Below are 72089 nucleotides of genomic sequence, written 5' to 3'. Positions count from 1 at the left end.
ATGATTTAAAATATAATTAAGGTGAAATCTACTTAATAAATGTATATACTATTCAATTTCTTAAGTGTTATACGTACAAAATAAATAAATAAATATATATATATACACACACATCATTCAACGATCCAACCATAAGACTTGTTTGTATATACTTCAAGATCGTATACCCCAAAAATCGCAAAAAAAAAACATCCAAAAATCTAGTAACGGGACAAAACTTTTCGATAGTTATAAATGAAAAATCACGATTTAACGGTTATTTTAACTCCGATTTTGATGATTTTTTTTACAGCTACACTCCTTGACCCTATATGAATACAATGACTGAATTTGATCTTCAATTTAAAACATTTGCACTAGTGGATGCCACAAAATCTTATGTTATATTTAACAAAAGTATAAATAAACTCTTAATTGTTAGTGAATATATTGTTTTGATGGCATATGCATTCTACGAAACTAGTTTCAACGATCCAACCATCAAACTTGTTTTTTTATACTTCGAGATCATATACGCCAAAAATCGGAAAAAATAAACATTCATAGATCAAGTAACGGGACAAAACTTTTCGACGGTTATAAATGAAAAATCATGATTTAACGGTTATTTTAACTCCGATTTTCATGATTTTTTACAGCTACACTCCTTGACCCTATATGAATACAATGACTGAATTTGATCTTCAATTTAAAATATTTACACTAGTGGATACCACAAAATCTTATGTTATATTTAATGAAAGTATAAATAAACTCTTAATTGTTAGTGAATATATTGTTTTGATGGCATACGCATTCTACGAAACTAGTTTCAACGATCCAACCATCAAACTTATTTTTTTATACTTCGAGATCATATACGCCAAAAATCGGAAAAAATTAACATTCAGAGCTCAAGTAACGGGACAAAACTTTTCGACGGTTATAAATGAAAAATCATGATTTAACGGTTATTTTAACTCCGATTTTGATGATTTTTTACAGCTACACTCCTTGACCTTATATGAATACAATGACTGAATTTGATCTTCAATTTAAAATATTTACACTAGTGGATACCACAAAATCTTATGTTATATTTAACAAAAGTATAAATAAACTCTTAATTGTTAGTGAATATATTGTTTTGATGGCATATGCATTCAAAAAAACTAGTTTCAACGATCCAACCATCAAACTTGTTTGTTTATACTTCGAGATCATATATGCCAAAAATCGGAAAAAATAAACATTCAGAGATCAAGTAAGGGGACAAAACTTTTCGACGGTTATAAAGAAAAATCACGATTTAACGGTTATTTTAACTCCGATTTTGATGATTTTTTACTGCTACACTCCTTGACCCGATATGAATACAATAAAATAATTTGATCATCAATTTAAAATATATTTTTTGCTAACAAAAACCCAATCCAAACAACAAGAATATATTTTTCTAATAAAAATCCGATCCGATCTAAAATAATAAATTTAAAGCTACTTAATAAATATATATACCATTTAATTTCTTAAGTGTTATGCATACAAAATAAAAAACAAAAATAAATTGGTTTAGGTGACAAAATGTTTGGATTACATCATGCAAAGATTTTAAAAAATAAATTTTTTTATTTTATTTATTTTTATAAAGATTTTGCGCGACGAATTATTTTTCGTCGCGCAAAATTGGTCGCGCAAGACTTTGAGCGACAATGTATTGTCGTCGCGCGAAGTGACTTTGAGCGACGAATTATTTGTCGTCGCGCAAGACTTTGAGCGACGATATATTGTCGTCGCGCAAAAGTTTGTCGCGCAAAGTGACTTTGCGCGACGAATTATTTTTCGTCACGCAAAATTTGGTCGCGCAAGACTTTGAGCGACGAAGTTTCAAGTTTCGTCGCGCAAAGTGACTTTGAGCGACGAATACTTTTTCGTCGCGCAAAATTTGGTCGCGCAAAGGGTTTTTTTTACTAGTGCTATTTGGCTTGGGCTGTTTTGGTTGTTTAATGGAATTCGTTTTGGATAAAAAAGAAAAAGAAAAAAAAGCTCCTATGTTTTTCAGCATCCTCTTTGTTTCTGTCTTCATCCTCTTTTCTTCCTACAATTTGTGATTATTTTTTGGGGTTTATGTATCAGTTAGGGATTTGCATATTATATTTATAATTTTTTTTACATATTCTGTTTATAATAGAAAAGTTGATATAGATCCAAAAGAAGTTGAATTTAATCCTCGAATTTGATGACTTCGATACAAGTCCTTTTACTTTTGTGCCACATAGGATTTCATTCTCTTTTAATTATTTTCTGATGTATTATAAATATTTTTTTGTTCCAATATTGTCCTTATTCCTTGAATTGGGTAATAATAATTTACGCAATAATCTTAAGCCATTTAACACGTCTGATCCTTTATATAATAACATGTTGCAGGTGATGGCATGGGATGGGATGCATATTTAGGTTTGTTGGATCCTTTACTTGTTCTTTTCATCATAAATTGTAAAGGGATGAAGAACCCTCTGCTGTTTGTGCTTGGGATTATAGAAAATATTGCTCAATTTTGGAGGTTTCTTCCAATATTTTAATTTCCTCTATTTTGTTGTTGTTTGGACTGCAACATTAACAAGAGGTGCAAATACAGCAACATGAACATGAATTTTTTGTTTTTGTTTTTTTATAAATCTGAATAAGTACTTCATTAAGAAACGCCAAAGTAGCGCCAGCAAAACATAGCAAATATGACAGGCTAAATTAAGCTCCAAACAGAGAGTCGAGACAAACAGCCCAAGTCATAAAACAACAAAACTAAGAGCATCGATGGTGGGGAGGTGTAAAGCCACAGTTATATCTCCTTTACACCTCTCGAAGATGCAAATGTCATTTTTGCTCCAATGGGTTGGATGCAAATTCAGGTATGTAAATCAGATTTTATTTATTTAAATTTTTTTTTTGTGGTTGTTATTAATTCGTTTTTTGTGTTAATTTTTTCTTATGTTTAGTTTTGTGGATTAGGTTTAATTATTTTTTTCTAAACAAATCGACATAAATTTTTTAAAATTCCGATAAGATATAATTTAATTCAATATGATGTAAATAAAATTAATCTAAACTGTCGGCCTTGACATGAATTTATTCTTTACATGTAGTTGTTAGTTTCATATTTCAATTTGAATGAAATTTGGCCATCTGTTAGAGAGTTGTTAGAGAAGAACTTAGTACATTTGCATCATTTTTAATAACTTCCTCATATTAATAAATCTCAACCACGTCTTGGGCCCACCATTTTAATAACTTCCTTATCTTTTTGGCAGATTTCCTCCCTCATCTCTATTGGCTTTTCTGCTATGGGACCCACTTTGCTGGGTGTACAATTAAATGTACATTTGCATCTTTTTTCCCATCTTACGGCTGTTATGTACATTTACAGCCGTACAAACCTCCCCATTGCAGGACATTTCGGCAACCAAATGTGTATATTTGACGTACAACTCAATATACACCTTAATTACCACTGTGTATGTTCTAAAACAACAATAAATTATGAAAACCTCCCTGGAGGATAAGGGAGGCTATCTGACAGTAAACTCCCACAAGAGATGGAGGTAGTTTGACAGTTCAACTTTCCAGTTGCTCGGCTTTGATTCTAATCGTTGCGGTCTTGTGCGCTGCACGGTTCAAATTCCTTAGCAACTAACTCCAAATGACCTATAACATCCCACATCGACCAATGGAGAGGGGGTGATGTGCCTTATATGTACATGCCCGCCTCCATCTAGCACGAGGCCTTTTGGGAGCTCACTGGCTTCGGAGTCATGTGAACTCCGAAGTTAAGAGAGTTGGGGCTAGAGCAATCGTAGGATGGGTGACCCACTGGGAAGTTGCTCGTGAGTTCCCAAAAACAAAATCGTGAGGACAGAGAGTGGGACCCAAAGCGGACAATATCGTCCTATGGCGGAGCCTATCCCGGGATGTGACATGACCGATTTGAAACAAACAGGGATCTTCTTAAACTCATTGAGAAGAGGTTGGATGGCCCAAACACCATTTTTTACTCATCCTCTAACTCCATCCATTAGAATCTTCAAATCTGTCTCGAGGATTATGTCGATGAAATTACGATTTAGAGCAAATTTGATTGCCAAAGACCAGCAGCCACCTCTGCAACCAGAGCCGAGTTTCAATGGAACGAAGTTGCTAAACCACCACAAAAATATAAGATAGTATCTCTAGCAACTACACCCGCCCTGCAAAATGAGAGTCCTTTTTCCACACTCCATCGAAATTTATTTTCACATAGTTTGACATTGGAGGCCTCCAACTTTGAGCAATCATGTTTTGATCATCTTAGGCATCCCCAAAAGGCACATGTGATTTGGCCTTAGCATCTAAAAAATCCCCACGGTTTTGCATTACTAATCAATAGTGAGCCGAGGATGAATATGGCTGCCCTTAAAGATAAAATTACATCTAGTCTTCCATATCTCCCAGCATATGAAGTTAATGCTAGTAAGCAAAAGCTGAGCTTCCCGCTTGCTTAACCCCTGAAAATTAATAATTCCTTTCGGGCAACTGTCTTAGGGGTGGGTGTGATCCGGTTCAGTCTGGTTTCCACCTCAAATCGAAACTGGAATCGTACTATTTAATCGGTTCGGTTTTAATCAGTTTTAGTGAAGAAAAAAAATTATGAAACCGGATAGTCCAGTTTCCGGTTTTGGACCGGATTATTATTAATTTTTTTAAATACAAATTCCAACTTAAATTTTATTTTTTGGGCTTGAAAATTAACAAATGATCCAATTTCATGCAAAGAGAGATATTGGCCTAGAAAAGAGAGATGTTTTGAAGTTGGGCTTAGAGAAATATTAGTTATGAGATTAAAAATGTAGCACTGGATTTAAATAATTTTGTAAAAAAATAATAATAATATACAACTGGGCCGGTCCGGTTTGGTAAGGTGTGAAACCTAAACCAGAACTGGTTGGAACCAATATGCTCCAGTTCAATGTCATTTTGTTGACTTTTTAGTCAATCGGTATTTTTTCCTCTTTTTTCCATCCGTTCCGGCTCGTTGTTCCTGTTTTTCAGTCTCGATGCCAACTCCTAATCTGTCTACAAAAGAGAAACCTCTCATATCGACTTTGTAGTTCAATGGGGCACCAAACAACACAACATTAGTCCACGAATATAAGAATAAAAGGTGCTCAATTGTTTCTTCCTCCACACCACATATAAGACACACTGAGGAGTCAAGAATTTTCCTTATATAGAGATTCCAACAAGTAAAGATGACATTAGATAATACCCTCCAAGGGAACATTCTAATTTTTGGCATAGTTTCAATCTTCCATATACACACCCAGACCTCTTTTGGTATTGAGTAGGAGGCCGAAACTGTCGCATGGATTCCATATGAACACAGGGTATGTATTCTTCTGTATCTTGATTTGACTGAGTAAGCTCCATTCGTAGTCCAAGGCCACACCACTCAGTCTTGTCTCATAGTATTTGCAATTGGACAACACCGAATAATCTCTAAAGTGCGAGGTTGTACAAACGGCTCAATCAAATCAAGTTTCTATCCTTTTCCATAATCTCACAAACTAACTGAGGGGCTGGGGTGGGGTGGGGGAACAATATGCCTTATTTTGATAATCCCATCATGGGGAGGAGGAAGCCAAATGTCCTTCCAAATGTTCGTATTTTTCCTAAAAAATCTGGCAACGGGAGTCTTTGATCAAAGCATCCATTCCTTCGAGTAGGCTAGACCATGCCCAGGAGGCATGCGAACCTTTTTCGGCCATAAGGAAATCACAATCCGGATAATATCGAGCTTTAAAATTCTCACCCAGCTTGCATTTGGATTTTGAGGACTTTCCAGCTTTGTTTAGCCAGTAAGGTAGTATTGAAAGAAGAAAAATGTCTGAAACCCAAGCCTCCCTCGTCTTTTGATTTACATATATAAGCTCTCCCAAGCCTTCTAATGAATCTTTGATCCCTCTTCATTTTTCCACCAGAATCTCGCCAAATCTCCGTTAATATCACTACACACCAAAATTGGGAATTTGAAGCAAGGCGTAGGGTATGCCGGTACAACTGTCGCAACTGCTTTGAGGAGAATTTCCTTCTTAGCCAAGGAAAGAGAAATTTGTTTCCAACCCTCAATTTTTATTCTTACTCTATCTCTAATATAGGCCATGGCTGCCCTTTTAGACCTACCCCAGACTGTAGGTAGACCCAGGTAAGTGCCTGCATTATCCACTCCACTGAAACTAAACATTTCGCATAATTGATCCCTTAAAGGACTGGGGGTATACCATATTCGATTTTTCAAAATTGACACATTGGCCGGAAGCCAAACAATACATATCAAGAACCTAAATAAATCTTTGACAATTCAAAACATTCGCCATTAAGAAGAAAAGTGAATCATCAGCGAAAAAAAGGTGAGAGAGTAAGACTTTGCCTAGCAAGTTTAGGCCCCGTTTGGGATTGCTTTTTTTTTTTCGTCAAAAACCTATTTCACTTTAAAGTTAAGCAGTTTAAGTTGTTTGGTAAAAATAAAATATTCTGATTATTTTAAAAGCAGTGGTCCTTTGACAGCAACTTTTAAAAGCATGCTTAGATTTGCTTTTCAAAGCTGCTTTCAAAAGAAGCAGAGATGAGCCTTCAATAAATTTTTTAAATTCTCAAAATACAATCATTAACTTTTAAATATGACACCACCCCCACCTCTACATCCAAAGCCATCACCTGTAACACCTCCATCAGCACCACCATCTCCTCCTCAACCTCCACCACCTCCACCTCTACCACCACCATCTCCACCCCAACAATCATCATCCCCACCACCACAATTACCACAGCCACCACGTCCACCTCCACCACCATCACCATGACCACCACATCACCTATTTCGCCACCACCTTCACCTCCATCTCTTTCACCACCACAACTACCACCACGTGATTAACACATAACACTTTCAACATCATGTCTATTTTAATCATTATTCACAATTGCAACAATTTTATATTAAAATTTAGGGTTCTTTAGTTTTGACTAATTATATACTTTACTAATTTGGAAAATAGAAATCCAATTTCACCTAATTAGCAAAATGCCAATGACTAAAAAATAGGATGTAATTTTACAATCATGCATTGAAAAAAACTCAAAATTACAAAAAGATGCCATTATGCCAAATTTAACTATAAAGCAAAAGTACTACTTCATTTTACAATAATATGATTTTTTTAAAAATCAAAAACATTACACACAATGCCACTCCTTCTAAGGCAAGCACACTATGCCACATGTCCACTTCCGGCAATCCCCCTCCCGGCCAGCTGACATAGCCACATGCTAGTCCTCGATGCCCCTGCCGTAGGCCAGTCGTCACCGCCCCTACTGCCACCGCCTATTAACAATCAACCATCACCAACCAGCCGGGGACCAACTCCGTTACCCTTTATTCACCCTAAAAAAAATAGATGATTTTGTGACATTGAAGGAACTTGAACACCTCAAAGGTGGAAGCCTCACTCATAAACCACTACACCAAACTTGTTTTTGTGATATTTATTCAGTTACACAACATTTATATAAACAATCAACGGTTTTTAAAAATAAAAATAAATAAAAATTCATTTCATCACCGATTCGCGCAACATTTGTACCAAACCCCTCATGCTATAGAGTTATACATAACAAATCAATTTGTATATCAAGAAGAGGTATGCAGTTTTTGTTTTTATGCATTACAGTTTTTCTTTCATCTATTGCAGTTTCTTTTTCATAATGCAGGTGATTAAAGCATTATATTCAACTAATGTACACAAAACTTGCACACATAACTTGAACTACAAGAAACATAAGGTAGAAATTTCATAGCAGACTCAGCACAAGAAAGAAGAAATAGAGATATCTGGACGACACTAAAAATGATTGCGTTGCTTTCAGTGCGACGTCGTAGGAGAGAGAAAGAGGGGTGAGATCTTATTTTGGCGATTTAAAAAATGGTAAAATTGTATTTTACCTTTATAATTTACACAGGCCCAATGAATCTGGGCCACTTTTTGGCCAAATCCAAAACAAAATTTGATTCTACTCTAGGTATTGAATCCTTATTAGTAAAGTATCTTATGATTAAAACCTATTTTTTCTTAAAATTTACCAAATAATTTTGACACTGCTTTTTTTATTAACAATACTTTAACAAACATGGAGTTACTTCACTTTACAGCTTATTATCTTCAAAGCACAGCAGAAAGCAAATTTTTTGAAAAGTCACATCAATCCCAAACTGTCCCTTAATCCTCTGAATCTGAACATCCCTAATCAATTTTGATAAATTGAGAGAAAGAGCTTCACTGACTAACAAGAAAAGGTACTGAGAAAGTGGGTCTCCCTGTCTGAGCCCCGATAGGCAAAAAAATCCACCGACTTACCATTTAAAATGATGGAGAATGACACAGATCAAACACATCCCAAAACCAAAATAATTTACTTTGGCTAAAATCTTGTAAGAGCTATTACATAAACTTATAGGATGAAACTGACCCGTGTTTTCAGGGGTTTGGACCTTTGGAATCAAGGCAATAAAGGTTTTATTTATCTCTTCCAAGTTGCACACCATTATGGAAATCAATAGCAGTACTTGAAACAATATTGCTCATGATCTTCCAATATTTTTGATATAGATAGATTTGGAACCCGTATGGGCCAGGAACCTTCCAAACACCCAACTGCACAGCCGCTGCTTTAACTTCTTCTTCTGTAATTGGGGCAAGAAGGTCACTATTCATCTCTTCCGTCACAATTGACGGGATATTACCAATGATTTCATCCCAGTTTCTAGGGCCAGCGGTTCGAAGCAAGTTGCTAAAGAAATTATGAAATTCCTTTCTAATATTCTTTTCTCCAGCAATCCAGTTCCCCCTTTCATTCTTCCATTTAAAAACTCTATTTTCTTGTCTTCTTTGGATTGTGGTCAAATGAAAGAAGCGAGTATTTGCATCTCCTTCTTTCAACCAACTAATTCTTGACCTTTGTTTCCAATATAATTATTCTTCTTTCCACATCTGTTCCACCACACTTTTTAGTTCAAATTATCTAGCCAAGTTCACATCGCCAAAGCTGTAGTTTTGAATATTCTCCAACTCCTGTAAACTAGAGTTAATCTTTCCCTTGCTGTTTACAAACATCTTCTTGCTCCCTAAACCCTAAGCATGAATTTGTTGGTTTGTGTTTACTCTCTCACTTTTGTGTTTCTTTTGAGATCTTTCGATTTGACTCTGTAACCAATCAAATGTGAGGGTTCGAAACTTATCTTGGGCCTCGAATTTTTATATCGATGTTGTTGGCGAGTCCTTACTTAGTTAGGATTTTAGTTCCTTATTTTATTAGAATTTTGGTTACTTACCAATTATTATTTAGTCATATTGTAACAGAGATTTTGCTTCCTATTGTAATTTAGATATATTTCCTATTTTATTTAGGGTTAACACATCTTTGTACTTGTATAAATACCTCCATATTGAAGAATAATAATAAGATGAGCGTATCCGAGTAAAATAAATAAATAAATAAAAATAATTTTGGAACAATAGCAAAGAAGCATGTGAAGACTAAGTGCGGTTAAAACACATATGAGAGGATGAACAAAAGATGTTTTGCGCTGAGGAATTTTGACTTATTGCTGGGCTGATAAGATGCCCTCTGCAAGGTGTGACGATGCAAATGGTTTCCTGATGTGCAATTAGAAAATTACGAAATGAAAGAGGAAGCAAAATGTGTTGTGTTTCTTGTTATGGTATCCACTTGTTCCATTCCATGTTATTGTTCACTCCTTATGTTGACCTAAATACATAATAAATAATTGACAAATTGACAAATTCAAAAAAAAAAAATGCAATGTTAAATTAATTGGACCACATAATGTAGCAATTGCATGTCAATATGCAATTGATTCTAGTGGCCAATTTAATTTGTAAATTTAATTAACTAAGAAGAGGAAGGGAAAAAATGTTTCAACAATAACAATCAATTATTTGCAAATTACCCAGGTACATAAAAAAGTGACGACATGAAACATGAGGCAATGCCAATTGGATTACATAATCTATGAATCGCACACTGAACATGCAATTGACTCCAGTCACCAATGTAATTTAATTCACTATGAATGGAAAGGAAAATCAATGTAGGCTAGAGAAATCCCTCTCCAAATTGACTTTCAGAAATTATTTGAATTTTTTTGTATGTCAAATTTATATTTTAAAGTGTCAAAGATGGCGAAAATATCACAAGGAGTTCGTCTGATTTTTGGTTTTTTTTATTTTATTTTTAACAATGATGTTTTATGAATTTTTTTTATGAATTTTGGAAGTTCAAACATTTAAGATAAAAATAAATTCAAGACAATAACACATGGCATCTTGCAAGTGGTGCGCCGCCAGTTTCTTCTGAAATGTATCACTCTCCAGTGGTGCCACGTGTTATTTAGATTTCCTTTTTCTATTTTGTTCTTTTTTCTTAAACAATTCACAAAAAATAAGAATAATACATTGAAAATTGCTAAAAACTCCTTACGACATCATCTTACGACATCATCTTCAACTACAAAGTGCCAAAATGAAATTGTGAAAATGCAGAAAACGAAATTCCGAAAACATATTCAATATAACGCTTTAAGTTCGAAAACATCCCAGAGACGTTTTTCACGTTTTCATAAACGCTGGATTTGCAATAGGAAACAAAGAATAGAAAACTCCATTTCTTTTTTGGGAGAATTTCACTCACCCCTTGAGGTTAGGCATAATTACAATCAAACCCCACAGGTTTCGTTTATTGCAGTCACACCTCCTAAATCTAACGGAAGTTATCTCAACTTAACACTTCCGGGATAGAACCTTCTTTTCGCTTTGTGAAGCTCTCATCTGCCAAGGCGCCCCCTTGGGGTTATGCTTTATGCTTGCAGTTGTTCTTGCTACTAAACTTATCATTTCTCTGACCTGCCTACTTGGAGGATTGATCGACTTGCTTGGCAACCTTTTTCACGGTTGGGAGCGATAGTCAGCTCGCAAGCACTTCTTGAAAGCTTAAGAGGTGATTCGATCATCGCACCCCACGATGTTAGCTTTCCCCGCCTTGAACATTTTGATGCAGTCTCACATGGACTTGTCAGGCTTCTTGTACATATTGAATAGGTGGTCAGCTTGCTTTTTGATCGTCTGATAGGAAGTGTACTTTGTGGTAAAAACAAGCGCTAGCTCCTTAAAGTTGTTGATCTACCCAAATGGTAAGGTATGAAACCATTCTTGAGCTGCTCCTCGCAAGGTCATTACAAATCCCTTGCACATCAGCGCATCCTCAGACGTGTAGAGAATCATGACACTTTTGAAATGCTTCATATGACTCTCATGATTGAAATCCCTTTCGAATGAAGTGGAAGCTGGAGTTGTGAATCGCCATGGTGGGTCCGCCTGCTTGTTCTCGCTGGTGAAAGGAGAGGAGTTTACTTGGTCCACTTCTTTGCGCAGGACATCCTCCAAGTCTCCTCAAATCTTCAAGTCTCAAAGTCGGTCATTCACAAGCCTCTCGACGTTCTCTACAGTCAAGGCTTGCGGTTAACTTCGGTGTCTCCCATGATGCGGGCGTCGCTGATCGACCTCCTCATTAACTCTTAATGGTTGATATCTTTGGTTGTCCTGCTTGCGCGGCGTATTGGAGGACTGAGCTTGCGAATGATTCCTTGTGGCTTGTCGCCGGGTACTAGCTATGGCGGAAAGAGGCCAACGAGCGCTTTTCTTCACGTACTTATAGAGGATGAACGTGAGACTGATCCCCTTAGGGGCCTAGCCTTGCATGAATGCTTTCTTTAGGGCCTAGGCGATCATGGACATCGGATCACAAGCCCAACCTTTCGTGGACATTGGTCCATAGACCTAGTCTCGAATGTAGGGTTGATCTACTTTGAGTAGAGCTCACTGATGCTTGTGACATGCCATCGTGCTAGGCAACATGCTGTTGTTCTCCTCTTCGCTTGCCTATGACCTCTCGAACTGCCTGCCGGTGCGCTTCTTCTCTCTTCACCATGGGATCCAAGGCAAAGGTTATGGCCACGTCAACCTGCTTGAGGAGCTGTTCAACCAAGTTGTTTTAGTCATCTACTCTTTGAGCCAGCTGGTCAACTCTAAGGTTGTGGTCCTCATGACTGCTTGGATATGGAGGAGAGAATCGTGTGGAGTCCAATTGTACACAGGCTAGGGTTTCATTTGAGGCGTACGTGGAAGCATACGTTAAGTGTGGTAGCAAATGAGGAAATAGATGAAGGTGTTCCACAACGGGGCCAAGGTCAGCTGTGGCACCAAGATGGCCATGTCCTATGGCGGCAAAGGGATTATCATGAGTAGTGGTGCTGTCATAGGTCGCAGCAGTGTCGTGTGTCACGACATCGTCATGGAAGGTAGCGCCATTGTCACATCCCGGGATCGGCTTCGCTGTAGCACGATATTGTCTGCTTTGGGCCCCCATCTTTGCCCTCACGATTTTGTTTATGGGAACTCACCAGCAACTTTCCAGTGGGTCACCCATCCTAGGATTGCTCTAGTCCCAACTCGCTTAACTTCAGAGTTCCCATTACTCTGAAGTCGGTGAGCTCCCAAAAGGCCTCATACTAGATAGAGGTGGGCATGTACATATAAGGCACATCAACCCCTCTCCGTTGGTCTGTAACACCCCGACTCCAAATTTAATCCCTTATTTAAATTATTTAAGTGAAATTACAAATTTACCCTTGGGGTAGGGGAATTTTGGTCATTTTCTTACCCGAAAAGAGTTTGGGGTCGTGATTGGCATTTTTGGGTAGATTGTACTGAGATGAGTCCGTAGACACGTAGTGAGCTCGATTCGGAGTTGAAACGAAGAAGTTACGAGCAAAACAAGCTCAGTGGCAAAACTACAAATATTTCGAAATGGGTTTTTTTTAATATAAAAATCAGATTAACTTCTCTCTCTCTCTCTCTCCCATCGCCAACAGCCCCCCTCCTCTTCGTTTTCACGGCAGCCACCTTCCAAGGCTATCGTCGTCGTCGTCGCCACAGTCAACAACTGGCCTCGAGACCGGTCCAGTTCGAACAGCCACCTCTCCCTCGTCCTTTCCCGACTAGTCTCAGCCATCACTGTCCACTGTGCTCGCCGAAATCCGTCGAAAAAGAGCCAGTTTTGACAGAACTTCTCACCACTCGATCTCTCTCCTTCGGCCACCAATTTCGCTGCGTGAGGTATGGTTTCTCATTTATTTTCCGAGCTCTAGCTGTCTATGGAATAAGATTGGATCGATTTGCTGTCTAGAAAACCGATTTCAAAACCTAGGTTTCGGCCGGATTTCAAAGTGAAATTCCAGCCAGTTGCCGTCCGAATTGGACCTCCCTGTAGTTGAATGAAGTGATCCTTGCCTCGAGTAGTATCTAGGATAAGAAGGGTGAGCGGTGGTGTGGAGTGTTTCCGTCATCGAAATTTACTCTACACACCCACGCGCTGCCGGCGCGTGGGCAAGGGTGGTGAAGCTACATTTGGTCCTGATGAGGTCCTCAGGTTGTCACAAGCGCGTAGGATTTTGCGGATCTCAATTCGAGCGTCGTTTGACTATAGAACGGATTTCGCATATTGTGCGTTATCCAGGTTCAATAGGTTTGAGCAGTTGGATAGTCTTAGATTTATTATATGTTAGTCTGGACATCCTTAGGATCGTATAGGATTCAACGGATCGTAAAATGGAGTCCCGGATACTTCGAAAATGCCAACCCTAGGGCTAGGTTTATAGTAATCGTCCGATCAGGCGATCGTGAGTGGTCCGACCGTCTGATCTGGACCAAACTTGCAGGACAAGTGTCCTAAACCTAGTAGAACCCATAGGAACTTTCGGTAGGCTTGAATTGGAATTTGAAGGTCGTGAGGCCCGTGGGCCCGTTTGACCAAGTTTGGGTAGTTTGACCCTTGGTTGACCGTGAGTCTTCTGAAGTAGTTTTACCTTCCTAGGAGGATTACAATGACACTAGTGACAGGTCTTGAGTGTTGTTGAGCTATGTTGACTAGGTTGAGATTTTTTAGAATGTTTATTATTGTCGTAAGAAACTCTTGTATATTATTTTAATAATTGAAATTATGGAATGACTGGAGTATGGGTTAACTGAGTTGGGTGAGTTATGACAGTGAGCTTAGGGTTCGGCTATGACTTTAGTGAATGGACTTTATTTTTAAATAAATAGCATGGCTTTGTGATAGAATTTTATGCATATGAATTAAATAGGTTATTGAAATTCATTTTATATTTTAATAGTTAAGTTTAGCATTTTTTGTAAAATATTAGTGCTGTGCGGGGTACTTGGGATGTTATTGTGAGGTTGTGGAAAGAAAAGAGTTTAGTATGTCAGTCTGAAGTGCTATACGCACTACCCTAAGTACCACCCTATGATTGTTAGGTCACCCGTGGCGTCGAAATTTCCGGCGTATGGGAAGATGCTATGATTGTTAGGTCACACGTGGCGTAGGTTATCCTGCGTGCTGACAAACCCTATACGTGGTGTTGAAATTTTCGGCGTATGGGGAGATTATATGATTATTAGGTCACCCGTGGCGTAGGATTTTCATGCAGGATGACAGACCCCATACGTGGCGTTGGAATTTCCGGTGTATGGGGAGATTATGTAATTAACAAAGAGATGAATAAAGATATTGTATGTGTTTGGAATCGGGATTTAGTAGGAAGAACTACGTGTGGCTTGATCCCTTAGTAAGGGTACGTAGGCAGCCTAGAGTAATGCCTAGGTGCAGCCGCGGATTAAACTTTACTTGTGTATTGTTGAGTTTGATGCGGACCTTGTCGTCGGTCTTGCTATTTGAGTGCAGACATAGATGTGATTATGTTAGGAGGTTAAAACCTCGTATGTTGGGTGTTGAGAAAAAAAATTAAATGACAGGACCCGACCCAATTTCCACTTTGGAATTCGAGCCAAGTCCTGTGCGTGTCTGACACCTGGCGAATGTCGGGCACCAATGACCTTTTTACCCTTCTTAATTTAAATTCTTTTTAACTTCCCTTAGACTTCTACCGAAATTTCGGCAGAGTCTCCCCTGTATTTTGACCACTCCCAAAATTTTCCACCTGTTAAACAATCAATAATTTCACACCAACTGCCAGAATATCTCAAATAACCAATCTTAACTCTAGTTTCTCAGTTTCAACTAGATATCAGAGCATTTTTTTCTAAATTTTTCAAGGTTTCAAGGGTTTTCTACGAAACTCTACCTTACGTGGAGAAGCGGAAATTTTGCATGGCCCGGTGGTGGATCCCATGCACTTCTATGGCCTGGAGGCGAAAAACAGGTTGAAAAATGTGAGTGGACAAAAATATGGTTCTTAGAAACAACTTTATAACCATAATAACCCCCATTGTAAAAGTAGTTAAATAAAGCTGAATACGTACTCTTCATTGAAAGCATACTAAACTCAAGGCATTCTATATAAATCATATTCAAGCTCGAAAAGTTTCGCACAAAAGCACTGAAATCAAAGCTTGCATAAAACACTGAAATCAAACTTGTATCAAAGCTCTGTACTCAAACCTTGCATAACTGAACAAATATATAAAGATATAGAATGCGCAAATATCAAAGAAACTGGTTTGAAATAGCTGAAAATCATAACTGAATAAAAGAGCTGAAAATCCTTTGAAAATACCACCTATTTCTACCCCTGTCATATCCGTCAATTCCCCTGGCAGGTCTCGGGCGCCACGCAGTCCACCCGAGCCGCAAACTGGAGAAATCAGGGGACTATGATCAGCCTGATCTGCCGGCAGATTCCTCGAGGACACCAAGTCAGCTCGAGTCGCTCTGGCAGGATGCAGGGGACCGTAGTCAGCCTGATCCGCAATCCTGGCAGGTCTCGGGGACACAGAGTCAGCCGAGCCGCAATCCTGGCAGGTCTCGGGACACCAAGTCTGCCGAGCCGCAAATCCTGGCACTCACGGTCCGAGCGTCCCCGTAACTCGTGAGGCAAAGTAAAGTGCACTGACATAAGCTGAAATCGGACTGGATGTCCGTAGACATCGGTCCAACTCTGGGTAATCACCAAAGAAAATGGGTACGAGGTGGTTTTAAAATAAATTCCTTTAAAAAAAATATCTGAGTAATAACTGTAAAGCTCAAATTGTGCTGCGGTCTCAACTGATTCCAACCTCAAACTCTGTTTCTATAACTGGTAAATAAACAGCACAGACTTATAGAACTATTTCTGTACTAATCATGTTCGGAACCACAATAAAGCTTACTCAAGATCAAATAAAGAAATTTATTCAAATAAACTCATTTATAAAACTCATTAATATAAAATCAATAGAAAATCACTTATGAAATCTTTTTTTATAGAAATCCTTTATATAACTCATTTATATAAAATAATTCGTGAAAGAAAGTCCACTCACAGATGGTCCGAGCTCAATGGACCCTTCGAAGGTCCCTCCTGCAGGTCGACTGGACCTCTGGTGCCTTACTCGATCGATTTGGTGAAGAATTGAAGGAGAAAATCGAGCTGGAAGTTTGAACTGGAATCGGTGAACATCCGTCGGAAATTGTGATTTTCCGACCAGCTCAGGGTGGCCCCGGGGTGGAGGTCGGTCAGGTCTTGACGGCGAGAGGGAGGTGGAGCCGATGGTACCCTCGCCGGAGATCGGCTCGGCCTGTGGTGGCCGGGCCGTCGCCTAGAAGTCGAACGGTCGTACTGCTGAGTGCGACGGGAGAGGAAGAGAGGAGAGAGAGAAGAACTGACGGGGGAGAGGAGAGAGAGGGAAATAAAAATCTGACCTTTTGACCAAATTACCATTTTGCCCTTCGCGGTATTTAGACCATATCTTCTTCATTACAACTCCGATTCGGGTCTACTCCATGTCTACGAACTCGTTTCACCGCGCTCTACGCCATGGCGTAAGCGAAATTTCCAAATTCTTTTTCGATTAAAAAGTCAAATTTTCCCCCATTAAAATATGCGATGGCAAACTTGTCTTTTTGCTAAAAGATATTTTCCTTACTTCTTAGATATTTTATTTCTTTTTAGATATTTTGGTTTGGGTTATTACATTAAATGTAGTGGATTGCTTTGACATTCTTAAGTGTGATTGAATTTATTGTTTGCCTTGTTTAAGGTATGAATTGATTTGATAGCGTGCTTTGTGGTTTGTTGATAATTATCAGAAGGTCGAAGGCCGTTTATGTGAATTGCATGTTATTACATTGTGCATGCTGCCTGTTGGGATATAAATTGTGAATTTTGTGCATGTTGAAATTTGGGGAATGTTCAATTTACAGGGGAGACTTTGCCGAAATTTCGGTAGAAAGTCTCGTGCCCTTATTCCTTTTTGGGAAAAATGATATAGTTTTATAAGTGGGCCCGACACCAGGGTGATGTCGGGAATTTCCACAAGATTCGTCTCGGGTTTCGAGAATTTCAAGACGGGTCCTGTCATGGTCGATGTGGGATGTCACAGCCGGATCCAACCATGCGGGATTGCCGCAACAGGGTTGTCCAGGCCACGAGGCCGTGAGGCTGGGAGGTGGACCCAACCACGAGGCCACGCAGAGGCATGCTGGTTCCAGCGCGCAAAGCCTTGCGGCTACGGTGCGGTTCGACCATGGAGCTGTGAGGTGAAAGGTTTGGGCCCGTCGCAGATTGCGTTTTAAGTGACCCTAGTTTTTGTGCGCATGCTTCCAACCATGGTTGTTTGGAAGGCTTCGATTGAGTGATGAATAGGAGGAAACATATTCCTTCGATTATGACCACACATTGAGTATAACTCATGCTCTCAATGAAAGCACCAAAATATTTGAGCAAAACTCCACACGGGAAATATTCGACTCTTGATTCTTCAAACCCTACAATCTCTTTCTCTTTCCTCCTCCTCGAACCTTGCAAAAAAGATCGGGATTCATGGACCACACACGCGGGGTGTTGACCAAAGACCCTCCGATCCCTAAGTTAGTTATATTGGATCTTGAAAAAGACACGAAAATAGCTTAAGTGGATGGAGTTTTCTCACATGAGAAGAGCTGGGTGGTCGAAGTCTTGTGGGAAAGAGGGGAGAGAGAGAGAGAGAGAGAGAGAGAGAGAGAGAGAGAGAGATATATATATATATATATATATATATAATTTTGACAGAGTTTTACTAAGGTTTTTCGAGTTACCTTATGTGTTGAATGTAGCCATGTATTTATAGGGCTCTAGCCATCTTAGGATTTTTCAAAGAATAATTCCTATTCAGAAGGAATATTTTTTTTTCCCTTAAATGGAGAGATTGAGTCAATTAGGGATATGATAATATCCCCAATTTAAGATAATATCCCAAATTGATGACAATATCCCCAATTACAGATAATATCCTTATTTTTTGTCTTAATTAATTGGCCAAATAAATGGGCTCAATTACTGACCTAGGTGATATTCTTCTTATCCATATGGCGCCTCATGATTGGAAGCCGGAATATTTGTTCCCACGGATACTACACTATAATTACTCTATATTACACACAACTAGCCCTGATAGAGTGCATGCAGTGCACATGCTCCATTTTTAGCCCAGGTGCTGTGCAAGATGTGCAACCATACAAGGGCTAGAACATCGCAGGTCGTTCCCCAGCCCATCCCCACTTTTGGCTTGCTAGAAGAAGCTATTGGCCCAACAGGCACTTGGGTTCGATGGACCCTGCTAGAAGTAGCGGGGGTTTGGCCCCAAAGAAATAAAAGGAGATCATTAAAATGGAAAATGACACTTGATCTCTGTATCTCTTGCAAGAATTCTATAGTGAAGGCCTTATATATGACCTTTATGTGAGGCTATATCTCTTAACCGTTTGATTAAATTGATTAATCGTTGGACTAAATTAGTTAACCTGATCCAACAATTAAGAAATATAACCTCACGTAAGGACCACATATAAGACCCTTGCTATAAAATAACTCGTATTTTTTGATGATAAATAATAGTTAAGGATCCTCTACCGAAGGACCTTTGTTTGACACAAATTATAATATTGGTAAATTATGAATCATATATATACCTTTTCTTGGCACTTGGACTTCCATACAGAACAATTTAGAAATATTCGATGCAACTTGGTTTAAAGTATGAGGAAATCTAAACAGTGTGAAGCAAAGCAATAATAAACGCCCTAAGCTAAGACTTGCCACCCCCACAAAGGCAAAGTTTGCTGCGTTGTACAAAACTAGGCCTTTGAATTGAAAGCTGAAACCGACGTCTAATGGCATTTTCCATTTCTTCGGCTTCTGAAAGGAGACAGACAGATGTGCTTGTTTTTTAATCAACACAGCTTTAGCTTTCGGTTTGGAAATGTAACGTAAAGAAGGGTCGAGCTTCACGTAACCAGGAAAAAAAAAAAAAAATTTAATAGAAAACCTATTTCAAATAGCTTGGTCATTTGATTATTTATCATCGTTGTTTTTATTTGATCACATTCAAGGATTTTCAATTAAATTTTTTTTTTAGTTGAGCTAAATAAAGAATTCAAAATTTGGGAAAGACTTATATCAATTACTCTCTGTTTAACATTTTCGGATCATTGGGGAGTGAGAAGATTGTAATTTAAAATTTCTTTTATCATCAAACAGAGAAGTGTCAATAGGTATAAATGAAGACTTAAAAAATAGATAATTTATAATGTTGAAATAAAATTTATATGAGTCTCAAAAGATGTTTCCCAAATAAAATTATTTACCTCAACTATTGCTGCTCCGAAAGGATTGACGCCTACTTTGCCATCAACTTGCATGGGCCTTGGTTTGTCATCCATTTCTCCATGGTTGGCTTCAATCTTCACGTGGGTTTCAGTCTACACGTTAAGCACAGAAAGCAAAACAAAACACCTTGGCTCATAGAAACTCCACATGGAAAGATGTGCTACCATGGGACATGAAAAACCATATGGGCCGCCTAGCCTAATGTGGGAATAAATATTTCGGCTTTCAATTATAAGACGTTATGTGGACGAAAAATTATAGAATGGTATTGTATCAATACGTCAGCTAGTGATATTCCCACTAAAAGTTTGCCATGTGTCTTATTTAAAATTTAAATTTAAAAAAAAAAAAAAACTGGAAGGAAAAAGAAAAAAAAAAAAAAAGCAGCCCCAACCCTTCCTTGCCGACAAGTCCCCCCACCCCCACAGCCTGTCATGGTTGTCGCTCATCTTCCTTTTTTTCCCATCTTTCATATCTCTTTACCTTACAATTTCTCAACACAACCTTAAACATTAAAAGGAGGCTAGAGAATCATCATTAGTAGACCTAATAAATTGCCATGGTTGATATTCTCTCTCTCTCTCTCTCTCTCTCTCTCTCTCTATTCTTCTTGTCCACATGGAGAAATTATAGAATGGTACCGTATCACCACGTCAGCTAGTGATACTCTCACTTAAAATTTGCCATGTGTATATTTTGTTTACAACTGGATTTACCACTTTTTTCTATCTTTAAAAATAAAAATTTAAAAATTTAAAAAAAAAACATAAAAAGGAAAAAAGAAAATTCTGCAGCAACCAGTAGGCTGAACGACGAAGGCCTTTCCCCCAACTTATTGCCATGGAAATCTATCACTGCCAAATTCCTCAAACACTTATTGGCTTATTGGCTTCCGTCTGAAGCCTATATATTCTTCAATACCATAAACCCACCTCCTTTTAGATCTTTAGGGCACGTTTACGTATCAGTAATAGGTATGAGAGGAAATGGAATGATTTCCATTCCTGACTTCCCCTGTATTTACTTGCAATCAAGAATGAAAAAAATAAACGGGCCCCATCTCAAAATTCGTAATCACATCCTCTCAGAACTAGGTATCAGATCAACTAGGGGGGAGTAGTCGATATGATTCCCATTCTTGTTTTCTTTTAGTAACTTCCAAAAATACCATTACCACTTTACCATAATTCCAAAACGCCCCAAACCAAAAAAAAAAAAAAAAAAAAAAAAAAAAAAACCTCACGCAAAGAAGTTCCAAGATGCTCCAACCTTATAAATAAAAAATAAAAAATAAAAACTCATTTCAAAGAAGTTCAATGTATTTAATGTATGAAGATTATGCAGGTTATTATTATTTGATTATTTATTAGTTACGTAGGTGAAAGATATATATATATTTATTTATTTATTTATTTATTTATTTACTTATTAGAGTTTATTTTTTCGTTTGAAATTGGCTCTGGGCAAAGGTGTTATTAACATTATCATTGAACTGGGCTCTTGCTGTTCATTTTGTTCAGCATATTGATTCCTCATGTTTGCACCGCCTTACTAGTTTGCTGCATGATTAGTTTGGTCTCCTTAGCTAATTTGAGAATTATATACGTGCTGTGGTGAAAATGTGCAGGGCATTTTAGTAATCAAATAAATTTGGATTCTAATTCATGAAAATTAGTAAACAATAACAATAGAAATCAACCCCATTCCTTTGCTAATTCCATATGTTTAGTAAACAACTTAATGAGAATGATTCTTCCCATACCAATTCAGTAGTTCTCCGATTCCTAAATTTTTTGATTCCTTACTTTCTCTATTACTGATACGTAAACATGCCCTTAATCTATTTCATTAAACCCTAGATCTTTAATTATTTGGCCAATTAATTAAGACAAAAAATAGGAATATTTTCTTAAATATGAGATATTATCTTCATTTGGGGATATTATCATTAATTAGGGATTTAATTCTAATTGAAATCCCTAATTAACTCAATCTCTGGGAAAAAATATCTTCCTTCCAAATAGAAATTAATCTTTGAAAAACCCTAGATGGCTAGAGCCCTATAAAAACATGGTACATTCAACACACAAGGTAATTGATTTTCCTTCCAAAACTCTGTCAAAATTATATATATCTGTCTCTTGCCGCTACTGACAGGACCCGCCTCGAATTTCCTGAAACCCGAGACGAATCCTGTGGAATTCCCAACATCACCCCGATGCCGGGCCCACTTACTAAAGACCGAGACTTTCTGCTGAAATTTCGGCTAAGTCTCCCCTGTAAATTGAATATTGCCCAAATTTTCAACCTGCATAAAACACATTTTATATCCACAACTGGCAGCACGCACAATATAATTTCATGCAATTCACATAAACGGCCTTCGGCCTTCCAATAATTCTCAATATTTACCAACAAACTATAAACAATGCAAATATAAACTCAAAAACATTTATGAACATCAAATGCGATTTCCATCCTCTAAATTCCCAAATATTAAACGTACAAAATTTAAACCTCCTAACAAGACGGCATCTCGTTTTCACCTAAATTTCAGGACCAACGACAAGGTCCGAACCAACCTCAATAGAACAACAGGACTAACATTTAGTCTGCGGCTGCACCTAGTAACCTTAGGCTGCCTACGTACCCTCACTGAGGGATCAAACCACACGTAATTCTTTCCTAAAACCCAATTCCACACATAGGTAATACCTTTATTCATTTCTCTGTATTTCACATTATCTCCCCATACGTCGGTACTACCAACGCCACGTATGGGATCTGTCAACACCCCGGATAACCTACGCTACGTGCGACCTCGCTATATTATCACATAATCTCCCCATACGCCGGTACAACCAACGCCACATATGGGGTCTGTCTCAACGACGGATAACCTACGCCACGCGAGACCTGAACATCATATCACAATATCTCCCTATACGCCAGTACAACCAACGCCACGTATGGGGTATGTCGACACGCCAGATAACCTACGCCATGTGCGACCTGAACATACTATCACAAGATCTCCCCATACGCCGATACAACCAACGCCACGTATAGGGCCTGTCTAAACGACGGATAACCAACGCCACGCGAGACCTGAACATTATATCACAAGATCTCCCCATACGCCGGTACAACCAACGCCACGTATGGGGTCTGTCGACATACCAGATAACCTACGCCACGTGCGACCTGATCATACTATCACAAGATCTCCCCATACGCCGGTATAACTAACTCCACGTATGGGGCCTGTCTCAACGCCGGACAACCTACGCTACGCGAGACCTGAACATCATATCACAAGATCTCCCCATACGCCGGTACAACCAACACCACGTATGGGGTCTATCGACACGCCAGATAATCTATGCCACGTGCGACCTGAACATACTATCACAAGATCTCCCTATACGCCGGTACAACCAACGCCACGTATGGGACCGATCGACACGCTGGATAACCTACGCCACGTGCGACCTAACTTTCACAGGGTGATACTTGTAGTGTAACCAAAATCCGAGGAGGTACCTAGAGTAGTGCGTATAGCACTTCATACTGACATTCTCTCACTTATCTAAACTAATACTAGAGGTATTCCCATTTTAATGATACCATTCTATAGTAGACTGCAACGTAATTTAATCATAAAAATAATATTATTTCTAGACCAACGATCATTCACATAAACATGAATTTCATAATTTTCATTATATAAAATAATATCTAAAAGTTTCCTATAATACAAATAAACACTCCAAAAATCCCAACTTAGTCAACATAGCTCAACAACGCTCAAGACCAGTCATTAGGGTCATTATGATCCTTCTAAGAAGGTAAAACTACCTCGAAAGACTCAAGGTCAACCAATGATCAAACTACCCACACTTGGTCAAACGGGCCAACGAGCCCACGACCTCCAAATTCCTATCCGAAGGTTCCTATGAGTTCTACAAGGTATAGGACACTCGTCTTGCAAGTTTAGTCCAGATCGAACGGTCAGATCGCTCACGATCGCACGATCTGACGGTTAATATAAAATATAAACTTTAAATTATTAATCGGAACATCCGGGGCTTTGATTCATGATCCGTGAATTCCTACACAATCCTAGAAATACCTAGATTAACATATATTAAATTTGAGACCATCCAACGGTCCCAACTTATCGAACCTGGATAACGCGCAATAGGCGATATCCGTTCAATAGTCAAACGACGTCCGAATTGAGATCCGCGAAATCCTACGCACTCGTGACAACCTAAGGATCCCATCGAGATACAGTGCAACTTCACTACCTTCGCCCACGCGCCGCCACAAGTGTCGGCAGCGTTGGGTGCCCAAAGCTATTACGCATTGCAGGAAAATCTCAAAACCGCGGCTCCAAACTCCTACCCTAGGTATAACACCCTATTTGGAGTCACTTTTGTTCTTGGACCTACCCCAAAAACTAACCAGAAGTGGCCGAAATTGCGATCCCAAAATCGGCCAAAATCCAATTCGAAAATCAAGTTACCTGCGTTCAAAATCGATGCAATCCTACCCAACCATCAGTTAGAGCATGAAAAATAGGTAGAAATCCATACCTTACTCGTCTGAATTGGTGGCCAGAGGAGAGAGATCGAGCTCCTTGAATTTTGGGTTAAAACCGGTCGAATTTTTGCATTTTCCGGCGATCACAGGTGGTTCCAGTGGGTGAGATTGGTCGGGATGGGAAGAGGGAGGTTGCCCGATTCTTTTGGGACTGGTGCTACCCCAAGCGGTGGCCGGATGCGACGGTGGTGGCCCAAAAACCACCGCGGTAAACAGTAACAAGGGGGCTGTTTCCGCGCGCAGGAGAGAGAGAGAGAGAGAGAATCTGATTTTTATAAAAAAAACCCCATTTCAAAATATTTACGGTTTTGCCACTAAACTTGTTTTGCTCGTAACTTCTTTGTTTCAACTCCGAATCGAGCCCACTACGTGTCTACGGACTCATCTCAGTACGACCTTCCCCAAAAATACTATTCACTACCCCAAACTCATTTCGGGTAAGAAAATGATCAAAATACCCCTACCCCAAGGGTAAATTTGTAATTTCCCTTAAATAATTTTAATAAGGGATTAAATTTGGAGTCGGGGTGTTACAGCTACTCTTTATCTCCTCTCTCCTACACGGCTCCAACCACCACACATGGCTCCGGCCACCCGATTCTTCCTGTGAGAGAAAACTCCGTTCACTTTAGCTATTGTCGTATCTTTTTCAAGATCCAATCAAACTAACTTAGGCATCAGAGGGCCTTTGGCCAACACCCATCGGGTGTGGTCTATTAACTCCGACCTTTTTCACAGGGTTCTATGAGGAGAAAAGAGAATGAGATTCTAGGGTTTGAAGAATCAAGAGGCGAATATTTCCCGTGCAGAATTTTGCTCAAATACCTATCGTAACAAATTGCAAAACATGGGCACCTTCGAAGAATCATTTTTATTTTTTTTAGACAAACCCCAACCATGAACACAGTTTCCCATTGCAAGTCCATGTCAAAATACGTGGTCGATGATGTAGCTCTTTGTGGTAACACCAATCTGATTTGATTATGCTAAAGTATTTAGTCATCTTTTCTAACATTTTGAAAGTATTGTTTCATAGGAAACAAGGGTTTGAATATATACATAAATGCAAAATGATTTTAGGAAAATTTTGAATGTGTATGTGGGACCTACCTGATACTATAGAATTATCAATGAATTTTTAAAGACATGTCAATCTAAGGATTGGCAATGACACATGAATATTTCGCATATTGCCCTATGTGTCACTTTTAGACAACTGGCACATTTGGAATCCAAATTTTGGATTGAGACTAACACGTAAAATTACTAATTTCCATCGACAAATGTCATTATTAGATTGAATTTACCAATACAATTTATAACACTTATAGGTCCAAATATTTTGGTTTTGTTTTTTTCACCCAAACAAAAATTATTAATGTTTTTTTTATAGGATTGATATGATATTTACAAAATACTACACCCACAATAAAACTACACCACCACCACCACAATAATATTACACACAATTAGGTATTGAACTCATCCTAAATACATATCATCCTCGTCATAAGTCGAACTTAGGATCTCTACTAACTAAGTAGAGACAAATACCACTAAACCAAAACACATGTTGATTTTTTGAATTGATTACTTTTTTCATAAAAATACAAAACCAAAGTGCTAAAAAAAAATAAATCAAAGTATGTATCGATCGGGATTTGTTCTGTTTTTGTTCCCCTCCCCCCTCTCTCCCATTAGAGGCATCAAACGAGTCTGGCCGACCCATTTAATAAATAAATAGAAAAGTTGATATAGATCCAAATTCTCATCTAGGAGTTGGGTTTAATCCTCGAATTTGGTGACTTTGATACAAGTCCTTTGATTTTTGTGCCACATAGGATTACATTCCTTTTTAAATATTGTATGATGTAATCTTTTGATTTTTATATTTTTAAAATTATTTTTTGTTCTAATATTGCCCATTATCTTTGATTACTTACCTTAATGAGATAACTATCCAATATTATATTTCTTTCCTTATCCAATTTACTCTTGAGCACATAAAACGTAAGAAATAATGAAGTTATTAACTGCAGCAAATTTTTATGGTGGTTTTATAATAAATTACTAAATTTATGGTAAGTAAAGCACCTAATTAGGAAGACTCTTTTTTTTCTTTTTTAAATGTTGTACACTGACATAAGAAAGAAATAATGGAGTGAGTTTAGTACTCAAAGGAAGCCAAACACTCGTTAAAATATATAAGAAAATAATGGAGATTCAGAGTTGGGATTCATCCCAATGCACAAATGACCGCTGAAGCATGGTCTAATATCCATTTGCTATGCAGTCATAGTATCAACTTTTTCTTCTTTTTCTTTTATTATTATTATTATTTTGTGTTGAATATATGCTCAACTTTGAATCAGGTTCAGTCATTTTGTTCTTTATAGTTGTTCTTTTAAGTATAGTATACCTGAGATATAGGTAATACATTTTTTTGATATGTTTTTCTTCATATTATATTTATATCTAAATTATTGGTAACATATTCCTTTAACCAAACAATAAGTTTTTAATTGACTTGTGTTCTTACATACATGAGATATAGGTACCATGACAGGACCCGACCCAATTTCCACTTTGGAATTCGAGCCAAGTCCTGTGCATGTCTGACACCTGGCGAATGTCGGGCATAAGGGACCTTTTTACCCTTCTTACGTCAACTTCCCTTAAAATTCCTTTAGACTTCTGCCGAAAATTCGGCAGAGTCTCCCCTGTATTTTGACCAATCCCAAAACTTTTCACCTGTTAAACATTCAACAAATCCACACCAACTGCCAGAATAGGATAAACCAATATTTGCCAGTTTCAGTTTTTCCACTAAAACTCGATATCAGAGCAATTTTCTAAAGTTCACGGGGTTTTCAGGGATTTTTTTACAAACTCTACCTGACTTTGAAGCGTGGAGGCTATGAGTGGCCCGGTGGTGGATCCTGTGCACTTCTACGACCTAGGGGCGAAAAACAAGTTTTAAACTGTGAGTGGACAAAATAAAATTCTTAAAAACAAGCCAGAATATAATACCCCCGTTTTGAAATAACTAAGGATATATATATATATATATATATCGATAATTTAACTATATTTCAATATAAGAAATTCTATAAGCATGAATCAGTATGCTGATGAATAAACTTACATAATCGATCAAATATATAAAGACATCACTGCTTGGAGAAATCAAAGAACTAGTATAACCGAATAAAGATATAAAGATATAAATGTGCAAATACTAAGAAACCGATATAAAATAACTGAAAGTCATCCTTGAATAAAAGAAAACTCAAAATCCTTTGAAAATACCACCTATTTGTACCCCTGTCATATCCGTCAATTCCCTGGCAGGTCTCGGGCGCCACGCAGTCTACCCGAGCCGCAAACTGGCGAAATCAGGGGACTATGATCAGCCTGTCCCGCCGGCAGATTCCTCGATGACACCAAGTCAGCTCGAGTCGCTCTGGCAGGATGCAGGGGACCGTAGTCAGCCTGATCCGCAATCCTGGCAGGTCTCGGGGACACAGAGTCAGCCGAGCCGCAATCCTGGCAGGTCTCGGGACACCAAGTCTGCCGAGCCGCAAATTCTGGCACTCACGGTCCGAGCGTCCCCGAAACTCGTGAGGCAAAGTCGAGTGCACTGACATAAACTGAAATCGGACTGGATGTCCGTAGACATCGGTCCAACTGTGGGTAATCACCAAAGAAAATGGGTACGAGGTGGGTTTAAAATAAATTCCTTTAGAAAAAGAAAATCTTATTAATAACTGAAATCTCAAATTGTGCTGCTATTTCACTGATTCCAATCTCAAACTCTGTTTCTATAACTGGTAAATAAGCAGCACAGATTTATAAAACTATTACTATACTAATCATGTTTGAAACCACAATAAGGTTTACTCTAGATCAAATAAAGAAATTTATTCAAATAAACTCATTTATAAAACTCATTTAGATAAAATCTATATAAAATCACTTATGAAATCTTACTTATAGAAATTCTCTATATAATATATTTATATAAAATAATTTATGAAAGGAAGTCCACTCACTGATGGTCCGAGCTAGTTGGACCTCTTGAAGTTCTCCTCTGTGTCCTGTCGGGCTCCTGGTGCCTGATTACCCATAAAGATTAAATTAATAAACGGTTGAATAAAAAGAATTTCAACTAAACACCATGCCCCCGGCTCCTAGAAATACGTGCATATCATTCCCAGTTACTCTTATGCCCACGTTAGCCCTCTCAGACACTTGGACCAGTTTTGGAAGGTCCGACGCTTAACTAAGCGATAAACTGCCAGATCAGCCGACCCGGGACCCCGTGGATCCCCGACCTCCAATGGCCAATCTGGGCTTCCCTGAAGGTTCCTTACAGAGAGGGAACCATGTTCTGCGAGTTTGGTCCAAAACGGACGGTCGGATTGGCCAAAATCGCGTTATCGCTTAAAATCCAAACCCTAGCCCCAGGGTTCGCGATTTAGGAGTATCCGGGACTCCGATTCGTAATCCGTCGAATCCTACACGATCCTGACATCGTGTAGACCGACATATCCAAAATTCAGCTCGATCCGACGATTTAACGACACTGCACCCACGGATCGCACAATATGGAAAATCCGTTCGGGGCTCAAACGGACTCCGAATCGAGATCCGCGAAATCCCACATGCTCGTGACGACACGAGGGTCACAAAACTGCACAGAATTACCTCACTACCCTCGCCCACGCGCTCCAGCACGCGAGGGCAGCTTTGGGTGTCCAAAGCGATTTCGGGTGGCCGAAAAATCTCGGAACCAAGACTCCAAACTCCTACCCTAGGTAAAACACCCCATTTGGAGTCACTTTTGTTCTTAGGCATACCCCAAAAAGTGACCAGAAACAGTAGTTTCGAGCGGCCGAAGTTCCGGCCAGATTTCAAGTCGAAAATCGAACCCCTTAGAGCTAAAATCGATCGAAACCCATATATCCATCAGCTAGAACACGAAAAATAGCTGAGAAAACATACCTTACTCGATCGATTTGGTGGAGAAACGAAGGAGAATTTTGAGCTGGAAGTTCGGGTGGCTTCGAAGGAACCTCCGTCGGAAAACATGGTTTTCCGGCCAACTCAGGGCGGCCCCGGGGTGGAGGTCGGTCAGGTCTTGACGGCGAGACGGAGGCGGACCCGATGGTACCCACGGCGGAGATCGGCTCGGCCTGTGGTGGCCGGGCCGTCGCCTGGAAGTCGAACGGGCGCACGGCTGGGTGCGACGCGAGGGAGAGAGAAGGAAGAGAGAGAAAGTGACGGGGGAGAAGAGAGAGAGAGATAAAAAGTCTGACTTTTTGGCCAAATTACCATTTTGCCCTTCGCGATTTTTAGACCATGTCTTCTTCGTTACGGCTCCGATTCGGGTCTACTCCGTGTCTACGAACTCATTTCGCCGCGCTCTACGCAATGGCGTAAGCAGAATTCCCAAATTCTTTCTCGATTAAAAAGTCAAATTTTCCCCCATTAAAATATGCGAGGGCAAATTGGTCTTTTTTGCTAAAAGATATTTTCCTTACTTTTTAGATATTTTCTTTCTTTTTAGATATTTTGTTTTGGGTTCTTACATACCACACTTTTTTGCCTTTTTGTTTATGAATCTAAGTTATAGGTAACATACGCTTTACCACTCATCTTTTTTATGTACCAGAGATATAGGTAGCATATACTGTCTGACTTATGTTTTTATGTTCCTAAGTTATAGGTAATTTAATATTCTGCTTGTTTATTTTTCCACCTTATTTATATGTAAGATGTTTTGTGGTTTGTTGAGCCTATGATGTAGATATATTATCCCATGGTATAGATATATTATCCTATTGTCCATCGCATAGGTGTAATATGTGGGTCTTACTTTTATTGATTAAATGGTATATATTAGGTAAATATTATCAAGGAAAGAATTCAAAATTTAATTACAAGGAAATTATGCATTAATTTTAGATTTTCAATATGTTTTTCTTATTTACCTCAAATGGTAAAATCGACACAACAAAAAAAGTAAATAAAGTCAAAGGACCTACATCTAAAACTAAAAATGCATGGACTAAATCCAATACCAGATAATCGTTTTGGACCTAGATCTAAGAACCCCTATAGGACCAGGGCGGGCTCATGCCAGGCCACTAAACGGGCCGATATGGGTCCCCTCTAAGCTTGACTTATGGATTGCTTTTTTTGAATATTTTTTTATTTTTAACAATTTTATTTCACTCCTTTAACAATTATGTAAATACTAATAAGATTTATTATTTGTTGGAAAAAGAAGCCAATGTACATTTAAATAGAAAAAGGCTAGACTATTGTTCGGGTTTAAAAAATTGAAACTTGAATAACAAAATTATTATTTTATTTTTAAAGAAAGCAATGATTTTTAAAATTTATTATTAGAGAAAAGAAATAGACTTAATTTAATATGTAAACATTATAAATTATGAATTATTTTTCTCTAAAAAAATATAATTCACTTATTGGGCCACCCAGTTGGACCAAATTTTCTCATCCTGGCCCGCCAAAAAATATGGGCTGAACTATGCCGGACCTTACATAACGGGCTATATTCTGGTCGTGCTCAGTCCAGCCCGGTCAAACGTAACAAAAATGAAAAGAGAACATGTCCAGGAGGAAAGAGGGGATGTCCAATACCATGTCCAACACAAGAATGCAAGCCCAATCTAAGTAGAGCCCAAAAGAGTACGTATGTCCAAACAGTTGCCGTCATGAAGGCTTCATGACTTTCCTAAGAAAGTCCCTTCAATACTCTCCAATCCTTCTTTCTATAAATACCCACACATCCCCTTCCTCTCCTATTAAGATCTTTCAGCTCACCCAAACGAGGGGAGAAAGAAACAACAAAGGAAAACTCTCATCTTCCACACTTTCCCATCTCCCAAAGACCATTTCCCCGAGAAAATACTGTAATCTTATAGAGAAATGTCCGATGCGTATTGCTCAGACTGCAAGCGCCAGACGGAGGTGGTTTTCGACCACTCGGCGGGAGACACGGTGTGCTCCGAGTGTGGATTAGTGTTGGAATCTCATTCCATCGACGAGACCTCAGAGTGGCGTACCTTCGCGAACGAGTCCGGCGATAACGACCCGGTCCGTGTTGGTGGACCCACCAACCCACTATTGGCCGATGGCGGGTTGTCCACCGTCATAGCCAAGCCTAATGGGGCATCTGGTGAATTCTTATCTTCGTCGTTGGGGCGGTGGCAGAACCGTGGGTCGAATCCGGATCGGGGCTTGATTCTGGCCTTCAAAACCATTGCCACCATGTCTGATAGGTATGTGCTTGTTGCTGCGATATTGGGGGAAGGTATTTTGGTTCGTAGAAAAATCCGAGGTTTCTGGTATTTTTAGGTTTTGTAACTGGATTTTGGGTTTCCTTTTGAGGGTTGAAGTTGGATGAGAAGGATGTTGATTGGTAATGGGAAAGTAGAAATGGCAGAGGTCTGTAGTAGTTTAAGGTTTTTTTAAACTGGATTCCGGTTTCGTTTGAGGGTTGAATTTGGATGAGGAGGATGCTGAATGGTAATGGGAAAGTAGAAATGAAAATTGAAAATCCAAAGCTGAACATCTAATTAGCTTGGGTTGGGAAATTTTTATTACAATTTGAAACCATAACTGTTAATCAACTTTTCAAGATTAAATTTGGAATTTGGTTTTAAATCAAATGAGAGTTTTGCCCTTTATGATCATCATGTAGTTTCATGAATCTAAGTTGATAGATATATGAGGAGATTGAAATATTAATCTCAGGTATACTGTAATCAATTGCATTGGACAAATTGAAATTATTAAGCTTTTTAGTTTTTTTAAAACAACTAAACTATTAAGTTCAATCCTACATATATTAGAGTAGAGTGGATATTCAAATATCAGTATTTTTAAAACTCATAGGTGATTGGTTTTTTTTATACACTTTTTCATCTCTCAAAATCTTGCTTCTTCCCTATTGTAATGTGTGATGATATTTATATAGTATTAGTATCAAAATTTATTCACATGATGTGTTAAATTTCTCTTACAATGAGATTATTTGTAAACTACTATAAAGAAAAATAGCTGATATTGTAACATTGTATTTCAGGTTGGGCCTTGTTGCAACCATCAAGGTATGCTATTTGCGTACTATAAACATTTATTCATGGGGACCGTTAATAGTTCTAGTACGCTCATATGCTTACCAAATTCATGCATAAAATTTTAGCGACCCATTATTGTGGATACATTTAAGGTCAAAGAAAAGCTTTGTCCATTATTTTATTTTGTGATTGTGTGATACAAATGAAATATGGAATGAAATATGGCTGTTATATTATAAGAGAATAAAAGTTACTACAAATTCAGTTCTGAATATTTGTTGAAGTATATGCTAAAACTTTGTCCATGGCCTTGCACTACATAATCATACTTGTAGGGGATGATAAGCATTATTTCTGAGAAAATTCTGAGTAGCACCAGACCACTACTGCACATTTTCATTTTACAGTATTTTGCTTCTACAAGTATCCTTGATAAATTAATTATATAATTGAAAAACAGTAGTGGCTACAAGTGAAAACCCTGTGTCTATTTATTGATTACTTTTTCAACATAATACTTTTCCGGGGAAAACATTTCAGACGAACTTTTCTACTATGCCTGTCTTGTTTGATTCAACTGTTTCGTTCACTGATATCTGAGTTGAAGATAAATTTTCCTTTTTTAATTGAGCTAGCGGTATATGGATAAAAGGGTGGACAATCAGTAGATCATTTTACTTCTGGATACTGGTCTTTTTTCCATTTGGTGCTGATTGGGTGAATACTGATTTGGTGATCTTGTTGGATTATAAAATTTGATAGAGAATAGGCTTTAGTTGCTTCTGTAGCTGTTCCATCTTGCTTTGATGTGGCACGTTTGGCTTGAGAGGAACATTATAAAAGTCGAGTGGGATGGGTTATCCTTGAGACTTGATTCAGGGTTTTTATTTATTTTCTAATTTTGAGAGAGACAGAGAGAGTGCATTATCTTCACATCACAGCGAAACTTGTATTAACATATCTGCTGCAATTAGGAGTGTGATAACAAGTTGTGAATTCACATTATTTGTGCTGATTTTTATGTTTTTGCATCATGTAGTTGATAATTATTTTAGCAAAAAACTTCTGGTAAAATCTTGAAAAGTATATATTCTTTTTTATGTACAGGAATCTTAAGCACTTCTTGTAGTCTGTGTTGTTACATTTAGTTGGTTGTAGAAGGTTATGATTGTACCTTCGGTGGACTGTTTGTTCATTACTGTTGCATTGTTGTTTTTTTTAGATTAATAAAATCTTCTGTTTCCTTCTTAAAAACTAATAAAAGGGATCTTAAGAACTTATATTCATACCCTGCTATTTCATGGGATTTGAGTATTAGATGATGAGGCTTTTATGTTTTGATTTGAAGGATCGGGCTAATGAGATATATAAGAGGGTGGAAGATCAGAAATCTAGTAGAGGAAGAAATCAGGATGCATTATTGGCTGCTTGCCTATATATTGCTTGTCGACAAGAAGACAAGCCACGCACTGTAAAGGGTACAGTTTATGACTTTTTTAACATGTGGATGCTTCCTGAATTACTTTGTGTATGAGCTTCCCTGAACCTGTGGATTTCAAATAGAAATTTGCTCCGTCGCCAATGGAGCTTCAAAGAAGGAAATTGGCCGAGCAAAAGAATATATAGTGAAACAACTGGGACTAGAGAAGGGTCAGTCAGTGGAGATGGGAACAATACATGCTGGGGACTTTATGGTGAGCTACATATATAGGCATAAAATCTTAGTTACTTTTTTCCTAGTTTGTAGTTTCTACTGACTTAATAGCAACTTAACTGTAGAGGCGCTTCTGTTCCAATCTTGGAATGAATAATCAAGCAGTCAAAGCTGCCCAAGAAGCTGTGCAAAAATCGGAAGAATTTGATATCAGGTAGTTCCTTTTGTTATGCATTATGCTGAAAATAATGTATATTTTCATGATTGCATATTTGCATGACTGATTTTACCTTTCTTATTGTGTATACTGTCATCATGGTCCCATAGATTCATTTGCACCATTTATCAATTTCCACTGATTTCTTTTCTTTTTTTTTCCTCATCATCACGGAAAAGATAAGGATGGACCCAGAAATATTGAAAAACATAACATGATCAAAATAGTTGATTTGAATTGTTTATGTTTAAAACATTCATTGTGGAGACCAATGGCAAGGCATCATAAAGGATTGGATGATATAAGGTGAAGTGCTATGTAGAGGGGCAAATTGGACTAATAAACAAAATGATCTTGTGCAATCCTGTGTTCAACTATTCAAACAGCCCTAAATGACTTAAGGAATGCCCAATCTCTCTTCAAATATTAGGCCATCTTTGGGTGAGCTTGGCAGTCTTTTTTTTTTGGGTCAATCTCTTGGCAAGCTGTTTAAACGAGACTTCTTTTCTTTTTCTTTTTCTTTTTCTTTTTTTTCCCCCTTTTTCTACTTCACCTTATCAATTTTGACATGAGCCCTAAGAATTGATCAGAACCACTTTTTGTTTTGTTCATTTTCCTGCACTTCCTGTTTTGGACAGTGATGAGGAATTACGGGACATAATGAAAAGTTTATCATAATGGTTTTGATTCCTTAACATTAGACATAATGGTCACAAATGGCATTCCCTGGGTCCGTTTGAAGAAGTTAATATCTGATTCATACATTTGTTGTCTTGATAGATTCTTTATCTTGAGATCGGTCCTTGATTTATGATGAACTTTATAGTACTTGCTTTTGATGATGGCCTGTTTCTTTTTCATCTCTCAATTCCAGGAGGAGCCCTATATCGATAGCAGCAGCAGTTATTTATATTATCACTCAGCTTTCAGACGATAAGAAGCCTCTCAAAGGTTCAGTATCGTCCTCCCTCTTAGAAACTAATTGAAAAATGTAGTTGAAAGCTTGTGAACTGAACATATGGCCTGCATCACCTGTAATTAATGGGTTTATTGGTAGATCCAAGACTTGATCGGTTTCACATCACCCGTAATTTTTATGGTTTTCTAACAAGTGCTGATTTAAGTAATGGCCACTGTGAGTGCAGATATCTCAGTTGCTACAGGAGTAGCAGAAGGAACAATCAGAAACTCATACAAAGACCTTTATCCCCATGTATCAAAGATAATACCCAACTGGTATGCAAAGGAGGAGGATCTCAAGAATCTTTGCAGCCCTTGAAATGTAGGCCAAGCGAATTCATCAAGAACGAGGAGGAATATGAATTCTACTGGGGCGCTTCTTCTTGGGTTGTATTTAACTGTCCAATGTATGAACAATGCAGAAGGCTTAAATTGTTTTGAGAATTCTTTTTCATAGTAAATCACTAAATTATATCTTTCAATTGACGCAATTGAGATATATGCTTGAAATAGCATGTTTTCTGACTTTTTTTGAAATTCAAAATAAACTCGCCTATTATCTGCCTGAAATTGTGATCATTTTAGATTCTATTTAAATTTTGGTAAAATTCCAAAACCGTTCAATGAAACTGTGGCTATTGCAAATGAATTGGATATTCCAAGTGGAGGAATATTTTGGGCTAAAAGATCTATTTTCAAATCCGCTGAAATTCGTGCAAGGTTAATGAGAGCCCAATGTCTTGTGTTGGAGCACATTCTTAAGCTTGATTAGTAAAAGAATAAAGGAAGCATATGAGTAGCGTGACGTGGAGGTTTGTGACTCTACTCTTCTGTGCAGGATTAACCAATACTCTACATATGTTTATATCCCGATTTGCATGGCATATCGTCTTCAAATTAAGTCTCACGTTCTACCAGTGTTCCTTTCCGTTAACTCTGCCTATTTTTCCGTCAAAATTCATCTCCTCTTACATCGAGTTGAACCATTTTTCCATGAACTGAAAGTAGACATTGGATGCTCGTGGTCCTTCGGTCTTGATTCACGAATTTGGTTGTCACTGACGTCAATTTGGTAACTGAACCATATCCATCCTAAGAGCACTTCCACTGCTGCGGTTTGGCCTGGGCAGGAGGGGCCCAAGCCCTATGTTGCGCCTGCAACGAGCTTCAGCAGCCTGAGCAGGAGGTGGGTCTTAAATTTTTTTTTTACTGTCGTTCTAGGTTGTCTGATCATTATTTGTCATCCAATACAACGGCTGCCTTTTTTCTTTTTTCTTTTTTTGTTAAAAAAAATTGTAAAAAAATTCAAACATTTTTTAAAAAAAAAAACCAAAATTTTTGAAACTTTTTTCTATAAATACCTACCAATATTCTTCACTTTCCACACTAAATCTTCCAATATTTTCTTCCTCTTCCAATATTTTTCACTTTCCACACCAAATTTTCTTCACTTTCCAAATTTCATTTGTGTTGAAATACAAATGGCATCTTCCATAAAAGTCGGAAGGGTGTGGACAACCATGGAAGATGTTTTGTTGTATGAGTGTTGAGTTCATGTTGGTCATTGCCCGATCACGGGCAAGGAGATGAAGTTCTCTCATATGTGGAGAAAAATTCATGCCAAATTTTGTGAAATATCGGGTTCTGCTCATATGGAAATGGCTTTGGCTAGTAGGTGGAAATTTTTAAATAAAGAGTTGGAGAAATGGAGAGATGTGTTGACAAAAGTGAGGGACAATGTTCGAAGCGGCAAAAATCTTGGCAACAAGGTAAATTATTTGTAATTGCTATTTTATTAAATTTAATGTCCTTTTTTTTTTTTTTCAAATTTTCTTGAATTTTCAATATATTTTTTAAAATAAATTATGCAAGCACAAATATTGCTCGGTGCTATTGGCCAAGGTAAAAATCTTCAACAATCACCGATGTTGGGAGGTTGTAAAAAATTGTTCGAGATTCAAAATTATTCCCATGAGTCCGACCGTTATGTTGAATGAGACGTCGCTCCACGATTCAATGGCATCGGATTCGCCTTTGGATTAAATCAAGACTCACCAATCTAAAAGGAGCCGAGGCCTATTGGGAGAAAGGTGGTGAAGGCCAAGTAAGGAAGTGATTCCACCAATGATACTACAAAATTTTTGGAGCAAATTGCTCTAAACGGCACAATGAGAATTGAGAGAGACATGAAAAGAGATGCGGATGAGAAGGCAATGTACGAAGAATTTGCAAGTGAAAGGGAATATGCATGCAAACAAGACATGGAAAAGAAGGATCGGGAAGCCATGGCCATGGATACGAGCCATATGTCCCCTGAAACAAAGTCATTTTAGAAGCTAGAATGAATGGATGTTATGAGAAGAATGCTTTTCAGTAATGATACCTAGCAACACTGATTGGTAAAATGATGAAAACCATTAGGTTGTATTGCTTGTCTTTTATTTAATTAGTTGTATTGCTTGTCTTTTATTTAATTAGTTCTATTGCTTGTCTTTTATTTAATGAGTGGTATTTCTTGTCTTTTATTTAATTAGTTGTAGTTCTTAATTAGTTCTATTGCTTTTTCTTTTATTGAATAAAGAAAGCATTCAATAATATAGCTATTTATTTAACACATTGCATACATCAAATCAAAGCATAATTTGATTCAAAACACAAAGAAAGCATAATTCATCATAAAACACAACCAAAGCATAATTCAAAACAAAACACAAACAAAGCATAATTCAAACAACGCATACATCAACAAAAACCACTCTCTCTCCATCATACAGACCTCGTTGCCACCGTCAGTCAATGCTTTCTGGTGAGATCTGCTAGTCTTCATCTCTCTCTCTGCAAATTCAAAAACCAACAAATTGGAAAAGACAAAAACAAAAAATAAAAATCGAACATTGTTTGCATATGTGGGTGGGTTTTAGGGTTTCTGGGTGAAAACATAATGAGGGAGGAGGGGGGAGGGCTATGTGGAGTGGTCTTTCAGGGGGTTAGGGTTATGGGTTCGTTGGGGGTTGGAGGGCGGTGGTCATAGGGGAAGGAGCGCTGGGTGGTTGCACTGCAATGAAGGGTGGATGTGATATGGGTTTGAGGGTTGGGTGTTGGAGCTTGATCGGGGGAATGCAGAGAGAGAGAGAGAGAATAAATTTTTGTTTTGTTTTTGTTTTTAATATTTTATTAATATTTTAATTAATTAAAAATTAAAAAATTTGAAAAATGTGGGACCCACAATGCACGTAGGCGAGATTTGACAGAAACCCTAACGGCAGAACCACATTGTAATGAATTTAAAAGACAAAGGTATGTGATTCTTAAAATTGAGAAGATAAGGACTTATCTTAAGGGTGTAACTACAGGGTGCTAAACTGTAATTAACCCTAAAATTAAAAATAAAATTCTTAGATTTGTGTATAAGCAATAATCCTTCTAATTATAATGTTTTTTTAAGGGTTAATTTCAATTTAGTACCCTGAACTCTTACCCATAAGGTATGTTTGCTCATGCACTCTCAATTTTACCCCAAGTTTTTCAATTTTTTGCAATATGGTTCTGGAGTTAACTTCACTGTCAAAATTTCTGTTAATTGCTTGTGTGGCAAGCTTGGGTCCCACTTTTTCGCTTCCTTCAATGTCAGTTGAATGGTATTTTTGGGTATTTTGTCCAAAAATGGTTTGGTATTAATGTATGTAATGTGTTCTTCATGGGTGGGAAGACACCAATTACTCGAAAATACTCTTCAACTGACATTGAATAAACGAATAGGTGAGTGAGACCCAGACTTGTCACGCAAGCAATTAACTGAAATTTTGACAGTGAAGTTAATGCTAGAACCAAATTGCAAAAGATTGAAAAGTTTAAGGTATGTAATAGTTAAAATTGAGTGTGCATGAGCAAACATGCCTTAAAGGTAAGAGTTCAAGGTACTAAATCAAAATTAACCCTTAGTTATATATAAAATTTAAAACTTTGTTTAAAAAGATAAAATTGACTAAATAAAAGTTGCTAGGTAAGATTAGCATTTTGCTGGATTCGAACATTTCTCATTAGGGTTTTGAGTTTTTGTGCGTGTATGGGTGGGTAGGTAAACTGTTGATACTCATTTTATAAGAGAATAAAAACAACAGAAAAGTTTTTTTTTTTTTTTTTTTCATTTTGGAATTCAAATGGTTGTGCTTTCTTCATTTTGGAACTCAAATAACAATGTGTTTTTCCTGTATGTTGCTCGACGTTATATTTTGGTCAATATATTTTGAATTTGAACAATTTCATCAATGTGTATCTCTTTAACAAGCCAATTTTATTTAACGTTAATCTACTTTGATGTGTTCGAGTCTCTACATATGCAACGTGCACACATTAATGTTCAAACTAGACAAAAATGACCATAATTAATAGATTAAAGCACAAGAGCCTCATTACCAAAAAAAAAAAAAAAAAAACAAGAACCAGATTGAAATTTCAAACAAAACCATAGGAATCGAAAAGGTATTCAAACCTTTTTTGTGGTAAATTTATTAACCAAGTGTTTCGTTTTACGAGAGCTTCTCAAATTAAAATTTATTGGTAAAAGATTAGTTAAAGACTTCTAATTTTAGTCATCTATTAGATGCATAAGATAAATAGTTTTTTTTAAAAAAAATTTAAAATATCTATTACATATGTGATTAAAATCCCTAACTAATTTTCAACAGAGTCTAGCATAGTAGTAAAAGATATTGACTTGAAGACCCGTGATCTCATGTTCGAACTTTCCATGACACCTTGGTAGTGTGTGTATGAGAAAATTTTATCCATTTTGTAGTTTAGACTGTCACTTGTATTCAAAAACAAAATAACATCATTTTTCTTGTTTAGAGAAAATTGCATCACTCACACAAGAGAAAGACTTTTATAAAATGAAAATAACATTATTTTATTATTTTTAACCAATAACATTATGACAAGTGTTTTAATAATTCGTGTTGGCATAGCATTATTCGGGTTGCTTGCAACTAATGTATGTACTCGTTCGCTTGACAAACAGAGACTGGAGGGAACTGGCGGGAACCCGCAAAGTAAAAAAGAAAGCACCGTACTCAGTCCTAATTAATTGCACCGAAAGGCATTTGGTTCTCGGTAATGACCAGTGAGAGCGAGCGAGAGAGATCGAAAGCTATGGAAGGCCACGACGACAACGTTTCAATGGAGGACGCAGTCGTTGAGCCCATGCCTAGGAGAGCCAAAGGCAGAGGAGGAAGAGGACGTCTCAGATCACAATCCAAAACCCTGGACCACCCAAACAATCCATTTTTCCTCGATGCGAATGAGCCCCCTTCTCAAGGCTACGCTCCTCAACGTTGTCAGTTCCTCTCTCTCTCTCTCTCTCTCTCTGTCTCTCGCATTGCTCTATTTGTCATTTCCTTCGGATTCGGCATTTTTTTTCTTTGATCCTCGATTTTCTGTTTGATTGCTCGGAAAATGCTCGATAACGGGAATTTAGTTGTGAATAATTCCAAATGTCACTGTTTTGGTCCCGGATTGAAGTTAGGGAAATAACTGTAGAGCGAGACTGATTTAGTTGTTAGGCTTCGTTTGATTTGATATTAATTCTTAATTTTTGTGCTTGTAATTATTATTTATTTTGTTTTAGGCTTAACAAAATGATTATTAGGGCTATTTACGTGTTTTATAACTTCTTCTAGGCCTTTTTATTTTTTTATTTCCTCATAATTTTCTTTTTGATTTGTAATGTTTTGTGGACTTCTTTGTTTGGTTGCAGAGAAAGATGAATGAAAATGAAATGACATTTCCTTATTTTGGATCCAAGAAACTACACCTGGCTGTTTCTGAGATTTAATATGATTTACAGTTTAATACTAATTGGATTCGGGTTTTGGGTTTAGGGCTAAGGGACAAGGCTCTCTATTTGGTCAGTGAGATATGATAGTAACAAGAATGAATATTTAGAACTTATGTTTATGTTGTATTTGCTTTTGAACGATTTTCTTTTCTGGTAAGCAAGTGGAAGAAAAGACCAGCAGTTAAGTTCCAAGGAGACCAGACCTACCACTTTGTTCTATACGATTATGGTCTAAGGTTGTTATGAAACTCTAAATGAAAAAAAGTGGCTCCTTGTGATTCAAAAAGATAGGGTGCACAAAACAGAATGCTTAATGACCCAACAGGGATCCCTCTATATTCTAAAAATTCTTTTGTGTTTGTCTACCCTTCTTGATGGTTATTACAATCAGCCAAGGAGCATGATGGTGCATATGGCACTTACAGTAAAAAAACAAACTTGTGTTTGTTGATGGTATTGTCAAACAATCTGATGCTTCTTCACCAGATTATGCAGCTAGGCTCATTACATTACAATGATTCTTTTGTGGTTGTTGGATGCTATCTTGAAAGATCTTCATCAAGCTTAAATTTCCGTCTCTTCCTATCTCACTATGATGAAAGCCTTGTGGGATGAACTGTCTTTGTAGGGAGACATTTAAATTTTTTTTTTTGGGTACCATGATCTGTCTCTTTCTATTGTTACAATGAGAGGAGTGGGTAATGTAATTTTTTATGGGTCTTAATGATTCATTTGCTGCAATATGTAGTCCAACTCTCATTCTTGGTATTCAACAAATATGTTTGTCCTTTGCTGTCACTTAGTAAGGTTGGCTTATTTCTGGGTGATTTTTGGGTTATTATGTGTGCAGCTATTGAAGGATGGATTGTATTGATCACTGGAATACATGAAGAGGCACAGGAAGATCATATTTTGAATGCATTTGGTGACTATGGGGAAATCAAGAATTTGCATATGAATCTTGACCGTCGCACTGGATTTGCTAAGGTAAGTTTTTTTATTTTTATCTTCATGCTTTTGGACAAAACCTAGGCCATGCTCCTGTTTGAGCACTAATGTTTTTATTATATAGGATTGAAGCCTTAAGGTAGTGTTTTCTTGCCTTAAGATGGTATTCAAAGTATCTTCTTTCACTTTCAGATTCATCAAATGTGAAATGGTGTTGGAGTTCAAGGTCTTGCAATGTGCACAGGCAAATCCAATTGTCTGGATCTTTGAGGTCTTGCAATGTGCATGAAAATTTAGTTGGATCTTAATTCTTTTGTTCATCATGGGAATCAAATACTGAGATTCCCATTTCCAAGTTAATGTTTTTGCTCCTATCAAAAAGTTATTGTTGTTGATCATGATGGATATATTGGTTATCTAAAACCATAAACTATGGCTACCTTCAGTCAGTTATGTAAGGTACTACCCACATCCTATGATTCATATCCCATCAAGTCATCATACTGTGGTTTGGTTAGGAATTTTAGGCATGATATAGACCCTTTCACATGCCTATTCTTTTGTGACGTTTTCAAATCTATGACTTGTCATTTTGCATATATTACTTTTTTTTTTTGCCTGTTAATAAATGTACACTTGTCCATTTGAAATTCTTCTTTTGAGGTTTAATTTTCATTGTATCCAATTGCTGAATTTTTGGATGGGTTATATATTTGATTCATGCTTCATCTGCATGGATGCTGCTCTGTCATTCACTCGAAGTGTTTGGGTCTATGAACTATTCTTTTGGTCGGCCAACTCATGATGAAGAAATTTTTTAAGTTCATAGTCCGGTGGGATCGGAGTATGGGTGAGGGTCAGAAATCGGTCTTCTCTTTGGGCATTAGTTTCTAGAGAGTTTAAAGACATTATTCTGCAATATTCTTTGATTGGAAGGCAGCAGAGATGTAGTTCTTGATTAGAATCTCGTTTGTTGTTCATCATTAGTGTCACTTACGGTTTGAGGTGGGCTCCTCCACAATCTGTGCTGTATTTTGTTGATTAAAAAATGTTATCTTCAAAATAAATGAAAAGAGAATGCCGGGACCATATAATTTCTTGGATAATTTTTTTTTACTCCAATAGAGGGCTTTACTTAAGAATAGGGTGAGAAAATGTAGGATACCTGTTTATGCTGATTAATGCTAAACAATTTCAGGGTAATGCGCTGATTGAATATGAGACATTTGAGGAAGCTGATGCAGCAATATCAGCAATGAATGGCACTAAACTTTTTGGTCGGACCATCCTTGTTAACTCGGCTTTCATGACTGGTCCCTTTGGAAGTAATTCAAGAAGGTTCTTTTGCTTGTTAACCCTTTATTTACCTTCTATTGATATGCTCACGTAAATTCCTCTATCTGCTCTTTTGAGTGAAGGTAAATACATCATATATATTTGTGCAAAGAAAGTCTACTTTTTTTTTTCTTTTTTAAAATTCACTAGTTATAAAACCCCCTTGTGGCATGCCTAGCAATTGTGGTTAGATGCATAAATGCTTTATATGCATATTCAATCCATCAAATTGTTTTAGTTTTTCTGCATATACAAATCTCTTAGGATGCAATTGTTTAAGCAGCCGGATTTAGCTATTCTTATAATAATTGATAGCTCCTTCCCTCTTCCCTGTAGATCACCACAATTGAACCGCTCCAGAAGTCCAAGGATGAAATACTGATTTGGGTTCTGCTTCCCTCAGCAACACTATTATGCTTGTGCTAGTGAGTAGTGACACAATTTTAATATTGCTTTTATTACAAGGTGCATGTCACTGACGTCAGGCAGGGGCATTCTAACTTTCAAAAGATGTATGCAAGAATGGAATTTGGAGTACATACATTTTACTAATTACATGTGTAAACGTTGAGATGGTATATCCTTAACATCCCTTCTTGTAGTTGCTTCCGTTTTGATCTGTGCTTTTAACTGATCGTTGAAGTTCATGCAAATTGCTTAGCAAATGCAATGTTGCTGTTGGAGTTATAATACTCTGTTTCCATTGCAATTAGGTCTAGCAGATGTCATAGTTGAGTTTGAACTCTATTCTTCATTTACTGTCGTTTTTTTTTTCAACTGGATTATACCCGGCCCGGTTCTATTTCAAACAAAACAAGCAAAGAAGGGAAATCTTAGTAAAGGAAGTTTTACAGTAAGCAGGGCTGAAAATTTGTGTGCCTGATTTTGAGTGTATATTGTTATGAATTTCGTATGATTCAGAGTGAGGGTCCTCTTCATCTTCAGTTGTTGTCTTCAAATCAAACCATTTTTGTAATTTCACATATTTATCTTGATATTTTTTGTTGTTGTTGTTCCTCTTCCCTCCATGTACAATCAACAAATATCTTGCAAAATCCAAACATGTTTTCGCCCATCTCTTTTACAATCGAAATTAGCCTTCTCCTGTCCAAGATTTGATAGGGTAAGTTCGTGCATGTCATATCAAGAAAGCATTTTCCATCTTATGTCACGCCCACGTAGACTCCAAAAACAGTGTAAAAGTGGGTCCTCCTTCCCCTACACAATGTACTCTTATCCGATTGTGCACATGAAGATTCTGATTTTGATGGTAAGTGCATCTTTTCACTGTCTCATATGGTGGCCCCTTTCTCCGGCAGGAAAGGTGTAAAGTCCATGTAGATGGAGGATGTTTTACCTTTTTTGCCCAAAATTAGAAAGAGGGAGGGTATTTTTTTACATTCATTATCAAGGTGTAATAGGGTTCAAATTTGAGATTATTAATCTATAAGTTACGACTTTTTTTTACTAGGTTAGAGCCCGTTGAGAGAGAGAGATTGGTTCAGACAAAGATGTTGAATGACAATTATTTGTAAACAAATCATGCACAAAAAAGTATATGTATCGCACATTTTGTGTCAGAAAATTTATGGATATGTTTCGATTTTTCTAATGGTGGTCTGCAATTGGTTGCGCGGTTCAACATATGCGACCTCAAATTTTGTCCAGTGGAGGATTGAATTGAATTTTTTATACTCACTTTAGTATAATCACGCGTGTTGTGCTTGTAGCCATCCTGAATGCATGCGTGATTGCTTCTTGATCATATTATTATGGATGAAATCAATAAGGCAGGGAAGAAAAAGTGAGAGAGGGAAATACGCAAGGAGTAGTGATATGGTTTTTTCTGTTTTTCTGTTTAAATTTAGCAATGGAGTAGTGATAGTATGCAAATGTGGGCGATTCTTGATTATTAACATATGGGAAGCGCATCCCATAAATAATAAAGACGTGATCGATTAAGCATCATATGTTATAACAGGTGAACGAGTTATAACACGTGATGGTACCATAAAATGAAAAGTACATAATAATTGAAAATACCAACTAAAAGTTTCGTTTTGTACCAACTTGTGCCCTTGATATAAAGCCACACAAACACAGGAGAGCTATGGAGACTTTTGTCGACGCCTTAGCATGTGTTATTAAACACCCACACGCCTCCTTGACACGAATTCAGCAGAAAATCAAAGATCATTGTGGTGTGTGTGGTTGGTAGCATACAAAACTCAAGTTTGTTATGGTCGAAAATCAGAAAATAGTTTGTCACTACTAGCCTACATCATCAACCCTACTTTATTATATGCTGGCTCTTTTTTGCCATTTTCTCTTTTTCTTGACTGATTGACAAAAAATTGAGAAATTATACATAACTCCACATGAATACAGCAGCCTGCCGACATGATACAATCTTTTAGAATAAAATAAAATAAAATAAACTGTTGAAAAAACGGAAAGAAAAAAGAAAAGAAATTTAAAAAAATGAAATAAAACTTTAAATATAGGGAAGGGGAAGGAGAGGCAAGACTTGTCTCAAGAAAGCTTTGTTTCCATCCTATGCCCTCCCTCCACAATCCGATCCGATACATGAAGGATTCTGGTTTTTTTTTTTTTGTTTTTTTTTTTTTATGGTAAGTTTTGTTGGAAGTTATTTCTTGTTTAATACCCCTTTTTTCTTATTTGGATTTGGTCTCCTCGTTTTTTTGTTTTTTTGTTTTTTGTAGGTCAAGATGGATTTTGTTTCCTAGTTACGTGAACGATACCGGATCTTAATCTGGTTAGGAATTCAACTAGGATATTACCAGTGGCCCACAATAAATTATTTTATGTGCTAGGGTTTTATGGATCAATATAATCTATTCAGAATAAAGAGGTTTAATCCTACATCAATAAGGATATCTTAAGAATCCTTGAAGGGGAACAGTGACGGATATAGGACTTAAAAGTCGGTTTAGGAAAACTTACATACTAAATTTGACGGTACAATTAAATTTTATTAACAAACACTAGTGAATTGGTTTTTAATTTAAGAAATAAGAAAGAGAATCCCAAAAAAGAAAAAGAAAAAGAGAGAGAGAGTCCAAAAGAAAAAGAAGAAAAAAACAGAGAGAAGTTATGTCCCATGAAAATAGGATCCCATGTTCTTATTTTGGGTTTTAAAAAAAATTTAATTTACTATATTATATTATATTATCCTTATATAAATAAAAAATTTCAATACTTAATAAATTCATTAACCAAGGACAAATTTTGGTATTTTGAATGTTTTACCATTTTTCTCCTTTTGCTTTATCTATACTAGCATGTGCCAATTGATTTTCTTTTATCTTTTATATTTTATTTTTAAAATTAAGAAAAAATAACATGGGTATCTATTTATATAAAGCAAAAGTCAGAGAATGGTGAAATATTCAAAATGCCAGAAAATGCCATTGGTTAATGCAAACATTAAGAATTGAAATTATTAATTAAATGATGATAATAGGATAAATTCACACTTTTTTATATTAAAAAAATTAAAATTAAAAGAAAAAAATCAGATAATGGATTCTATTTTTATGGAACACAACTACCCATTATATTTTTTTAATTCCAAAATAAATTAAATTTTTTTAAAAAAGTATCTCGCATGCGCGGGAGCGCGTGCGGAGAGGCTAGTATATACTATGTGTGTGCCAATTGAATTTTTTTATATTTTATAATTAAAAAGATAACAAGTAGTTGTCATCCATAAAAATAGGACTCATTATCTGATTTTATTTTTAATTTTTAATTTTTAAATGAAAAAGTGTTAATTTACTATATTATCCTCATTTAATTAATAATTTCAATTCTTAATGTTTTTATTAACCAATGACATTTTCTGATATTTTTAATATTTCACAATTCTCTACTTTTTGCTTTATATATATAGATAAATAAAAATAATTTTGGCTTTAAACCAAAGAATTTTGAAGTAAAACTTTCCCACATGTTAAGTACAACCCACTTGATAAATCAACTTGGTAAATAAAACCATTAACAACCTAACCCATTAACAAAACAAAAAAACCTTAAAACATTTGATAAATAACCCAGCCAATTAACACAACAAACTCATCACTCAACCCATTAATAGGCATCGGAGTTAATGATTAAGAGAAAATGAGAGAATAAGATGAACAAAAAGAAACCAAACCAGACTCACACTAGACATAAGATAAAGCTAAGACAAAGGTAGAAATCAGATTTCCACCTTGCCAACAATACCATCCACATAGAGGAAGCAGCAGAAAATTTTCTAGGTTATTTGTTGGTATTAGAGAAAATTTTATCTTTCAGCTGCCCTAAATTTCAAGCTATACGATTGTGGTAGATGATAATCTAATTTCACCTAATCTGGAAAGGTCAATGACTAAAATATAATATCTAATTTTATAATAATGCAATAAAAAAATATTAAAATTACACACATTGTCACTTCTATATTTCACAACCATTAACCCTTACATAGCCATTAAAGCCTTACAAATGACATTATAAACTCTAAGGCTTCGTTTGGTTCACGGAATGAATTTGAGGGGAAATCATTTCCCATGTTATTTCTCAAGGGATGAGAAATGGAAGATTCATTTTCCACGTTTGGTAATGCTAGGAAAGTAACCAGGAAATATCACTTTATTTCATTTCCCATGTTTGTTTTGAGTAGGAATGGAAAACAAAGTTTGTATAAATTTTCACTTATACCCATATTAAATCAAATAAAAAAAGAATGCATTTAATGATATATTATAATTCTAAATTGTTAATAGGGACAAAATGGTCATGAAAAATGTTTATTTAATATTGGCTCATCCTCCCAAACTTTCCCATGAGAAGGGAAAACAAAACCCAAGTTGGGAGGATGACTTCACTTCCCCCCTACTTTCTCAATGGCCAAACAACGATTTCTCATGCCTAGACTTACCAAACACGGGCAAACAATTGATTTCTCATCCCTAAGTATCATTTCCCATGAACCAAACAAGGCCTAAACCCTTACAAAATCACACAAACAACCCAAATACCTCAACACCCAACAACCCACAACACTTCATTCAACGGGAGATGCCAATTTTAAGCTCATCTTTTTGTTTATTCCAGATCCACACATCCCTCCCAAAATGAAGCTTGCAAACAAAACCCACGAAGCCACCAACAATATCCAAACCACATTTTCTCTTTGTCTTGCCTTTGCCACTGATTTCTCCAACTTATTCCGCAATCTTAGAAGCCTAGGAATCACTGCCTTTGATTGGTCACATATTTCTGCATCAAACCATACCATGAACTGGCAATTCTTGTTAGCATCATGTACCTTTGCTACACACATGGAAAATAGCCTCACAGGATTCGAATATGTCCAAAAGAGGTTCGAATTGTAGCAACCTTGCCACACCAACACATCATCGCATGTAACCTTTTTGGGATAATCCAAGCAATCCTCTCTCCCTGTCACGGCTGATTTCAATACCAAGTACATAAGCGGCTTCTCCAAGGTTTTTCATATCAAAAACTTTGGTATCATGTAGTAAGGTCAAATTTTTGCTTGCCAAGAGAATGTCATCCACATAAAGTATGAGAAAAAATAAAATTTCTCCCACTGACTTACATTCATCCACAGGGCTTTCATTGAAACCATAAGACCTCACCACTTCATCAAATTTCAAACACCATTGTCTAGAAGCTTATTTCAATCCATAAATGGATTTCCTTGATTTTCAAACCTGATCTTCTCTCCTTTCTTGAATGAAACCCTCAGGCTGCTGCATGTAGATCTCTTCATAGAGGTCTCCATTCAAGAATGCAGTCTTTACATCCATTTGATAGAGGTAGAGATTGAAATGAGCTACCAAAGCCATCATGACTCTAAACGAATTCTTTGTAGAGACTGGAGAAAATGTCTCATTTAATTAACTCATGCATGTTGTGTGAATCCTTTTGTAACTAACCTAGCTTTGTATCTGTCAATGAGACCCTTGGAATCCCTTTTAGTTTTGTAAATCCATTTACAACCTATAGGTCGACATCCTTGAGGCAATTGAACCAATTCCCATACTTTATTTTCTCCATTGAATTTAACTCAAATTTCATTGCCTGCAACCATTGCTCATTTGCTAAACTTGTCAAAACTTGTTTAAGGGTGATAAGATCTTCCAGGCATGGATCATTTTGCTCAGATTCTTGAAGATAAACATAGTGGCTGGACAAGGCTGATCTTCTGGCTCTTTTTGATCTTCTCACTTCCTGCTCTTCTTGTAAATTATCTAGGTTTGTGGTTGTCCATCTATATGGATTTCTGGTTGGTTAATATTCATCTCAACTGGTGCATTGACATCAACTTGGTGCATTTGAGGCATTGTTTCTTGAGGCGCTGTTTCTTCATTTTGTAAAATAGTATTTGGTAAAACTATATAGTCCTTACAATTAACGCACGCAGGAACATACCTAGCAAAGTACTAATCTGGGCTATAGCCCAAGTGACTTTTCTTGTCTTTCAACTGAAAAGGTTGACTTGTAAATCTTTGCAAAGGATAGAAAAGTGTAAACATAATAAATTTTTCCTCGATTAGTGTGAAATTAATGTTAGTTGATATTAGAAACTATAATGTTAGTTGATATTAGAAACTATCTTTTTCTTTTTGAAAACATTGGAAACTTTACCTTGGACTAATTATGTTCTACATCAATTCTGAGTTGATAAACATGTGATCAACTATTTTTAGATTTTTTGGAAAAACATTCATATCACTAGCTTTCCTTTTCTTCATACTATGGCTAAAAGAATTACTTCCATTACATTTTGTCAGAGAGTTCCTATGAGAAAACCAATTAAAGGCTTTTATTGTCATGAAATAGAGAGAACTACTATAATAATTTTGGTGTTCTTGCTTGTATGAATAATGAATCATCAATCAGTGAGATTTAATGAATTAATTAGTTGCTGACATGTTGTCTTGTATATATTATTTAATAGGTTATACTTTTATAATGGCGAGTCAATATAAAAAACCTTAGAGATCAAAGAATCTTTGGAATTCTTTTGTTATCAATGAAATTCACTCGTATCGTATCATCGTTTTCTATCTTCTTAGTATGTTTGTACGTTAGGTAAATTTAGCCTACCTCATTTTGAAATCTTGAGTTTGTCTCTGAATGCACACGAGTCTCCCAACACACTAACAACAACTGATAATCATCCACGTGCGTGTAGTCACCCTTGAATATATAAATAATTGCTTTTGATCCATAATCTTCTGGAAGAAATTAATAAGGCACGAAGAAAAAAAAACCAGTTAGAAATAGATTATAGAAGAAGAAGTAAAAAGTATGATTAATCGTAAGTACATTTGGACAATTTATGACTAATAATACACATCAAAGGTAAAAGCGTGGTCGATTTGACATTATCGAAAGAGGTAAGAGCCAAGAGGCATAGGATCTAGGAAAATTTCTTCGATAAAACTTGGGTAAAAGCAAAGTACATAATGATGGAATGTACCAACTAGAAACTTTGTTTTGCATTGCACCTAGCTGTTTTTTCTCATCTTTTTATATTCCGTTCGAGATAATAAAGCTACCCAAGTACACATGAGAGGTATGGTCTTAATTTGAAACTTTGGCGCAAAACTTTTTCCTTGATTGACAAAAGGTGATATACTTCCTCATCATCAATCTAGCAGCCTTTCTGTGCTGCCGACATGCTACAATCTTGAACACGTAGTGGGAAGAAAATATTTGAATAAAATCTGGGGACCTTCTAAATCTCTGATTTGGGAAGAAAAAAAATATTTGTTACGAAAACGTTTTTGTTATGAAAATTAAAATGTCATGATCATGTGTCAATCCAAATTAATGTGCATGCTCTTTGCCCCCTTTTTAATAAAAAATAAAAAATAAAAAATTGTGTGAATGAACGTGGGCAGATTTTTGTGTCCAAGATCTATCTAATGACGGCACTTGATTGATTATGTTTAGCACTAACACTTAAAATAAGTATTTACACGTTTCTGTGCTCGAAGTGAAGTTTCATCACCAAAGATTATAAATGAGGCTTATTGAATAGGTTTACATACTATTTAAATCAAGAATAAAATCAAGTATTGATGAAGTTTGTTGACATATCATCTCACTAATAAACGCCACGTGAAAGATCGGAATAAGTAGGATATCCATCCTTCATTCACACTGAATCCGACTAGACGTATACGAATTATTCCATGGACCTAACTCCCCAACCTTACTTGTTGTGGTTGGGTCTATCTGTGCTCACCCGATCAAAACACTTGGATGAAGTTGCCATGAAGCTCCCCTACCAGTTGGGACTTAGCCACAGACTACTCTCCTAAAGGAGAAAACTTATTTATACTGAGGATATTACTGTGACGCTATCTCACGACAATCACCCATTGTCATGTGTTTTAATTTTTCGACATGACAATATGTGATAAGTTTGAGATACTGTAACGGTGACATCCCCTGTCGCATGTAAGCTCTTTGGCCCCTAAACCCACTTCGTAAGCCAATTGTTACCATATGGTTGAGTTAGTAAGATTCGTTCTGTTCACTATTCAAGCCTAAATTTGAGTTTTGTCGTTAATAATCCTTTTGGTGGGTAATTTGTAAAAGCCAAAAAAGGGCTTAAGACCCCCACTGTAAGTCTTCAAAGAGACCTTAATACCCTAAAATGGGGTAGTCTCCCATCCTCCTAAATTTTATGTCCAAAAAATAAAACTTTAAGAAAATTAAGCAAATTTGAGACATGTAAAACAAATATTAACAAAAAAATAAAAATGATATTTTTAGGTATAGCCAAAAATGAGAGGCAAGACTTAGCGTATGGGACTTTCTGAAAAGACCTTATGATGTCTAGTATTTGTGAACAGTTGGGAAAGCAAATATAATATATAGGAAGTACCAACTCGGATTATGCTCAGATACATTTTTGTTTTTATCTCTTTATTTATTTATCCAATTGAGCTAAAGCTCTACATAGATCAAGTGATGGACTTGAAAGCACCCACATCCACTTGGCAGTCCCCTCAATGACACGAGTTCAACAGAAAACGAAAGCTTGCTTGTGTTGCTTTGTGTTGCGTTGTGTTATGTGTGACAATTGGATCTACAATTTTCTTAGTAAGTTTATTGTGGTGATCGAAAGCCGTTTGATTGGCTAATCTACATTATCAACATTCAAATATATTTTATTGCATCTCTCTTTCTTATAAATCACAGTTTGACGCATATATATAAATTATTATCAAAACTTCAAATGAAAAAAAGGCATCGATAGAGTTCCAACTTAGAGAAGAAGGAGGGTGGTATGCTTCCTTTGTTATTTCAATTACTTAATATTTTCTTTTTTTCGTCTCCCACATTTTCTCTCTTTCTTGATTGAAAGAATACGTGGCAAGTCATCTGTCATGATCAATACAGCGGCAGCCGATATGCATGCTACATCTGTTGTGCCGACATGCATGCCACAATATTTTTCATGTTCATGAAAAAAGAATATTAATCAGCATGCAATTTGAGCACGTGGAGTATGGGATGAGACGGGATGACTGTAGGCTCTAATTAATTAAGCAAATAATTATACATCAGCGGCGAGTTCAACCCTTTGCTATATGGTGTTGACTTAGATATCGGAGCAGGGAGTATTGTGCTCAATTTTTTTCGATGAATATTGTGATTCAAAAGAGTATATCAATTTTAGTAATTTAATTGAGTTGTTAAATGATATCGGATTCAAGTGATTTTTTTTGTAAAAATGATCTTTGAATGAATATATACAAAATAGACTATTTGACTTAGTGAAATACAATGCGGAGTTGCTACAAAGATATTCCTCAAATAAACTTATTTGAAGGATCCCTCAATAGAAGCTATATATATATATATATATATATATGGTAAATTGCGAAAATGGTTCTCAAACTTGTATGTGATTTATATTTTGGTCCCTAAATTAAATTATTAGTCCAAATGGTACATAAATTCTATTTTAATCGCTCATTTGATCCAACCGTTACATTTTCTGTTAAATGTAACCAAATTTTAGGGGTAAATACGACTTTTCATAATTAACAAATAAAATAGGGTTAAAATAAATACAAAATTAGAAAATAATTGAAGAAAAAGAGAGGAAAAAATCATGAGACCCAAACCCCCTCCCTTCGATTTCTTCTCCCCTATTCCAATTACTGAGTTTTTATTTTATTTTTTATTATTTTTTTATTTTAATGTACGAAATGACCAATTTGCCCTCATATTTAACAGCAATATTGACAGAATATAACGGTTGGATCAAATGGGCGATTAACATAGAGTTTATGTATAATTTGGACTAATAATTTAATTTAGGGACCAAAATGTAAATCGCATGCAATTTTGAGGATCATTTTCGCAATTTATCCTATATATATATATATATATAGAGAGAGAGAGAGAGAGAGAGAGAGAGAGAGAGAGAGAGAGCTGCAGATGGGTCCCTTAATTGTGGATTTGAGTATATTATATTTCCAAAATCCAAACCAACTATCTTTTAGATATTCCTTCAAAGAACATCTATACAAAACACATTTGACCACTCAATTAATTGAGGAATCCCTCAGTAGAAGGGGGTTGTGTGTGTGTGTGTGGGAACTGAAAGATACAAAGCTAAGATGAAGACACAAGTAATTCGGTAAAACCGATAAATCACCACAAAAAAAGAGAACAAACAACTATGGAAGAACACAAGAATCTATGGATGTTTGATTATGTGTTTTATGTACTCTCTAGTGATCTCTCATTTCACTAGAATAATATGAATAACTTTGATTTGCAATCAAACTCCTTTAGCCCCTATGCAAAACCATAGTTCTCTATTTTTTCTCACCCTTACTCAATCTTTTGGTGCCTCTCTTGTACTCTCGTCAACTTTATTTAACCCTCATAAAATCCTACTTATAGTACTTAGGTTACAATTAGACCTGAAGTAGGGAACTAAAAGTCTCAAAAATAATAGATAAAGCGGGAAAATTGATAATCGATCGGTCAGCTAGCTACTAGTCACTCGATTTGCAACAAATTGTGACTGGTTGGTCAATTACTCTGACTGGCTGCCTTGTTGCTGCTCCAAAAACCACACTCTCAGTATTAAGGGCCGGTCCTCATATTCCAGTTGTTTTTCCTACTTCAAAACTTCAACCCAGAATGACGAGCAAACTATGACAATCTCCACCTTTGCGAACCATCACCCAAGTATGGTTGTTGTACATTCTATTGCCTCTTTAACCTATTGAAAACTGTCCTAACTTTCTTCAAGAAACTTCATCTTGGGAAGAGACCATTTCCCTTAATGCGCCTCAAGAGAGGAAAGAATAGCACGAAGCTATAATTTCTTTGTAGTGAGGGAGCTACCACATGAAAAGTTATTATTAATTTTGAAAATCATAGAACCGGTCCGGTTCTTGGAATTTAAAAACCATTTTTAATCGATTTATTTTAGAGATATTTAGTTATACATTCATTCTTAACACTAATAATATAGATAAACCCTAAACCATTTAATTTCTATAAACAAACTAAAAAAAACCCAAAAAATGACAGCTAGCCCTATTGAATTTAATTTTGATTATTAAATTACTTTGATGCCTTGTTGAGTATTTTGGGCTTCTTTATGAGGTTTTGAAGTTGAGTTTGTTTTAAGAAATCAATGACAATTTTGTAATCTAAAAGAAGTTAAAAGCCTTTTTGTTATATTGTAAATGGACTTTGAGTGCATTTCTAGAATTTTTATTATTTATAATTAAGACTCCTATATTGAATATAATAGTAAATCTTCATTTTTATTTCAATCCCTTTCAGCCGGTTGTGGATTGTTCTTGTTCGGTCAAAACCCCAACCCTAAGATTTTTTTAACTATCTTAGTTAGTGGATGCGTTTGTACCTATCATATATTTTCCAACCAAAATGGTGCACAATAAATTGTGCGCTCATAATAATATTTAAAAAAAACTTAATAAAAAAATTTGCATCAAAATTATTGATGTTCCTTCTTAGGAAATAAAAAATAAAATAAAATAAAATAAATGATGGACTTGGAGGCATGACAATAATAATGTGCATGTCTTTCTTTCCATGTCAGAAAGATGTTAACGTTTGCCTTGTCCTCCCTCTGTTGTGCCTGCATGCAATGACCCGGCTGGCTTAGCAATCAGAATTGACTGGCTCACCAGCACTGTGCTTGCTGGATAGGGATAAGGATATAAGAAAGTGACAATTATCCAATGTTTATATGCAAATCTACCAAGAAAAATCCAAATTTTCAAAAAAATATCCCTGAGGGATATAGGCATCGGTTTTCATGTATAAGATGTGATTTTCATATTTATTGTAGTCCTTTTCTTACGTGTTTTTTTTGTTTGAAACAAAGAAATAGGCAAAATACGAGATACCGAACACAATAAATGTGTAAATGACTTGAGTTTATATATTTGGACACGATAAATGCCTCAACCCTAACCCCTTTGCAACCCTCCCAAAACTTGAACAAAATGTTTTCAGCCACAAGAAAGAAACAGGCGAACTATAATACTGCTGAGCTCAGCCAGAAAATGCTTATGAAAATTGCATGGTAGTTTATAGCTGTCACAGGATTAGAGAGAAAGGAATATCAAATTAAATATGCATGGTTGCTTTCTTTGTACCATTCGAATTAAAGGGAGAATGCTATGTGGCAGCTGGCTACATGAGACAGACAAGTGGCTCACAAGAAACTTAGACGTACCCTAGGACACATGTCAGCAGGCTGTGGTTTGACATTAAATGACCAATATTGTATTTTCCTATATATATATATATATATATATTTTTTTTTTTTTCCCCTCTTTTGTCACATTAAATTATTATTTCGTTATTATAATGGCTCTTTGTAATTAATGATTATTTTTAAATGAATTGAATGCGATCTTAGAATTTCTAAACAAAAAAAAGAGGTGGGAGGTGGTGGTGTTGGTGTGGTGTTGAGAAAGAGAGGTTGGTGAAATATTTAAACTACCAAAAAGTATCATTAGACCATCTTCAATGGAGCCATCAATTTAAAAACATCAAATTTTGTATTTGATGTATTAGAGCATCTACAATCATACTCTTTACTTTCTAGCTAAAATACTATAAAGCAGGCAACTCTTTATAAAATTTTAACTCCAACCGAACTCCCTAATCATAAATGCTTTCATTCCTTTTTAATTTAACATAAATGCTCATTCTCTATATAAACTAATAACAAAAAAGTAGTTAACATTAAACAAAATGTTTTAAATAATAATATTAAAGTAAAATAGTATTTAATTATAGGGAGTCACTAAGAGTCTTTTCTCTCTCTTCAGATTTAGGAGCTCTTAGATACGTCTCCCAATTTTAGGAAGTGGATACAGCGCATGGGTGAAATTGTATTTTTCTAATTCCTCCCTAAAATTTGTCTAAAGAGGTAATTTAAAGAATCTATAGTTGATAATTTAATATCTTTGTCTAAATCTCCTTCGTTCCGATGTGTTAAATAATGGAGTTATTTTATTTATTGGATAAAAATTGCATCCAACAATGAAACTGATTGAAGCCAAAGCTCTAATACCAACTGCTGCATTGACACTTCGAGCAAGATACAAATTACACGCTGTTGATTCTAAGAATACCCAATTAATTTCAGAAGAAACACATGTAGAAGAAAAAAAAAACTTAATTAATTTCATTCAATATTCAGAACTGTCTATTTAGAGTATATGTAATGGTGATGGTCATTTCAATAAATTGAACTTTCGAGTTGAAGTAGTAAAGTTCAATTCATTTCATATATCAATATTTCATTTCAGGAATCAATAGTTCATTTCAAAGGTCAATAAAATGAACTCTGAAATGAAATTCATTTCAATAAGCTGGCACACCATAATAACTCTATAGCCTCTCTCTTATTGACACATGGACAACATTACTGTTTAATTTTTCCATTACATTTAGTTAGTGTAAACTAACAGTTACTTTTTCTTTTTTCAAAGCAACTAGTTGTTTCTAATTTATTTCACTTTAAAAAAAAGAAACATCTAGTTATTATATATACTAGCCATTACTAATTTGTTTCAGTTTTCAAAAAAAGGATAGCTAATTATATATACTAGCCATTGCTAATTTATTTCACTTTTGAAAAACACAAATGGACGACTAATTATTTACCTATAAATACATATATAGCAAACAACTCTCCCAAAACTTCTTACACCTACAAAAAAATTGTTTATGTTGAAATTTTATTTTTCAATAAAAAATGAGCAACCAAAGAAAGGGAACTCATTTAACTAGGGAGCAAGAAAAATTACTGTACACAGACTGTTGAAATTTCGCAAGATCCGATTGTAGGTACTAGGTACCGACCAACATGTAGATGATCTTTGGGTTCGCAAGAAAATTTTGTTATTAATTATATATATATATATATATATATATTCAAAATTAGTCACTTTTCAAAGATTTATTTAAAATTATTTTAATTGTATAATTCTTTTCATAATTTATTTTTTATTTTATTTTATTCAATCATTTTAAAAGATATTTAAAATATATATAATTTTTAATTTATAAGCCATTGAATTGCCTCACTGTAAGTGAAATTGTACTTCAATTCAATAGATACAAAAAAATTTAATAAATTGAACTATTGAACTGAATTGTTGAGCAACCATTGTCTATTCCAAATGAATGTGCTTCCTCGTTCATGAATTTTATCTTAATGGTTCATGTTGGTAAATAATATATATTTGCATCACACTTCCTTGGTATCTGATTTTCCATTTCTTCTTCAAGTGAGACAACTAAATTTTTCTATGACGTACGGAATGTTAGGATCCCTAGGATAAATAAACATATATATATATATATATATATATATATATAGAGCTTCAATTGAGGGGCCCTTGTAGGACCAATTCGCATTGTATTTTAATGATTCGAACCGTCTAGTTTTTAGGTATTTCTTCAAAGATCTTATTTACAAAAAAATTCACTTGAACCGAATTCATTTGATCAGTCAATTTTATGAAAAGAAGATTTCATTCATAATCCAAAATGGCATACAAAGACTAGCATGAATACTATAGCCTCATTAAAACCGTCCTAGGAAAACCACTTGGGACAAACCCCAGTGTACGAAAGAGCACCATACATGATAAAGACTAACAAGAGAGTCCAACTAGACCACAAAAGACCTTTACAAGAACAGAAAAAACCCAACCAAACACCAACACAATAGACCCATAAAAAGAACCGCATTGCATTCCAACTGTCAAAAAAAAGACTTATATGAGAAAAATTCCTAGTCTTTTGACCGCCCACGAACTGCAAAAACACACCAAGAACAGAAACCTAGGAGCACACGGAGGGAGAGTACAAAAACAATAATGCCCCTGAAAAACACCCTAACTTAACTCAGAACCTAACCAAGAAACTCCTATGACCAAGCATTGGGCAACGCAGAGCAGAGGCAAGCTGCAAAGGAGCAACATAACAATGGAAAAGGAAAGCAAAACAAATGCTAAAACTGAAGACGAAACCCCTCAGAAGGCACACCACCACATCCCAACAACTACTACCAACGTCACTCTGGGAACATATATTTCACCGGCCAATAAGAAGACGATATGTGGAAAAGGAATATTCCTTATGTCAAACTAATAACCCTAATTATATTCTATTTAATTAGGGAAATTATCTTTGATTTAAGATAGAAATATCTCCCAAAATCAAGAAACCAATTTCCACCAAATATCTTGGAGTAATTCTTATAATCTTTTTGGGGAAGAATAATCCTAAATAAATAAGGTTTATTCTCCCAAAACCCTACCACACAAGGAGACTATAAATACATAGTACACAAGACACTCAAAACCCTAGAAAAATCCTCTCTCTCTCTCTCTCTCTCTCTCTCTCTCTCTCTCACACACACACACACACACACACACACACACACACACACACACACAGCTAAGCGCCACCATACATGACTAAGGCCATCTGGCTCTCCTCGTGAGAGAAAACTCCATCTATTTTAGCTATTGTCGTATCTTTATTAAGATCCTATTGAACTAACTTAGGTATTGGAGGGCCTTTGGCCAACACCCTCCTGGTGTGGTCTATTTACTTCTATTTATTTCACAGGGATCAAGAAAGACAAAAAAGGAACATTGAAGGTCGAGGAATCAACCCGCGAATATTCCCTGTGCAGAATTTTCATTAAACAGTCGTTGCTACCGCCTTCGAAGCAGAGACGAAAGATCAGCCACCAGGTATCACAACTCTCCCAAAAAAAGACCAAATCCAGCGTTACTACTGTTGCCGCCACCTAAAGAAAGGCAACACCAACTACTTAGAACACTGAAAAAACAACAAAACAAAACAAACACACAAACAAACCTAGATCCGAACAGATTGAGGCTAAAAACCCAAGATCCAAGTAGATATGGGGAGGAGAAAAGGAAGGGAAGAGAGGGGCCAACAAGAGCCCCCAGGAAAGTGGAAAGAGAGGGAGGAAACAAAAAGGGAGAAGAGTAGAGAAAGGGAGAAGATGGGTAGAGGGGAGGAGGGCAGTGACCACCTTCCTCTAGCTTAAGGAGGGTTGGTTGTCGGTAAGGAGAAAGAGGGAGGGTTTCTAGGATTTTTTCACCCTACGCAATGATAATCACTTTTTTTCTATTTAACCTGCATTTCGGCGTCGGATCTCCACCACCATCTTTTTTGCAATTTCTTTATGTTTGGAATAAGTTGCAGAGACTCTTTGGGTTCTCTGTGTAGTTTTCACCTCTCCTTTTGTGAGAGTTTTTCATCTCTCCTTTGTGAGAGCTTTTCATCTCTCCTTGGTGAGAGTTTTATTTGTATTGTTATGGCTTGGTTTTTTCAAGCTTTATCTCTTTTTTATTATTCTAAGTTTGCAATCTTAGTTGGGATGCCTATGCCAGAATTTCTTCGATCTTGCCTGATCGTTAGTGGAGACATACCTGATTTTCTTAATTTTGATATTAGACCGCTCCGTTATTGTAATGGCCCTTTTGTGGCTAGTTTGTATTGGCCTTTTGTGGCTAGTGGCTTTTTTGGCTGAATTATGAATGCAATCATAGAATTTCTCAAAAAAAAAAATATACATATTTGACCAGTCAATTAAATGATAATTATTTTAATAGTTTTTTGAACATTGTGTTAGTTTATTTATTGGTCATAACTAAATGTCTTAATAATTTTTAATTTTTTTAAATTTATTATAAGGATGATCTTTGAATTTCCTTAAAAAATAAAAAGACATATCGTTAAAATAAAATTTATAATAGGCCTAAAAAAATCTATCAAATAATTTTTTTTTTAGTTATACCTTATTCCTTAATAAAATGGGACAGTGGTAGAAACGTCGAACAAAATGCAAAAGCACCATTTTCGAACAAGTGAAACAAGCCATTCAGAAAAGCACAAGTTGCCAATCCAACAAATCTTAAAACCACTATAAAAAATAAAAGTGGATATGCATCGATCAAAGGGATTGTTTGTCTAAGAAATAAAAAACCATTTTATATATCTTTGAAAAGTGGATTATTTGTCTAAACATAAACTTGATGAGCTGGGCCTTTTTACATTTCTACAGACAGGATATGACGGGTTACATATAGCTTCCTTAAATTCTCTTTTTCTTTCTTGTTTTGGTTACAAATCCTTGTATATTCTGTTGGCGATAGGGTAGAACAGAAAACTTGACTTGGTAGCCATTGAATCAAGAGCTCTTGGCTTTACGGCGGCCTTATTCTAGGCCTACATGTCGAATTTTCTTACACATAAATAATCAATTGTGTACATACATATATGTTTATCTTTTTTATAATGTGATCTGTTTTATGATGGGAAAAGTACATAATTTTATACAACCGGTTGTCTGTAAGAGTTACGCATATATTATCTAGTTAATGTTATCTACATTTTAAATAGCGAGTGAACAAGCTAACGTCAGTTAAGTCAGTTGGTCAATGAAGTTTGTCTAACCCTTCAATACTCTTTACAATATTTCTTTGTACAAATAAAAATTAGTGGGTGGACATGAACTCAGCGGTCCCGTCAAGTTTTAGAGTCATAAATGACTGAAAATTCGAGGGGTCCCTCGAGTTCGACTTGCATTAGCCATGCACAACCTCCCCAGACCACCATTAAATCATTCTCTAGCAATATGCAACCACTCAAATAACAAAAAACAAACCACAAAAGCCCCATAATTTCAGAAATCTAAAGAAAACGACAAGGCTAGAGGTGGCAAAGGTGGCAACGGATCTCGCAAAAGAAGGGTTGGTATATGTACGTATCTTTCTTGATGGCACTGTTGTTGAGTATTTAATAAAAAGAGAAACAATGGCCTTTTTAAAGTAAAAAGAAATGAGAAAGGCCCAAAAGAGGAAAACATGTTCATGCCATGTCATTCCTACATCACTGACAATGACCCATTTGGCCGATTCCTCTAAATAGAGTATACTTCTTAATCTGTTTTTAATTTTTAATTTTTATGTATTATACAAGTGATATTGAGGGGACGATGATTCAAATAGAAGATTTTGAGTGAAAATGTAATTACTTTGAACCACTTGAGTTACAAATAGCTTGTTGTTTCTAATCTATTTTTGTTTCTTATTTAAGGTCATAATTACAAAACCTATGTGTTTTAACCTTTTTCACAAGGAGTCCCAATTTTTGTTTTATATAAATCTCCCAAACTTCCCCTACAAATTCAAATCAAACCCCATCATATTGGCCTATAGCAACCCTTTTGATAATTCAAAGTCTCATATTTCATAATTCAGTGATGGCTCACCACCAAAACGGCCAAAACAACACCCCAAATGGCTTTAACCAATCCAAAGTTGTAGTGGTCATGGTGCCCTTGCCAGCACAAGGCCACCTCAACCAACTCCTCCACTTCTCCCGCCTCGTCTCCGCCCAGGACATCCCCGTCCACTTTGTGGGCTCCCCCACCCACAACCGCCAAGCCAAGCTCCGAGTCCACGGTTGGGATCAAGCCTCGGTCTCCAACAACGTCCAATTCCACGACTTCCAAATCCCTCCTTTCCCCTCCCCTCCTCCCAACCCCAATGCAACAAACAAGTTCCCCTCTCATCTCCAACCCTCCTTCGAAGCCACCACCCATCTCCGCCAGCCCGTGGCGGATCTCCTACGCCAACTGTCACCCAAAGCAAGAAGAGTCATCGTCATCCATGACTCCATGATGGCCTCAGTCATCCAAGATGTTGCTTCCATACCAAATGGAGAGTCGTACACTTTTCACACTGTGTCTGCCTTTGCGTTATTTTTGTACCTGTGTGAAGCGATCGGACGGCCAGCAATGCTCGAGGAGCTACACGTTGAGATCCCAGATGGCACCCCATCTCTTGAAGGCTGCTTCACCAATGAGTTCTTGGATTTCATTGCTGCACAATATAAGTGCCAAAAGCTGAACAACGCAGGAAACATTTACAACACTAGTAGGACTATTGAAGGACCTTACATGGATTTTCTGAATAGGATTGGAGATCACCAGAAGCATTGGGCTCTTGGGCCATTCAACCCAAGTACAATATTGAAATCTGGTAATTCAAATGGTGGCAGGAGGCACAGGTGTTTGGATTGGTTGGATAAACAAGCCCCAAACTCAGTGATCTATGTGTCTTTTGGAACAACCACAGCCATGAAAGATGAGCAAATTGCAGAGCTGGCAATTGGGTTGGAGCAAAGCAACCAAAAGTTCATTTGGGTACTGAGGGATGCTGATAGAGGTGACCTTTTCAGCAATGAAGAGGAGAGAAGAGCTGAGCTGCCACAAGGGTATGAAGAAAGAGTCAAAGGAAGGGGATTGGTGGTGAGAGATTGGGCCCCACAGTTGGAAATCCTGGCCCACAAATCAACTGGAGTGTTTGTGAGCCACTGTGGCTGGAACTCATGCATGGAGAGCATCACCATGGGGGTGCCCATAGCTGCTTGGCCAATGCACTCAGACCAACCGAGGAACACAGTTTTGATCACAAGGCTGCTTAGGGTTGGTGTTGTGATGAGGGATTGGGCCCACAGGGATGAGATTTTGACATCACTGAGTGTTAAAAATGGTGTGGAGAAATTTATAGGATCTAAAGAAGGGCATGAGATTAGGAAGAGGGCAGCAGATTTGGGTGCTGCCGTCCGGCGGTCCATGGTTGCAGGTGGAGCTTCTCACATGGAATTTTCTTCTTTCATTGATCATATCACCAGATACTAGTTAAGCAAGTTAATCAATTATTATTTTTTTTCTTTTCTGTAAAATGGAATTACTCTGGAGCTTCGTAGTCCTGGTATTATAAGAATCCGATTTTCACCCTCCTCGATTCAAATCTTTAGTGTTTCTGCACTAGAAACAAGAAAATTTAATATGCAATAGGCAAAACAGAAGGAAAAATAAAAAATAAAAAAATGCAATACCACACACTTTATCAAAAAGTTTCAAGCCCTATTTAAGAATCAGAATTCGACTCTCACCCTCCTCCATTCAAGTCTTTAGTGTATTTCGTACTAAAAAGAAGAAAACAGAAATGCAATACCCCACACTTAATACATATATGTGTACTGGGGATAGCTTTTGCACCAACGTACTGAGATCACTTTCAACATATGGCCAAAGGAAAAAGGATCACTTTCAACCAAATTTAATATTTATTTCGTCAAAAAAACAATATGGACCATTATTTGAATAATATAGCCGCTTTTTAGAAATTATCGTGATCTTGCCTAGAAATGGTTGCTGCACTTCCTTGTCTACTAATAACAATTTGAAGTAAGTGAGGTACTTTTTGAATTGGACATCGGGTAATCCTTGGATACCATTTTCTCCCAATTACCAGCAAAAAACATTTCTCTGCAAATAAAACAACAATAATACTTTAGACATTAACAAATTAAACAGTACCACATCATGTTGGGGTCGAAAATATCTTAGTGTCTATAGCATTACTCTAACGTTTGACTCTTTACCTCCAACACTTGATACATTTTGTCAATTCCACCTTCGAAGCAAACGACTATAAGACATAAAAGTTGTACATAAATTGTTATTTTTATTTTTAGAATAACATTAAGCTAGCTAAAACTATTCTCTATCCACACTTCATAGCCATCGTAATCCTTTCATTAAACACTCACATACTCAAGGTACACTAAACCCTGAAAGAAAACTAAGAGAAAATTATTTTTGTGGTAATTAAAATAAATAAATATATATATATATATATATTTTTTTCTATGACAGTAAAATTTTCTGTTGAAAATGATATGTATCGTTAAATTATAACTTCTCATATTTCATCTATTGGAGCACTTGGACAAAAGTAGTTGGGCTTCATACATGGACGAATGTAATTCTGATACCATATTAAAATGTGATAATCTAATTCAAAATCATTTAAGGCTCAATATCATTTAAAATATTATAAGCGAAGCTCAGTTTCCCAATATAATATAGAATTAACATCAACAAATGACTATTATCATGAAGGTTTGAAATAAGGGTGTACAACATTTGAAACTAATACAATTTCATCAATCCGCATCCGATCCAATATAGATTGGATTATGATTTTTCCAATCCAATCCAATCCAATCACATTAGAGGTTTAAATTTGATATGATCTTATCCAATTGATATTGGATTGGATTGGATGATCGGTTTCCATAATGAAAAAAGATAATAATAAAATATGAAACATTTATCGTCAAGCTTACTATAATAAAATATTTTATTATAATGTAAAATATAAATGAAATGTTAAAGAAAATTATTTTGATTTTATAATATATTGAACATAAGTTCATCAAATTATTTAAAAATGTTTATAACTTTCTTAATGAAAATTACCTAATCAGCAAAATACGCATGAAACTAATTAGATTGGATTGGATCCTTACAAGCAAATCCAACACCCGATCCAATCATGTCGTTTTGGAAATTAAGGAATTCAATCCGCCAAATCATTGAAACCAATTAAAATTGGATTGAATTGAATTTGATCGATCAATTTAAGTAGATTAAATTGGATCTTGTACCCCTAGTTTAACTTTGAAGCCCCCAAACAAGCAGAAAATAATTTTATAAATTGTGTTTTTTGAAAAACAAATGGACCTTATGTTCAAACCCTACATAGACCACTACACGTGGGTCCATGAAGAAACTTCATTAAATGTCCATTTAACATTATTTATTTTGATGCCTAAAACTAAAAAAAAAGATAATAAAAAGTTGAAGGCTTGGCCGTGTATTTCATGTTTTCAATCTTAGGTTCAATAATAAAAATGTGTCCCAACATATTTGCCTCACCATAATTTCCCAATATGAACATGCGTGTCGGTTGTGTAAAACTTTTACATCAAGTTATGAATGCACCATAATGTGTTATAAAAAATAATAGTTTTTTTTTTTTTTCCGTAAAGTCAAATACAAAATATTTATATTATAAATAATATATAAATAAATTGGAAAGCTTTGAAGTTATAATGAAATTGAAGAAAAAAAATAATAGGTAAGTAAAAGGAAAATAAATAATAAGTAAGAATGTGAGTTTGATACGGTGAAGCACGTCAAAGACGCTGTCCTAAAGCCTTTATAGCCTCCCTACGTGCAGGTACTGACTGTCTACAAGACTCCAATATACACGACCCCTTGTACACAAACTCAAGATCCACTATGAGCACGTTCATAGACGGATATAGGTATCCAAGTCACATAACCATTGCCCAAAATAATAATAATATAAAGTAGAAAATATATGTAAAAGTAGAAAATGAAAGAATTAGAATGTTTATGTGATATTATGATAGTTTATTGTGTGTGTTTCAAATGTGAAGGAGGAGTGGCATTTTATAGGCATCCAAAAACATATAACCTTCACCAACCATAAAAGTTCACCAACCAAAAAATTAAGGCATTCACCAACTAGAAATAAAATCTGAATATTAAATATTTATAACCCCCACAATAAATAAAATAAAACAGCTAAAATGATTAAATAAATAAAACGGTTAAAATTTTAAAATCTTTTAAAATTCCAACATAATGTATGTCTAGTCAATTTAGAATGCTTGTTGCTCTTTTTTTTTTTTTTCCTTTTTTTTTTTGTTTTTACACAATGGTTTGCCAATTAAATCTCTAACAAACAAACTAAACAAAATGTAGCCAATTTTTTTTTACCAATCCATTGAAATCTATTTTTTTCACAAGTGTTTTTCATGTAGACATAAAAAACTTTGGTGACACAAAAACACATTGAGAAGTCACATAACGTAACATGTAACTCATCAGTCACAAATACGTCAAGCACTTTTTTTCTATGGCTGCAACAATTTCTTTAATAAACGGGCATTACAAGAATAGAGTCCCATAAAAGGCTCTTGCAAACAATAACCACACTATTGCAAGACAATGGGCAAACAATTTTACATCTTGAAAACCTAGCTCATTAGGAACTGAAAATATAAGAGGATTCATAAAGTCACTGCATCCGGTGCTGTAAAAAGACTATATGTGAGATACCGATTTGGGAGTTGGGGATAGAAAACACCTACAAGTGGAAAAGCAAATCCCGCTCAACTTTCATTAGGACACATGGTCACAACGTCTCCCAAACACCCCTAAACTCAACACACCAATTGATAGTAGATCCACAAAATTAAAGGTTTCACTCAATACAGAGATTTGATGGAGATCCACCTCATCAACATCAAAATTCAACCAAAAAGTTGGTAGGAAGACTCTAGAACAATTAGGTAAGCATGTGCTAATATATTAGTATGGTACCATGAAGTTGGGTATCTCATTAATTATGAAAAAGCTAATTTATGTTGATTAGTTTTTGGCATTGGGTCAGTGAATGAGTAATTGCTACATTAAGTATAATTATTTTTATTCACATCTAAGTGAATACGGTTTGCAAGCATGTGCTAATATATTAGTATGGTAGTAATGGGTTCTCGAAATCATGTGATACTTAGGGTTTATTGCAATATTTCATAAAATGGAGGATAACAGAAAGGTGGAGAACCTTGTTGAAAGTCCCCTGGGAGACGGTAATCAACACTACTACATTTTACACTTTGCGCGACGAAGAGAATTTCGTTGCGCAAAATACATTGTAGTCGCACAAATTTTAACGCGACAAAAACTTCGTCGCGCAGAATCCGTCGCGCAAAGATCGTGAAGAAAGACTTTGCGCGACGAAAAAATATTGGTCGCGCAAAGTAACTTTGCGCGACGAAAAAATATTGGTCCCGCAAAGTAACTTTGCGCGACGAAAAAATATTGGTCCCGCAAAGGTTTGCGCGACGAAAAATATTGGTCCCGCAAAGTTTTGCGCGACAAACACATTGGTCGCGCAAAGTCTCAAAAAAATTTAAAAAATAAAAAATTCCCGCGTTCCATTTTTGGTACCCGCCCACATTTTTAGAGTTTTGCGCGACGAACACTAACGTCGCGCAAATATTTGCGCGACGAAATATTTTTTTGTGTTTTAAAATTTTTAATTAAAATAAACTAATTTTTACTTTTTATTATTATTTCTTTAATATTAATTTATTCAAATTTTTACTTTTTAAATATAATTTAATTGTATGATTTTTTTTAGATCACTTTAATTTAAATTGATATTAATTTAATTATAGTAATTTTTTCAAATTTTTACTTTTTAAATTTAATTTAATTGTAAGATTTTTCTTAATTACTTTAATTTAAATTGACATATTCAAAATAAAATTACATATGAAAAATAGTGATCAAATTATCCAATAAATATTTATATATATATAATATTCAAAATGTACACATGAATTAACAAAGTACAATAATAAAATCCTAATACAAGCATATTGTGGTGGTAGTGGTGGATAATATGTTTTGATAGCTTCCTAATCCTCAACTTTAGCCATCAAAGTCTCGATGATTACCTACAAAAAAAACAAATATGGTCAAATAACAACAACAACAAAAAAAAGAATGCATAATCTCCCCTAAAATTGTTATACCACAAATCCAACCCAAACTCCAATCTCTCCCCTTTACTCAACCCCAAACCCCACACAAACTCAAAACTAACTCAAAAAACACATATTAATGAAAAAAATTTAAAATTTGGAGAGAATATACCTTTTGGCAAGATTGAGAGTGAGTGAGAATGAGAGGGAGAAGTGAGAGAATTAGATAAGATAGTGATAGAGAGATGAGAGAGTGAGAGATAGTGAAAAGATAGATGAGAGAGTGAGTGAGAGGGAGAGATAGTGAAGAGAGAGATGAGAGATTAAGTGAGAGGAGTGAGTGTGAGAGAAATGGTGGGATTTGGGGAGAGGGAAAGAGAGAGGAGAGGTAAGAGTAGAGAAAGAAATTGAGAAAATGGTGGAGGAGTTATTTCGGTTTTTAAAAACCGTATCACTTTGGGCGACGAAAATACGGTTGGTCGCGCAAAGTTTTGCACGACGAATATAGAAATATTGGTCGCGCAAAGTCTAAAAATTATTTTTTGAAAAAAAAATTCCCGCATCCCATTTTTGGTACCCGCCAAAAATTTTAAATTTTTGTGCGACGAAAAATACATATTGGTCGCGCAAAGTCTAAAACAATTATATAAAAAAATTCCCCGCGTCCCATTTTTGGTACCAGCCCAAATTATTGCGCGACGAAAAATATATATTGGTCGCGCAAAGTTTTGCGCGACGAAACATATTGGTCTCGCAAAGTTTTGCGCGACGAATATAGTAATATTGGTAGCGCAAAGTCTAAAAAAATTATTTTTTTAAAAAAAAATTCCCGCATCACATTTTTGGTACCCGCCAAAATTTTTAAATTTTTGTGCGACGAAAAATACATATTGGTCGCGCAAAGTCTAAAACAATTATATAAAAAAATTCCCGCGTCCCATTTTTGGTACCCACCCAAATTTTTGCGCGACAAAAAATATTGGTCGCGCAAAGTCTAAAGTTTTTTTTTTTTAATTTTAAAAACCCGCGTCCCATTTTTGGTACTCGCCCAAATTTTTTGAGTTTTGCACGACGAACTGTTGGTCGTGCAAATTTTTGAGAGACAAAAAATTGGTTCGTAGCACAATATTTATAAAAATAATTGTTATGAATAATAAAAAATAAAAATATTTTATTTTATGATTTAAAATATAATTAAGGTGAAAGCTACTTAATAAATGTATATACTATTCAATTTCTTAAGTGTTATATGTACAAAATAAATAAATTTAAAGCTACTTAATAAATAAATATATATATATACACACACATACACACACACACACACACTTCAACGATCTAACCATAAGACTTGTTTGTATATACTTCAAGATCGTATACCCCAAAAATCACAAAAAACAAACATTCAGAGATCTAGTAACGGGACAAAACTTTTCGATAGTTATAAATGAAAAATCACGATTTAACGGTTATTTTAACTCCGATTTTGATGATTTTTTTACAGCTACACTCCTTGACCCTATATGAATACAATGACTGAATTTGATCTTCAATTTAAAACATTTGCACTAGTGGATACCACAAAATGTTATGTTATATTTAACGAAAGTATAAATAAACTCTTAATTGTTAGTGAATATATTGTTTTGATGGCATATGCATTCTACGAAACTAGTTTCAACGATCCAACCGTCAAACTTGTTTTTTTATACTTCGAGATCATATACGCCAAAAATCGGAAAAAATAAACATTCATAGATCAAGTAACGGGACAAAACTTTTCGACGGTTATAAATGAAAAATCATGATTTAATGGTTATTTTAACTCCGATTTTGATGATTTTTTACAGCTACACTCCTTGACCCTATATGAATACAATGACTGAATTTGATCTTCAATTTAAAATATTTACACTAGTGGATACCACAAAATCTTATGTTATATTTAACGAAAATATAAATAAACTCTTAATTGTTAGTGAATATATTGTTTTGATGGCATACACATTCTACGAAACTAGTTTCAACGATCCAACCGTCAAACTTGTTTGTTTATACTTCGAGATCATATACGCCAAAAATCGAAAAAAAATAAACATTCATTGATCAAGTAACGGGACAAAACTTTTCGATGGTTATAAATGAAAAATCAAGATTTAATGGTTATTTTAACTCCGATTTTGATGATTTTTTACAGCTACACTCCTTGACCCTATATGAATACAATGACTGAATTTGATCTTCAATTTAAAATATTTACACTAGTGGATACCACAAAATCTTATGTTATATTTAACAAAAGTATAAATAAACTCTTAATTGTTAGTGAATATATTGTTTTGATGGCATATGCATTCAAAAAACTAGTTTCAACGATCCAACCATCAAACTTGTTTGTTTATACTTCGAGATCATATAGCCAGAAATCGGAAAAAATAAACATTCAAAGATCAAGTAAGGGGATAAAACTTTTCGACGGTTATAATGAAAAATCAAGATTTAACGGTTATTTTAACTCCGATTTTGATGATTTTTTACTGCTACACTCCTTGACCCGATATGAATACAATGAAATAATTCGATCGTCAATTTAAAATATATATTTTCTAACAAAAACCCAATCCGAACAACAAGAATATATTTTTCTAATAAAAAACCGATCCGATCTAAAATAATAAATTTAAAGTTACTTAATAAATATATATACCTTTTAATTTCTTAAGTGTTATGCATACAAAATAAAAAACAAAAATAAATTGGTTTAGGTGACAAAATGTTTGGATTACGTCATGGAAAAATTTTTAAAAAATACTTTTTTTATTTTATTTATTTTTATAAGGACTTTGGCGACGAAGTTTACTTTTCGTCGCGCAAAGTCACTTTGAGCAACGAATTATTTTTCGTCGCCCAAAGTCACTTCGCGTGAGCGACGAATTATTTTTCGTCGCGCAAAATTTGGTCGCGCAAGGGGTTTTTTTTACTAGTGCAAGTACTTAGGGATGACATGTGTGGGAGTAAGTGTCGAGTTCAAACCAAAATTGACGGTTGAGTTTGATACTCTGGACGATGTATACAATTTCAATAATATGTATACAATTTCAATAATATGTATGCAAGTAAAGCTACTTTTGCCACTCGGATAAATTCAAGGAGAAAATCAACTTACGCAAGGGAGATTTTGTGGAAAGCATATGTGTGCTATAAAGAAGGGCGTCATAGGATCTAGGAGGATCATGTTTCCAAAGACAGTGAGGTAATATTCGAACAAATTGAAAGGCCAAGCTTGTTGTTAGGAAGGCATATGGATCGAACAAGTACAATATTGTTATCTTGTAGAGGAACACAACCATGCAGTTACAACGCATGATAAAGTGAATTTTCTTTGATCACACTGTACTTATAGAGTCTAAAAAGTTATATTATGAAGATCTTGGTTGAGCTAATATCCATAAGCAAATGAGTATTCTTGGGGTTCAAGAAGGAGGAATGGAAAATATTGGGTGTGCTAGGAAAGATGTGTACAATAGAAAAAGATATTGCCAGCAAAGTGCGATGGACAAGATGCAGAGTTGTTGAGA

General features: G+C 35.9%; 3 protein-coding genes and 1 long non-coding RNA gene across 4 annotated transcripts in view; all 4 read left to right on the top strand.

The window, feature by feature from the left end:
• LOC117635912 overlaps window positions 1-2566 on the top strand; it is a 5035-nt gene extending 2469 nt beyond the window's left edge. Inside the window, exon 2 of the long non-coding RNA XR_004586966.1 lies at window positions 2410-2566. This is a non-coding gene — a long non-coding RNA (uncharacterized LOC117635912). The remainder of the gene's footprint in view (window positions 1-2409) is intronic.
• Window positions 2567-31145: 28579 nt separating this feature from the next.
• Window positions 31146-35906, top strand: LOC117634360 (transcription initiation factor IIB). Its single transcript, XM_034368436.1, has 7 exons — window positions 31146-31704; window positions 32511-32535; window positions 33854-33983; window positions 34069-34199; window positions 34285-34373; window positions 35251-35327; window positions 35522-35906. The coding sequence occupies exons 1-7, from the start codon at window positions 31352-31354 to the stop codon at window positions 35653-35655; spliced, it is 939 nt and encodes a 312-aa protein (XP_034224327.1). The 5' UTR covers window positions 31146-31351; the 3' UTR covers window positions 35656-35906.
• A 4429-nt stretch (window positions 35907-40335) lies between these two features.
• LOC117635127 (uncharacterized RNA-binding protein C23A1.09-like) lies at window positions 40336-44056 on the top strand. Its single transcript, XM_034369466.1, has 4 exons — window positions 40336-40671; window positions 42023-42159; window positions 43319-43458; window positions 43792-44056. The coding sequence occupies exons 1-4, from the start codon at window positions 40452-40454 to the stop codon at window positions 43835-43837; spliced, it is 543 nt and encodes a 180-aa protein (XP_034225357.1). The 5' UTR covers window positions 40336-40451; the 3' UTR covers window positions 43838-44056.
• Window positions 44057-62270: 18214 nt separating this feature from the next.
• LOC117635641 (zeatin O-glucosyltransferase-like) lies at window positions 62271-64033 on the top strand. The gene has a single exon (XM_034369976.1). The coding sequence runs from the start codon at window positions 62336-62338 to the stop codon at window positions 63776-63778; it is 1443 nt and encodes a 480-aa protein (XP_034225867.1). The 5' UTR covers window positions 62271-62335; the 3' UTR covers window positions 63779-64033.
• The last annotated feature ends 8056 nt before the right edge of the window (window positions 64034-72089 follow it).

The sequence above is a fragment of the Prunus dulcis genome, chromosome 7, assembly GCF_902201215.1.
Source record: "Prunus dulcis chromosome 7, ALMONDv2, whole genome shotgun sequence".
Taxonomy (NCBI): Eukaryota; Viridiplantae; Streptophyta; class Magnoliopsida; order Rosales; family Rosaceae; genus Prunus; species Prunus dulcis.
This window is presented reverse-complemented; position numbering and strand designations above follow the sequence as displayed.

Coding starts and splice junctions, on each gene's coding strand:
- LOC117634360 (XM_034368436.1), top strand. CDS start 31,352: ATGTCCGATGCGTATTGCTCAGACTGCAAGCGCCAGACGGAGGTGGTT. Junction 34,200..34,284: donor TACATGCTGGGGACTTTATG/GTGAGCTACATA, acceptor ACTTAACTGTAG/AGGCGCTTCTGTTCCAATCT. Junction 34,374..35,250: donor TCGGAAGAATTTGATATCAG/GTAGTTCCTTTT, acceptor TCTCAATTCCAG/GAGGAGCCCTATATCGATAG.
- LOC117635127 (XM_034369466.1), top strand. CDS start 40,452: ATGACCAGTGAGAGCGAGCGAGAGAGATCGAAAGCTATGGAAGGCCAC. Junction 40,672..42,022: donor AGGCTACGCTCCTCAACGTT/GTCAGTTCCTCT, acceptor TTATGTGTGCAG/CTATTGAAGGATGGATTGTA. Junction 43,459..43,791: donor TTTGGAAGTAATTCAAGAAG/GTTCTTTTGCTT, acceptor TCTTCCCTGTAG/ATCACCACAATTGAACCGCT.
- LOC117635641 (XM_034369976.1), top strand. CDS start 62,336: ATGGCTCACCACCAAAACGGCCAAAACAACACCCCAAATGGCTTTAAC.